This window comes from Sprattus sprattus (assembly GCF_963457725.1).
Source record: "Sprattus sprattus genome assembly, chromosome: 2".
Lineage (NCBI taxonomy): Eukaryota > Metazoa > Chordata > Actinopteri > Clupeiformes > Clupeidae > Sprattus > Sprattus sprattus.
Window position 1 is genome coordinate 59,571,365 of NC_137921.1, and position 72,089 is coordinate 59,643,453.

Genomic DNA, 72,089 nt, shown 5'->3' on the forward strand with positions numbered 1-72,089 from the left:
CATATCTAACCTCTATGATTTGTTCTATCCTCTGTGAAACAGCAGGAAAAATGAAGAGGTTGGAGGCATTGCAGAGGTCACAGACAAAATTGAAGAGCTGGTTCTTGCATCTCAGACAGTGTGGACACATGTGTCCAATTTCCGATTTCAGTCCGATTTAAATTGGATATTGGACACATGTGTCTCCCCAGAACTAGATTAATTGTGTCCGACTTGAGTCCGACTGGACTCCGATGTAAACCCCTGGACACACGATTCGATTCCGCTGGTAATTGGACTGGGCGCGCTCTCGTATCTGATTCAAATTGGACAACAACAACTTTTGCACGTGCTTGAGATCGTGCCCACAGATATATACATGCTTCATATATAATGTATATGATATGATAAACGCTGCTAGACGCTCAGTTCTTGTGCTCCCTCTCATTCACGTTGAAATACTGAAAGCGAAAGTGAAACTTGGAAACTGGAACGCAACTGTTTGGGACAGAACGCTAATTCAGTGAACAAATATTTTCATATTACTTTCCACCAGTTGTTAGTCATGTAATCCATTCATATCGATGTGAATCAATCAATACTAATACAACTTTAACTGTGGTGTGTTTTTGTTCCATTTCACAACATATTTACTGTATAATCAACGGTAGCAGATGTAAACATTCCGCATTTGATTTTAACTGACGCGGCCAAGAGCTAGATTGGTCACTGCCATGTGCTTTGAGATAGAGCAGTTAACCCCCCATGGAGACCCCATGGAGAGAATTGGATGGGACCGGGAGTGCTGCCATCATGTGCCCGCACTGAGAAAGAGTCTCCCGGATGTCACTTCAGCAAACAGGGAGCTCACCAGTCTGGCTGCAGTTCAAAGACTGACCCTGACTCATTCACAGCTACAGGCCGTTAAGCACTAGCCTGGTGACACCAGCCTACGTATTTCCGCCTGAATTGATTTCAAGCTCATACTCAGTCTGGCCCAACCCCATTGACCCGTCTCCAGAACTCAAAATTTTGCAGGACCAATCAGCGAACAGTTCAGAGCTGTGACGCAAAACTCGCCTTGGAGGAAAAGACACGAAAAGCTATCGGAAAAGTTGTCTCAACTCTCGAGAACATCAGAAAATTAAAAGGAGAACAAGAGTATTTTCTTGTAAGTTTTATGATTGGAAAGGACGTCGTAGCTCTTCTCCCAACTGGCTTTGGGAAGAGTTTAATCTACCGAATGCTTACTAAACGTTGCTGATTGGTTAAGGGAACTCCAATGATTTTAAACCTCAAGATAAGCACCCGCCGATCTCGGAAACCAAAATGCATTGGGTTGGCCCAGACTGAAAGACGGAATGAAATGGAGTCACAGGCTGGTAATGGCCAGGCTAGTTAAGCACGGGCTCTCCTGTGCTTTTTGCTTGAGTAAGTATCCAATGGATCTATTTTATATGGTGTGTGCCACAATTTCAGATTTACAAATAAATACTCATGTTTTATATTATCTAACTAAGGTCTGCTGTGTGCCAGCCACTTTATTTTTTGTGATATACAGTAACAGATATTTTTATAATTAACAAAGTTCTGTTACATAATGCTCATCCAATACAGGGGACACACATGCATAAATTGACTAGTTTTTCTCATTTTGTGGTTTAGAGTTGATGACAGAGCCACTCTTCACGCAGTGTTGCCAAAACCTCATTGGCTGCAAAACGTGTGTGGAGGAGTGGCTTAGGAACTCAGACACCTGTGCAAAATGTAGGGGAAGTGTTGAAGGAAACAGCATGTTTGAGGTTAAGGGCCTATTAGAGGCACTGTCTGTCCTGAGGTCTCTTTTTGAAAAGGAATAATATGTATTTGTTTACTCACAAACAGGCAGGTAACAGAATGTTTTTTGTTTTGTTTTATTTTTTTTAAATTGGTTCAGAGTTCAAACGCCCACTGCCACCAGTTCCACTCATTTACGTTCTTCTTACATGCTTTAACAGTTCCAACACAAATGTTTACACATTGCGCCGAGTTGTGGTAATGAGAAAGAGAAGCGCTTCTTTGTATGGTGTGAAATCATTGTTGACTGCTCTAGACAACAGTTCAGAAATGTCAGAATATTGATCTGCAAACTGGTTCTCAGCCATTAGTTTGTCTTCTTCTGTTAAAAATGGATCTACTCCAAAGGTAGATTGTGGTGTCAGGGAGGATCCCAGCGGTTGGCTGTAGAGTGAGGCAACAGCTCCTGTGGGATTTTTTTGGGACACCCACTGCCAGCCAATTCATTTGGTGTTCCTTTACCTGTAAAATAAAGACATACTGTTGACATTGAGACTTATCTGTGTCTGTTTTTAATTCTGTTGTAATTATTTTAATGTTTCCAATACTGGTTATTTTACCTGGAATTCGATGAGCATTCCAAGACTCTACCACTCTTGTAAGACCAATCTGGCACAGCTGACCAGTCAGGCAGGACACACAATATTTGACAAGGCTGTCATCCATGTCTAGTAATTCCTGGTCCACCAACTGCAGAAGGGCTTTCTTCAGGGGGTAGTTGACACGACTATTTATCTCCGGCCAGATTCATTCAACTGTGTGATTCTGAATGTGAGGCAAAAACATATTTGTTTATTCCAATGGTCAAATGAAAAAGATGTCTTTTACAGTACATTTTGCAGAATTCTCAGTAACTCAACCAAATCTGCAGACTTGACAGAAAAGTGTTCTGCTTATCATACAAGTTGGAAAGCATAGCAATTCTGAAAAAGAAGACTGCATGCTGCTTAAACAAATTACTGTATCTAAATAACAAACAATACAAAATATTAACAAATAATTTCAACAGGGATAGCCACAGTGTGTGTTGGTGAAGCAACTATAGAAACTACTGAACTGTACCCTTGTGGATGGAGTTTGCAAGTAAGGTGTTCTCTCCTGATTGTAGCGATGAGATGATAGCAGCTCCTGAATGAAGAGTGTCAAATAAAATTCCTTCCCATGATTCCTTCCACGCGGACCTGGTCCCACATCACATTAGCTAGTATTGCAGGCCTATTGGATGAAAAACTTGGTTTTAATTTGAGCAAAGCTTTTCAAATTTAACCATTCAAAATCAGTTCTTCTCTTTAAAATATAAATTATTCAGTTATAAAGTAACTGTAAAGCTGACAGCATATTGTCACATTCCCCTATGTCGGATACTATTTCCAATGGCAGTATAAGAGTCTGTCAGTTATAGGGGACTACGCACCCTTTCTAAGTAGGACATCCAAAATCACATAGTCTAGATCAGGGGTCTTCAACAGGGGGTCCGCGGAGGTACTGCAGGGGGGTCGCGAAATCTTTGGTTGATAAGATTTTTTTTTATATATTTAAAAAAAAAAAAAAAAAAATCAACCAAATTTTTTTTCCACAAATTTGAATGTCTTCCGAATAAGAATTGTATTTATTCCCTTTAAATTTACATTAACATAAATCCAACATATTGTAGTGAACGTAAAATTGATCGAGAAGACGTTATCTTTCAGTCCAATCGACACATTCAGCTACCCACAGGAGCTCTCTCAAGCTGGGCACCGGTTCACTTACAGCCAATGTTCCCTCTAAGCTGCGCGCGCGCGCGGCCACGCAGGCCAGTCGAAGTGTCCGCGCAATAGATTTTTCAGCCCACGCACATTATTCAGACCGCACAAACTTTTTTTTTAGGGGTTACAAATCTGAGCATCAAAGCTGTGTAGGCTAGGTAATAAACATTTAAAATTCTGACATGTCTGACAACCAGGCCGGATGTGCGTTAGAATGTTTACATACTAAGTATCCTTTAGCTCTCTTGGCGGGCTCTGCTCCAGTTGTTATATAGGCTACCATGGCGAAAAGAAAAGCAGAGCAGGTGCCGTAGAAAAAGGTCTGCCTAACGTTTAAACATGAGTGGATAGATGAAATAGTCCAAACTGAGGTAGGATAAAACTTTCAGACATATTTACATATGAAGAAAGGAGTGGCGTGATCTGCAAATTCTGCTCGGAGGCAAACGCGAAAAGAGAGTTCGCTTGTGGGAAAACATGCAGTAAACACAAGTGACATCATTCTGTTTGTCCGTAAAATTTGAGAGCACTTGGATGCCCCCTTCCCTGAAAATGAGCTGAGTTGTTTGCCTTTGAGCCGGATACGTTGGGTGGAGCAGTTAGTGAATTTGATCATGGTCTGAATGACGTGACCAATCTGGCGAAAAGGTTCGAAGCGCTTTTGTAGGAAGCATAATATGCGGTCCCGGGACGCATTTGTCAACAATACAACGAATTCAAGTTCATGGTTAATGAAAAAAGGAAAAGCTGGCTGCTTAAGTCATTTTCTGATATTGTAATTGTGATATTGTGTATGTTGTTGGTCGCTGAAAAGGGAGCTTTTTCCAGATCTGGTACAACTTCTTGACATTTGTGGCACATTCCAAGCATCTAGCGCCGACTGTGAACACGGTTTCAGTCTAATAAATACCACTAAGACAAAATCGTGAGGCGAGAGAAGATTTGATGAAAACATTTCCAATATTTTCAATTAGACCTATTAGGTCTTATAGATCAAAGTGATCTTGATTACTGCAACAACATTTTGACATGTTTAGTCAGAAAGATGTGTCTTTCATAGGCCTGCAGACAAGATGAGCCACACAGCCAGATAGGCCTATCTCCCTCAATGAAATTCAAATTACTTGTTTTGTAGCCTAGTTTGTTACAAACCACTCCAGTTATAAAATTATTTATAAAGGCTACCTTATAATTACTATATTTCTTGTAAAGCACTGAATTAGCATTTTTCTTTAAATGAAGTTCCACTTAAATGTTGTACCTGCTGAGAAATGACTAAACACCTTGGATACTTTTATATACTGTATATATAACTATATATATATATATATCATTATCATTCATAACCAGTGAACCAGTCAAAACCTCCCTAAACCTTATTTATTTTCAACCAAAGATCCTATAAGTTCAACTAAACTGACTGGTAAAACACCATCAATAAAATGTTCCAAAGTCCAGCCATTATAAAGGATATTGAATAAATGTCAACCTTGTAGACATATTGATACATTTGCTGTCATCTCTTTGAAAACCTATTGCTAATGCAGGCTCGTGGTCATTTTCGGCAGGTTGCGTGGTTTACGAACTGCTCACAGTGCTGAAATGTGCGCTCAGAATAAAAAATATTTGCTCAGTGCTGAAAAAAATTAGAGGGAACATTGCTTACAGCACCTTTCATGCAAATACGACAGCACAGGCACTAGCCAATCAGATTGCGTTTCTGCTCAAGTCTGATTTAAAAAAATAAATAAAGAGAAATAGATACTGTACAAGGTCAAAAAACTGAGAGGATTTGCGAGGTATATGAGCCCCCTAGCTAATGTTAGCATGCTACTACCTACAATCTTAACAACTTGCTAGCGGTGTGATTGGTTTGTTGACCTGTCAATCTCACTATAACATCTATGTTGTCAACACAACTCCATGCGCCAGACTCCTCCTCCGTCATCCGTTGGATCGTGTCAGTCAGGAGTTATTGAAAAGAAGATACATCTCACTAATGTGGGAGGATGTGTGCCATCGACAGATGCTTGAGGATTCACTGTCCCTTTTTTATGTATGATGAAATAAAAACATATATCTGTGAATTATTTGAATAAGTTGTAATTAATTGTTAGCTCAGAGTTGTTTGCAAGATGTATGTTTATAAATGGCAGTGGCACGCCCACCCTGTACCTTTCATGTTAAATTCAGTGTTAAAAAATGTTAAGTTAAATCCGTTGTTCAAAAATAAATTCAATGTTAAAACATAAAAATGTTAATGAATATATTAACCCTTGCATTATTTGAATAGCTTAGTATTAAATAAACAATAGGGCAGCCGTGGCCTACTGGTTAGGGTTTCAGGCCGGAAACCGTAGGGTGGCCGGTTCAATCCCCGACCAGTAGGAAAAATGTGGGCGGGGGAAGTGGTAGACCACTGAAGTGCCCTTGAGCAAGGCACCTAACCCCTATCACTGCTCCCCGGGCACCGCCAATGGCAGCCCACTGCTCCGGGTTAGTGTTACTTCACCTCACTGTGTGTGTGTCACTTCCCTGGATGGGTTAAATGCAGAGGTTAATTCAGAGTGTGTGTGTCTACACCACCTCTGCCATAGAGAGGACTTTCACAATAACATGGTAGCTATGTTTATTTGGCACTAGGCCCAGTATATTATAAACCACATTTTATGCAATTTATATAATAGGGGGTCCCTGCTCATCTCGCCATCAGTTTGGGGGTCCCTGGCCTGAAAAACGTTGAAGACCCCTGGTCTAGATAGTGCATATCACAATCTTGATACCATATTAATATATTCGCCAGCATCCGGCTTGGCTCACATAAATGATATAATACTGTTAAATGTCCGCAAATTACATGCTGTTACCTGAAAACATCTTCATAGATGACAAGGTTATTTTTTATGGCCATGGTGGAGTGACCAACAATCTTTTTGCTATAGCCGTCAATGCCTACAACATGTGTAACCCCAAACATTGCCAACTTTTCATTCTGGTCCATATGAACCTTCTGTCCCATGTAGTCTGCTTGGTATGGTATGGGGTTGAAGTTGCGAGAACCCTAAAAGAAGACAAAAATAATGTGACAATTCCACAAACGTAGGCTTCTACACTATTCTCAACAGATCTGGACACAGTACGCCTACAACTTCCTTACTTGAGTCAGTGCTACTGTGTGTTAAAAGTATTTCTGAATGTTTCATACTTGGCTGTTTAACTTACAGGTTCAGTCTGGATGTGGCCAATGGACTATTTTACTGTTGAATAACCTTCAGAGAGGAGGATGTAATGATATGTTTAATGGATGTGTGGAATGGATTTATGTTAAGCATCAATGTCTAGTTTTATGTCCATTGGCCCATGGAGGATGTAATGATATTATATGACCACTGGGTGGCAGGGTGGGGTTGCTGCATTGGTGGGAGGCAGGCTCAAGGCAGGATGACCTTACACTTATGGGCTATGCACACTATAATCACTGATCCATGAATTGATTTCTCATCAGCTTCATTGAAAGCAAGTGCATGTGTTAGTAATTGTGATGGTTATAGGCTAGCACTGAAGTACGCCAGTAAGTGACACACCGCTACCTGAAACATCTTGAATTTGTATAGCCTACCTGGCGTCTTGCTTCATTGTAAGGTCGGTGTATAGTTCTAAGCACTGATCCTATACGTGTCTCTGCAGCATGTACCCCTTTCACGGCGCCTTCATCATTTTTCTACCAAATGTTGGTCCCGTCTAGAAAACAACAAATAGGCCTATGTTTTTATCATTCCAAAATCGAAATAAATTGCTTTGCACACACATAGGCCTATCAAAGAAGAAGTTTTCATACCTCGGCTATGGCTTTTGCCACCTCCAACTCCAGATGTTCCTCGGGCAACCCCCTCAAGTTTACGCCGTTTTAGCACAGAATTTTAGCACATTTCGAGCAGAAAATCCTCTTCCGCCCCCGCTTCCACTGAAATGCGTGCAGAGATTTCTGACGATGACAGGCCTTGTTTGCCAATTCTAGAATAGTTTCTGAGTAGGGCTCCAAAGACATTATTCTCGCATTATTCGCGCTTTATTACAGTCTGAAAAGCGGCTTCCGGTGTGAGAATATGAATAATGCTTGTTTTGGTCCGTTTTTTCGTTCTTGTTGACTTTGAATTTAATTTTGTAAAGTGTATTTAAAAAACGATAATGAAAGAAAAATGCTGTGCAATTCAATTGTTGGTTTTGGGCTTCAAAACGAAAGTCGTTTTTTGTTTTGTAATTCCCATTCATAAAGGGAAAATCCAATTACCAAAATATACACGGACCATTTACTATTACACTCAAATTCAATATTAATAATCATTTCAAATCATGTTTTAAGGTAAAATGTAAAGACAAAAGTAAATAAAAGATACAATAAAGTGTAAATTGATGCAAAAATGCGATTTCTAGTGCAGTTTGTGCTTATTATTCATAATGAGTGATATACAGAATATGCCATACGATAATATTATGATTTTAATTAGGTTTTTACTTATTTGCCCAACCTACAGTGCCCTCCACAATTATTGGCACCCTCAGTGAATGTGACCAAAACAGGCTATGGAAAAATGTGTCTTTGCTGTCCTCTTGGTCCTTCACTCAAAATATTCACAAAAATCTTACCTTTTCATTGAAGTCAAATTATTGAAAGAAAAAGAAAGTGTTGACATTCAATAAATATTATTTTTCAAAACAGGTGTGCCACAATTATTGGCACCCCTTAATGTAATGTTTTGAGCAGCCTCCCTTTGCCAAGATAACAGCTCTGAGTCTTCTCCTATAATGCGTGATGAGGTTGGTGAACTACATATAGTATCTCTTCAGATTCTTAGGTAAACGCTTGTAGACTCAGCTTCAGCTCTTTCCACAGATTTTGTATGGGGCTTAGGTCGGGGGACTGTGATGGCCATGGCAAAACCTTTATTCTGCGGTCGGTGAACAATATTTGTGTTGATTTTGAGGTGTGCTTCGGATCATTGTCCTGCTGGAAGGTCCCCAACCACGGCCCATTTGAAGCTTCCTAGAGGGGGCTGTTAGGTTTTCATTTAATATCTGCTGGTATTTGATGGAGTCCATGATAACATGTATCCTTACACGATGTCCAGGGCCTTTGGAACAAAAACAGCCCCACAACATCAAAGATCCGCCACCATACTTCACATTGGGTATGAGGTGCTTTTCTGTACGGCTATCTTTCTGTCTACGCCAAACCGGCCTTTGATGTTTGTTGCCAAAAAGCTTTATTTCGGTCACATATAACTCTGTCCATTGAAAGTCTGACTTACATTTGGCAATCTGTAGGCGCTTTAGTTTGTTGTTGATCGACAGCAGAGGCTTTTTTCTAGCAACCCTCCAAAAGAACTTGTGGTGATGTAGGTGGCGTCTGATGGTAGTTCTGGAGACTTTCTGACCCCAGGACTTAATTTACCTCTGCAATTCTCCAGCTGTGATCCTTGGAGATTCTTTTGCCAGTCAAACCATCCTCCTCACGGTGCGTTGGGTCAATTTACAGATAGGTCCTCTACCAGGCTGATTCCTTACATCTCCTGTCACTCTGAACTTCTTAACTATTGCCCTGATTGTGGAAATGGGTATTTTCAACTGTTTAGATATTTTCTTATATCCTTTTCCGGATTTCTGCAGCTCAACAACTATGTGCACTTCGACACTGTGTTCTTTAGTCTTTCCCATCTTGATTAATGACTAAGGTTTTTTCTGGCTGTGTCACCTCATATTTATACCCGAGTGAGACAAGAAGTCATGGTGGACCACTTAAGAGTTTCTAATCAAACAGGTGAACTTAAAAATGTAAAACATGACTGGTAATATACTTCAGTTAGATTTTAATTATAAGATTGTCTAGGGGTGCCAATAATTGTGACACCCATGTTTTGGAGAAAAATATTGTATTCAATGTCAAAAAAAGTTAATTCTTTCCATAAGTTTACTTCAATGAAAAGGTAGGTGAATATTTTGAGTGAAAGACCAAGAGGATAAAAAGCAAAGACACATTTTTTCATAGCCTGTTTTGCCCGTATTCACTAAGGGTGCCAATAATTGTGGAGGGCACTGTACCCACAGCAGTAATCTCTCTTCCTGCTGAAGGTCACCTCAACACAGTAACTCATGAAACAAACATTGACTTAGAGACGTTAACTCTTTTATGCAGGATTTCACATTTAACACTCCTATTATGTTTGGGATTGACTCCATTCAATGTTTAACGTCTCTAAATTCATGTTTGACATGTATTTTGGGGACATGGGGACAACTGGGTAAACACAAAATTAACATGATGATATGTTTTCAATGTCCTGTACACATGCTTTACGCATAGGTGTTGTTTGGGGTCAATTTGACCCCAGGCTGTTTTAATTGTATAAAATATATAAGAAATATCACATTTTTCCATCACATTGTTACTTTTCTTGATCAAAGAAATAGTTTTATAGATCAGGGTTTCCCAACGGCCGTGGAGCACTATCCATTGGGCCGCGAAAATGTTTCAGATTTTTTTTTTTCTCCCTTTGGTGGGCAGCGGAGCGAGTAACTGATTTTAAATTGAGAACAATATTAATGAAGGACGTCAAAGTTAACGCGTACATCTATGATATTGTTGTGGCCGTGATTAATGTGATACAAATATTTGTATGCAGTTAACGCAACTTTGTTTACTTCCGGTGTGCGTTGACCACTGACACAAAACCGGCGCCTGCCTGCAGTCAGTAAGGCAGGAGCGACCGAGACGGTAGTGAAAGACGGTAATGTAACATTTGTCAAACTGAATTTAGCTGTCACAGAAGCAACTCGTCCTAAATGCAAAGCACCCGACAGAAAGCAACCCCAGGTTAGATGGTTGCCAACCCACACTCCACGACGTTTCTAGGAAAATAACTAGACCAGTCCGTGAAAAGGTTACCAATGCTGTATCAGTTTGGGTTGATGGTGACTGTCGGCTCTTCAACATAGTTCCGAATTGCTTCCGGGGGATAATTGTTACTATTTATCGTCGAGTGGCAGCATTGTGTTTCGCATATATTCCTTGCTTGACGGCGAAAGAGACATAAAGACCTGGACAAGTAAGATGTGTCACGATAGTGGAAGCCATTGCCTAGCCTGGTGACACCAGCCTACGTATTTCCGCCTGAATTGATTTCAAGCTCATACTCACCCCCCGTTCCGATTCTAAGAGAGCTCTCTTGACTCCTCCTCTTGACTCCTCGATGCCCCGACTCCTCGATGCCCATTCAGTGACGAGAGATCAAGAGACCGTTAATTTTCAACATTCGGGACACTCTAATCAGAGAGGATATGGCATCATCACGCTGTGTGTACGTATCTGCTCGCACTAGCGCGCTCTGTCAGACTGCAGTATGTGGTGCCGTCACTCTGTGCGTTAGCAAGTACGTTGTTAGCAAGCGAGCAATCATAATAAGCTACTGACATCGACATGGCTAACGTATACCTCCCTAACGAATTCAGACAATTCTTTGTTAATCAATCACGGCATAATTGCCCCCGCTAGTCAAGCGAAAAGTGTCAGATTAAAAGTGCACCAACGGGCTATTCCCGGGTGGTGAAATAGCCCATTGTACAGTCCCAGGTGGGGGGATAGCCAGCTGCTTAGCATAACTGCCATTTAGAACCAATGGTAATGCTACCAAGCTAGGCTAGCTAGGTATGCTAACTCGGTATACATCGTGAATAACCACCAAAATACTCATGTCACTGGCTTTAATTTGAGAATGGCATGTTATTAGTACATTTAATATCAGTACAGTTGTTTAATTACTGCTGATATGTACATTTACGGTCTGTAGCCTTGTGGTCTTCTGACTCTGCTATCATAGCCACCCTAGCCATTATGTCCACCATTGTTTTCGAAATAAAGCGAAAAGCTCTGGTTGGGAATGGCGCACAGAGTTATGGGTAATAATGCCGCCATTAGGGCATCAAGGAAGCTCCGACCCTCTCTTGAAAAACGACCGTTATGTGACGTATTTCAAGGAGTCGGACAAAAGCGGAAATGAAGGTTTAAGAGCAATGGGACACTCCTTGCTCTCTTGATAAGAAGGAAGGAAGGAAGGAAGGAGGCATTTTAGGACCTTTGGACCGGCGGGTCAGTCTGGCCCAACCCCGTTGACAATCGTCTCCAGGACTCAAAATTTTGTAGGACCAATCAGCGAACAGTTCAGAGCTGTGACGCAAAACTCGCCTTGGAGGAAAAGACACGAAAAGCTATCGGAAAAGTTGTCTCAACTCTCGAGAACATCAGAAAATTAAAAGGAGAACAAGAGTATTTTCTTGTAAGTTTTATGATTGGAAAGGACGTCGTAGCTCTTCTCCCAACTGGCTTTGGGAAGAGTTTAATCTACTCCAATGATTTTAAACCTCAAGCTAAGCACCCGCTCATCTCGGAAACGAAAATGCATAGCGTTTTGCCAGACTGAAAGACGGAATGAAATGGAGTCACGGGCTGGTAATGGCCAGGCTAGCCATTGCCATCCAAAAGGGACCTTTTCACAGACTTGGTGTTTTTTTATGTTTGTTGTGTGTCCACATGTGCCGTTGTTGTGATTGCGTGCCCTCACCTGTAATCCATTGTGTGCCCTCACCTGTTTCCAATTGTGTGCCGGTGCCCTCACTGGTTTCCCTCTGTGTCCTCACCTGTTATGTATGTGTGATTGCCACTTCCCTTGATTAGCCAGGAGTTAAATACCTGGCTAGTTTCCCTGCCCTTTGTCGGGTCGTTAGTTTGTCTTTGTGCCACTGTGTGTTAGATTTGCTACAAGGCATGCAGCCCTCTCCCGCACTCCCAAGTGCCTCTATCGCTAGCTAGTTTACGGTTGTTGTCTTGCCCAGGTTTTCAAGCCTTTTTGTTGCTCGTTGCGGTTCTCAAGCCGCTTCTGTTCAGGTCCGCCTGAGAGCCTGAGAGCTACTTTTTGCATCTACAGTTGCACTCAAAATTATTCAACCCCTATTGCCCTTTTAGGTTTATTGGAAAAATATACAATTTCTCAGCTGTTTGCAATAAAACAATTACACAATAATTGTTTAAGTAGTTTAATGAAACTAGAATTAAAGGGGTTTTATCCAAATTCAATACAAAATGCTACTTTTAATGAATTTAATGCAGTGTCAAAATTATTCAACCCCTTCATGACAAGCATCTTTAGCACTTAGTAGAGCTCCCTTTTGCTGTTATGACCTGCTGCAAACGTGATGCATAGCCAGACACCATCTTCTGACAGCGTTCCCGAGGAATCTTAGCCCATTCCTCATGGGCAATGGCCTCCAGTTCTGCAATCAAAATTATTCAACCCCCATTGCCCTTTTAGGTTTATTGGCAAAATATACAATTTCTCAGCTGTTTGCAATAAAAAAATTGCACAGGAATTGTTTAAGTAGTTAAATGAAATTCAACACAAAATGCTACTTTTAATGACTTTAATGAATTTACTGCAGTGTCAAAATTATTCAACCCCTTGATGACAAGCATCTTCAGTACTTAGTAGAGCACCCTTTTGCTGTTATGACCTGTTGCAAACGTGATGCATAGCCACACACCAGCTTCTGACAGTATTCCTGAGGAATCTTAGCCCATTCCTCATGGGCAATGGCCTCCAGCTTAGTAATATTCTTTGGTGTGCGTATTGCAACCTCCTCTTTCAAATCCCACCATAGATTTTCGATGGGGTTAAGGTCAGGCGACTGTGATGGCCACTCTAGAATCTTCCATTACTTCTTCTGAAACCAGGCCTTGGTGGATTTTAAGGTATGGTTAGGATTATTGTCCTGTTGGAAGGTCCAATGACGCCCAAGCTTCAGCTTCATCACAGACGGCATGATGTTTTTTCCCTAGATTTCCTAATACTTGACTGAATCCATCGTTCCCTCCACACTTTGCAGGTTTCCAGTGCCAGAGGCAGCAAAGCAGTCCCAGAGCATCACTGAGCCACCGCCATGCTTCACTGTAGGCAGGGTGTTTTTTTCTGCATATGCGTCATTGTTCTTCCTCCAGTCATACCGCTGATCCATAGGCCCGAAAAGCTGCTCCACGGAACAGAATTCCCAAACTTTGGTGGCCTATTTATATGGTTTTCAGCATATTGGAGCCGACTCTTCTTGTGCTTTTGGGTCAGTAGTGGTGAGCGTCTTGGAGTCCGGGCATGGAACCCTTCAGTGTTTATTATGCGCCATACTGTGCAAACTGAAACCTCAGTGCCTGCTGCCACCAAGTCTTGCTGCAGGTGTTTTGCAGTCACTCGAGGGTTTTTGACCACTTGATTCCTCAGGAATCTGGTGGAAGCCACTGAGAGCTTCCTCTTTCTGCCACATCCAGGTAGTGTTGTTCCTTCAACTTTGAACTTGAGAAAAGGACAATGATCCCAAGCATACCTTAAAGTCCACCCAGGTTTGGTTTCAGGAGAAGAAATGGAAGTCATAGAGTGGCCGTCACAGTCGACTGACCTGAACCCCATCGAAAATCTATGCGGGATTTGAAAGAGGCGGTTGGGCTAAGATTCCTCGGGAACGCTGTCAGAAGATGGTGTGGAGCTCTACTAAGTGCTAAAGATGCTTGTCATGAAGGGGTTGAATATGTTTGACACTGCATTAAATTCATTAAAAGTAGCATTTTGTATTGAATTTGGATAAAACCCCTTTAATTCTAGTTTCATTAAACTACTTAAACAATTATTGTGTAATTGTTTTATTGCAAACAGCTGAGAAATTGTATATTTTGCCAACAAACCTAAAAGTGCAATGGGGGTTGAATAATTTTGAGTGCAACTGTACATGAAGAGATAGCTTTAATTAAATCAGGGCTAGCAACACCCCTAGTCTGGTGTGTTTTGTACAAATTACATATACTAGTCCCAAAACTGTAAGGTGTCTGTACTGATCTAGACCTAGATCTAGAGCTACCAGAAGGTTATAGGTACAATCTGTAGTTTTCTGTAAAAAAAAAATGCTTCTAGACTGCCTTTTGAAAGCTTTAATGCAATGTCCCAAGTATTGTGCATTCTGTTTCTTTGTATCATGCCCTACAAATTGTATATAAATGCATCTACATCCTCTACCATTGGTCAGGAAAAACCTTGGTCACAGGCTCAGTTCAGATAAAAAATGAACCAAGATGCATAGAATGCAAATAAATGCGATGCCATACTGCATCATTATAGTTGTTCAAGAACATTTTTTTATTTCATGCGCAATTGTCTATGCAACACTAAATAATTCCACATTTGCTCACATTGTGAAGGTTTTGTCTCGAGTAGCCAGATCCTAAAACAATATGTATGAGTAGCATTATAGTCTAGGCTACACAGTATGTTACAGTTTTTTACAATTGCTAAAAAACATTTCTTGAAACAGTCACTCATTTTCTCTGAACTCTAAACACAAAACCTCATCTTCAAGCACTATTTACAAAACCTCTGAATCCTCTTGCAAAATGAATCTTTTGCCTCAAACCAGTTTTACCTGTGCTCAAAATCAAAGTGATCAAAATGATATACACTTTCAAGCAGTCAGTAAACAATACACCAAAAAATAGAAAACACATTGTTCAAAACATATCATTCTCAGGGAGAGGTACATTTTTTTTTATCTCAAAACAAATTTCATTTTCATCTATCATTGTCTTTTGAAGAATGAAAACATGTTCTCTCATAGTAGCTATACAAATGTATCAGAAATTACTACTCTGCTTTGCTCTAATTTGTGTTGGTTCTTTCTGCTTCTTGTACCCCTATAGTACTATGCCCTGCTGCATCTCACTATTCACAACTCACTCTTGTTCTTTGTTGATATGAACCTGCAACCAGTCATAATCTATTGAGCAGTCAGTACTGATAGTGTACCAAATAGAAAGCACAAGGTTCAGGGCCATACAACTTGTTATTGTACATTATACAGCCTACAATGCACTGTAGGCCTACTACAGTAAAAGGGACAAAAATCAAAGGTCAACGTGGTGTTCACTTGTCCTCGTCCTTTCACATTGTTTCTTCTATCAGGGCTCTCAAGTTTTGAAGACAGGCAAGAGTGACAAGCCCCCGACCCGCCCCCATTCCGCCCGCCCCGCCCCTGTCGTACGCCCCCCCCCCCCCCCCCCAACAATAAAAGTATGAATGTCTTATATATGCAGTCATAGAATTAGATGTATTAATTGGGGAAAATGGTATTTTTGTACATTGCAGTCAACCTTATGCATTTAAATGTAGGCCTACCTTGACCTCTTGTACACGCATCTCTGCAGTCAATGGCAAGTAAACGTTTTTGACTGTGTTGGTTTACTTCAGTGCCTGCTGTTTGGCCTGATGCCCCTTACTGCCTATGTTCCTTGTCACATCCAGCACACTTTGATGGGCACAGGAGTTCTCTTGGCGGCAGATAGAAAACCAGTATGCTCATTTGTGGAAACATAAAAACACATTTTCGAACTTAAGCCAGGAACATTGTGTTCCACAGAACTAAATAAAAGGATGGTACGTTTGCAGGAAGCCAGTAGGGTTTTTGGAACGTTGGTCTGACTAGGTTTTGCCAATGGCTTTTTCCATTGGAGTTTGTTGATGATTCAACAGTGTCGTATGTGTGTCTCTGTGTGTATGCACAGATACTCTGTCCCCTCTATCTTTCAGGCTATTTTTTTTACTGAATCATCCTTACTTGATTTATCATGTCATGAATCACTCATTGCATTTATCTACGTCAATTTATGTAATGTAACCCATATGTTTTTACAGAAATTTGAAGAAGATGCTTGGCCAGTAATTTGTTTTCAATGTCAAAACATTTGGTTTAATTCTCGCAATATTATATTTTTTGTAATCTAGAGTATAAGAAAAAATGTGAATGGCAAATGTTCTAGTGCAAAACATTTTCTAGTGAAATATTAAGAAGGGGGGGTTGTGAGAACATAGTGTGCTGAAACAAAGAAAGGGCTCAATCAAATTCTTGCAACATGTTGTGTCACTTTGTGTTCTCTTTATCTCAGTAACTATGCAGGAAGATAGGTGCCAGTCATGAGGTGAGACATCTTTGATGCTGAGGTCATTCATTGCGGCATTGTGTGAAATGTCTTAATGTCTGTAGACCTGTGGAAAAAGACAAAAATAACTGAAAAGCATTTTGTTTTAGAAGACTTTGATTTGAAGGCCATGGGGTGTAAGTAAGACAGGACAAGAAGACAGTGTGCTGGAACAAAGAAAGGGCTCAATCAAATTCTTGCAACACGTTGTGTCACTTTGTGTTCTCTTTATCTCAGTAACTATGCGGGAAGATAGGTGCCAGTCATGAGGTGAGACATCTTTGATGCTGAGGTCATTCATTGTGGCATTGTGTGAAATGTCTTAATGTCTGTAGACCTGTGGAAAAAGACAAAAATAACTGAAAAGCATTTTGTTTTAGAAGACTTTGATTTGAAGGCCATGGGGTGTAAGTAAGACAGGACAAGAAGACAGTGTGCTGGAACAAAGAAAGGGCTCAATCAAATTCTTGCAACACGTTGTGTCACTTTGTGTTCTCTTTATCTCAGTAACTATGCGGGAAGATAGGTGCCAGTCATGAGGTGAGACATCTTTGATGCTGAGGTCATTCATTGTGGCATTGTGTGAAATGTCTTAATGTCTGTAGACCTGTGGAAAAAGACAAAAATAACTGAAAAGCATTTTGTTTTAGAAGACTTTGATTTGAAGGCCATGGGGTGTAAGTAAGACAGGACAAAAAGACAGTGTGCTGGAACAAAGAAAGGGCTCAATCAAATTCTTGCAACACGTTGTGTCACTTTGTGTTCTCTTTATCTCAGTAACTATGCAGGAAGATAGGTGCCAGTCATGAGGTGAGACATCTTTGATGCTGAGGTCATTCATTGTGGCATTGTGTGAAATGTCTTAATGTCTGTAGACCTGTGGAAAAAGACAAAAATAACTGAAAAGCATTTTGTTTGAGAAGACTTTGATTTGAAGGCCATGGGGTGTAAGTAAGACAGGACAAGAAGACATAAAAAAGGTTATTGAAAAAGCAAAACAAACCTATATTTATTTAATTTTTGCTGTTTGCATACTTGTATTAGTCAAATCACAGCAAAAGGCATACAAATTTCGTAAAGCATGCCATTTTGCGAGTTTGAGCATTACCAAGAACACTTTGAGGAAGCATTACACAACCTGCACATACAGCTGTGGCACCTGTCGTAATTTGCAGAAGGAAGAGGAAAACCAGGGGCAGCCGTGGCCTACTGGTTAGGGTTTCGGGCTGGTAACCGGAGGGTGGCTGGTTCGATCCCGATCAGTAGGAAAAATGTGTGCGGGGGAAGTGGTAGAGCACTGCTCTCCCATGCCCACCCTTGAGCAGGCAACCTAACCCCAATCACTGCTCCCTGGGTGCTCAAAACCATCCCAATGCTGCGGGTTAGTGTGCATCACTGTGTGTAAAATAGCTCCGCAATGTCTCAATGATTGAGCTCAAGGTCATGCTCAATCATTGAGACGTCAGAAAATGGGAGGTAAACTATTTGGGTAGCTAAATCTAATAACTCTGATACTTCAGACTATCCATTGACAGCCTCCCTTTGTTGATCTTAAATAAAACCATAACTACTCAACGAATCCCCAAACTCAGAAACTTCTGAAAGACATTTCATTTTATAACAAAAGTTAAGAAAAGAAAAAGAGTGAACTGCAGTCAAGTTGTCATTGCTTGTGTCAAACCATTGTGAATTTGTCGTAACATTTAAACAGGAGACGACTTCAGTGGTTTCCTCAGATGAACAAAACTTTCGGAAGATCAATCACGCGCAATTCCAGGATGCTTTATTTTCATTGGTTGCTGGATTTAGGCCCAATCTCAATACTTCCCCTTACCCCTTATCTTCCCCCTTACCCTTGAAATTGCGCGTTCATGTGGGAGCTAGTGGTGTCTCAATACCCAATTTGATCAAGATTAAGGGATAACATTGAGGGCTATGTACCCCTTATTTTTAAGCTGATCTGAGAGCTCACTTGCTCCTCCAAGGGTTATCCCAGAGCACATAGCGAAACCAGTTCGGGAATTTTCAAAAAAACATGGCTGCTTGAAGCGAGGAATATTTTACATGAATAAAGCTATCTACACAACTTTTTATATGTTTATAATGACTCGGTTTGATCTGAAATGTTCTACGCGAACGATGCATAGTATTGTAGGTCTTAACTGAAGCTTTCAAATGGTAGTTTTAGGTTACAATTAGCGCGTATGCCACCACTTCATTGGATTATATGGTAGCTTGCTAGGACTAGCCTGACTCCATGCATGTGTACAGATAACTTTATTATCCACGAATTACGTTTGATATCTGTGAATGACAGCACTTGCTTTGGAGACATCGATCCGTGCTTTACATGTACCGTCCACAAAACAATTACGACAGTCTAGTTTTGTGCTCTATACAGTCGTATATATATTTGCAACCATAATTGAAACTTTTTTTAAATCGCTAGTTTCATAGCTCATACAGTCGCACATGTCTACAGATAACTTATCCGCGAATTCCGTTTGATATCTGTGAATGACAGCACTTGTTTGAAGACATCGCGACCTGTGCTTTACATGTACCATCCTGTATTATCCAGGGACGCCAAGTGACGTACCCGAAACCGAGTGGCGTCTCATTTCATAAGGGAAAGTTTTCAGCCCTTGGCCCTTACACTTGCAAGTGCTAGGGTTAAGACAAAGACAAAGCAAAAGGGGCAAGGGGAATAATCGAGATTCGGCCTAAATCTTACCCAGATACAACAGATACGTTTTTTTCTGATCGGCTATTCTGTAGCCAATTTCTTTTTTTTTATTGGCTGATAAGTGGCACCTCACGGCAGAACTGCAAGGTTTTCGGTGCGAGGTGCTTGATTCCTCCATGGTGAGCGCAGCGCGGCCAGGTCATGTTCAACATTTTTTAATTTTAAAGCCAATTCCCTGGCGTACTACAAACACGTACTACAAACACGTATCATATATTCATGGAGGTTACTGCATGTAAACCAGCAGATAATAATTTAAAAGAAATTCCTGCATTCAAATAATGTATTATGAAAGTTTGGATGAAATGGTCATTTATTATCACATAAGCATTTAATTATCACGGCAAACAATTACGCTTTACTGAACTGTAAGTAAAGTTAAAAAAAGTTAAAATAACTAAACCTGTAATTATTTCTTGTGAACGAATATCATTCACTTCTTACTAAACATAGACACTCGAAAGTGAACAAGGTTAATAAGTCCTTTCTGTTTCCTCTTCTGAGCATATGCAGGTTACGTGAAAAAATATCCAAAGACCCGTATCCGAAGACCCAGTCAAAATGAACGAAACATTTCGGTTTTCTCTAGCTTCCCATGCTGAGCCTATGCAGATCACGTGAAAAATGATCCAAATACTTGCATCCGGCAGATGACCTAATCGTTCACCTACCGACCGTGTCTTTGGATCAACGTTTCGTTCATCTGCCGGATATGGGTCTTTCGTTCAATGATTCGTTCTTTTGCCGGATATGGGTCTTTCGTTAAATGTTTCGTTCTTTCGCCAAACGTGTCTTTGGATCTATGATTCGTTCATCTGCCGGATATGGGTTTTTCGTTCAATGATTTGTTCTTTTGCCGGATATTGGTCTTTCGTTCAATGATTCGTTCTTTTGCCAACCGTGTCTTTGGATCTATGATTCGTTCATCTGCCGGATATGGGTCTTTGGATCCTTTTCCATGTGACCTGACAGAAAATATTTGTTCTTTTTCCGAGTCCGAATGGGTCTTAGGATACGGGTCTTTGGATCATTTTTCACGTGACCTGCATTCAACGAATCATTTCTGTTTCCTTGGCTTAGCCAATGCAACAGTCCCGATGCGCGGTCATGAACGAGAAAAAGAACAAATCTTTTTTTGAGAGGACTCGTTACTCTGGAGTCGTTGTAAGGATTCGTTCAAAATCAACGAATCGTTCACGAACGACACATCACTAATAGCCCAGGGGTTTTTTTCAGCGTGAGAAATACGATGTGTGGCGGGAGTGCATGACAAAAGACCGAAATGAGTGACTGTCACGCTCAATGCGTGACACATGAGAGCCCTGTATCCATTCTCAGATCCCATTCTTACCACCTTCAACAACCTGTTTGCTCTCTAAACTGGCTTTTATTGGTTGTGTCACACCATTTGATACAAGTTAAATCAATTTTGAGTAGTTGTGTTTAATCAATGACATTTGTCCTCTATTTGTATTTGATTGTTGCCACTTGTGTTTAGCAGTATGGATGACATGTGAATTGGAGTGCAGAATGTGTTTTGAGACTGATAATGTGTTAAGAGTCTTGCTGAAAAGTATAAGTGAGATCTGCAAATTGTGTTTTACCGTGTGAAATAGTTTAAGGTATTGACAACAGACTGCACAATTTGCTTCATGAGTTCAGGCAACTGAGAACTTTGTTCAGCCAATGGGTTTTAGTGTTTTAGCAATCGTACAAAACTGTAACATTACACGGGTTCAAGCAATTGGTTACAAAGGACTTGGGTTATATAATATGTGAACCTTATGCAACTCCGTCAACTTGAACCGACTTCCAGTTTTACGACACTTTATTGGCAGCATATCGCCAAGGTCAAAAACACGCCCATTGGCTAAGAGTTTAAAAGTGAGTGTAGTAATGTTTACATGCAGAAACACTACCGGTGGTCTTTCTCTAATTGTGGCTTAAAGATCTGCAATTAAACCGCACTGAAACCAGCATTTGTAATCCTTCTTCTGATTGTGAATTAGTTTATAATACTAAGAATTGGACACAACCGTGAGTTATATCTGGTACAGTTATACATTTCAACAACAACAATTTGCAGAGGTATAAGCACCCTGGAACAAGCTAGGCTTGAAGGATGCAGCAGACTAACAACTACGCACCCATGTTTCAAAACATTAGAACAATGTTTTACCTTCTTACACCAAACGAATCTTCTTATTCTCACGAAGACGAAGTGCCCCAGTATGTTCAGCAGGTGAGTTCAATCCGACCAGATTCTCGGTCCATACTATTAGGCTTTTCAAGCGGTATTCGGTGGCTGTGTTCATATTAAACTGTTTTCTTAAACTCCCGTTTGAGCCTGACGTCCCGTGACAATAGTCAGTCATGAGTCAGATCTCAGAGAGGACCCAATTCAACGACAATGGCAACCCCAGAGAAATGCTCATGACGGTGTCTCTTGTGTTGTTGCTGTTAAGTATTGTTTTGTATCTGGATGGTGGTCGTGGTGCACACTGCTGTGTCATAATACAGGTTGTTGTGTACGATTACCTGCATGTACCAGTGGGAGGGTTGGGCGCCAACCAATAGCGCAAGGAATTTGACATCTTCTCATGTATATAACTAAACGTCTGCTGTAGTCTTGATTGTTGTTGATCAGATGAACAGTTGTGGTAGTGGATTAAATCCAGAGGTGCTCATTATTATGAGCATACTTCCATTGAAAGTAATTAAGTGTTCATCTGATAAGATGTTGAGGCAGAACTATTAGAACTACTATAGGTGGTGAATATCTATACAAGTAGTTCATGCAATATCAATGCACCTTTACATTTAGAGAAAAGCCAAAATAGTCTAGAGACCACCAGAGGTTGGAAAGTTGCTGTAAGACTATTGTGTTCAGGGTTTCATGTTGAAATCTCCCAGCACTTTATCAGAGTTATTAAACACAGTGGGGGTACGGTAGGGGTCTGTATAGTGTCAAATGCACAGCTGGTTTTGTGGTTATCCACTCTGGGTGTACAAAACTTAGGCACTTATTTTAACTTAAATTTAGATTTGGGAGAAATAGTTATACTTTGATGGTAAATTATTGCTACTCTACCTCTTCCTGCTGGAACAGTGCCATGTGGCTATTATGTAGCATGTCTTCAAAGGGTTGGCTCATTATTTCTTGATTCTTTAGAAAATGATGTCAAGTTGATTATCAGTTAATTGACATGCAGCTTTTTCTCTGCCGTGGTTGTTAGAGATTTCTAAATACAATTCTTGGGTTTATTGCCAAATAAAGTGTTCTCGTATGTGCAATAGATTCTGATTTCTGTTTTTTTTTTTAAATTTGCTTCAGCTTCTATTTTTCATTATCAATGAGTTTAGTGAATTTGATTGAGATCAGCCATTCACAAATATTGATTGCTGGAATGTGACTGACCATTTTGTTGAGCGAGCCAATGATAAGGCACTATAAGACGTCAGCAAATGTGGCCAACTAAACACTTATACTAAAAGCGCATTGGATTAGAATTGCAGGCTGCGCCTTTAAGCATACTTGAGATGTTGCAATATTTTGGTTGCCTCCTATAGACTCTTTTAGTCCTAAGACTCTCAAAATATCTGTGAAAATGCAAATATGTGTATTATACAGGGTTCCCACGGGTCATGGAATTTCTGGAATATCATGGAATTTCATAAAAGTTTTTCCAGACCTGGAAAGTCATGGAATTTGACCATTTTGCATGCACAGTCCTGGAATATCATGGAATTTTCTTAACAGTTGTGTAGATTAATTATTTTTTTTTAATTTACCTTGCGCTTACAGGGCAAACGGAATGTATTAACTCTCTCTCTCAGTACTCCCCTGCTCACAGCTCAGAGAGGGCAACAAAATCTTGCAACTTTGTATGAAAACTGCAAAATAGATCAAAATGCGAGAAGGCAAAGAGGATGAATGACACGTGACAGTGCTATTTATAGCATGAGACACATCATACATGACGGTTGGAATAATGACTTGATCCACTCTAGGCGTTAAGGATGGAGTCATAGGCTATGCCACCTCTGGCAGTCCGGAGGAATAACATATAGGCCTACTTCATAAACCATGCTATCTGCAGTAGTCCTCAGAGTTTCAGTACTGTCTTCAAAGCTTTATGTTGCATTCTTCATAATGCATGCAAACTCCTCTTTGTGGTTCCTTGTTAGGGCTGGGCAACGATAAAAAAAATGTAATCGCGATTAATCGCATTATTTCCCTGATTAATCGTTATTTAATCGCATTTTTATACGCAAATCCCAAAAATTAATTAAAAAGTAGTGTATAGCGGTATATTAAATGTACTGCCATATGAACTAAAGTGCCATTACATTGGTTGTGCAAACAAACACTTAACATCAGTATTTTTATATAGTAGCAGTTAAATAAAATAAATAATTTGTGTTAATTTCAATTTAAACAATTGTATCAAACAGAAAACTAAAGCTTAGTGTGGTGAAGCACCAAAAATGTGATTACATTTACGTAAACCAGAAACATAGAAGGAAGTTAGCCAAGGTGTATTTAATTGTAAAGACATTTTTTATTTTCTAACATAGCTCTTCCCTTTGTAAAGTCCTACAGAAGGCTTTGAACAAGATTGACAGTTCAATCAGATTAACTCAACCAACAGCAAACTCGGTAACCACAATTACCTCGGAGTTAAAGTGCATTCTATCGATGAGAAGTGGGCGCTGCATTCACATGCTTTGAAAACTGAGGAGAGACATTATGCTGAAACGTGCGCGGGACACTTTATGGTGGAATGTGTCCAATAAAGTCACCACACTTAACATAGATGTTGCACGAAATATGATCGCTGCTGTAAGACAACTACCCCATCATGTCCCCTGCTTTGCGCACAGTCTCCAGCGTTCTGTCACAGTATCTCTGCATAACAGTGCGTTTGACAATCTCTTGGCCAAGTGCAGAAAGGTTGTGAGGTACTTAAAACACAGTCCAGCAAGTGTAGCAGAATTGGAGCAACAACAAGTTGCACATGGACAGAAGAAGGAGTCGCTTATGCAAGACGTTCAAACCAGATGGAATTCTACCCTGGACATGACAATTTTTGCAGTTCTCTCCTCTTCATACAACTCGTGTATTCTCCGTGTGATGGTGACCGTCTTTAAGAACTTTAAATTGAAAATGCCCATGTAAAATCTCCGTACCCGTCTCCATGTTTGTTTAACCATAGTGTTTGTTTTACCGCGAATTATTTCCTTTTCCGGTTCCACAGCAGTCACCGGCAAAGTTTTTCAAAATAAAAGCCTTTTAGAATAATAAAATAAATAATAAAACCTGCGCTAACGCGCGTTAAAATAATTGTCGGCGTTAAATGATTGATGGATTAACGCAAGATTAACGCATTCATTTGCCCAGCCCTATTCCTTGTACATCTGTTGGGATGTTGGTGGTACAGTGGTAAGCGTCACTGCCATCTAATTTGTCTACCGAGTTTGATTCCTGACCACTATTGAATACCTGATCATAAATACATGGTGCCAAAATCTAAATATTTTCTGTCAATTTTAACAGTTTAGAGAAATTAACATTTTTCCCAGAATGTGGCTGGCATTGGAACCAAAGTAGTTTAACTTAGCATTGTTCAGGGCTAGTTCCATTTTTAGGTTGCATAATTTATGTGATTATTTCAGTTGCATCATCCAGTGGGGGCAGATGATATCTTAGACACTCAAAAAGATTCTAAATTACTTTTCAGGGTAAGCTTTACGACAGCACATAGGCTTTTTTAAACATGTGTATTGAACAACTTGATATTTAGCTTGTGACATCTATCTCTTCATCTTCCAGGCAACTCCATGTTTCATCAGCCTGATACTGCTTGAACTGCTGGTGGGCTGGCTGAGGACAGGAGGTCTGATCACCAGCCTTAATGATGAAGTCACATCAGTCTCGGCTGGCATGGTGTCACGTCTGCCACAGTATGGGTTCTTTTACTAATGTATAACCTCTGAAATGAAACTACATTCTACACTTACTGTGCCCTGCTGGGAGAGGTGTGTCCTGTCAGTGGCATACAGGAAGGCTTTTTGTGTAGTTATGCTACATAGCAGAGATAACATATACCCACCAATGGAATAAGGAGAGATAGCCCTTTAAAAGGAGATGAAAACACAATAGTGCAACGTCATCTGTCATCTGTCATCTGTTCATAAATTATAATACATTTACTGATAAATTACCGTATCAAGGCTAAAGACATTCCTCTTTAGTGCATCCTATAGCCAAAAGTAATTGCGTCGACAAACCCATCACCTGCTGTGCCAGCCACCCAGACATATCTGAACACAAATAATGTTCTACGGCATGTCGTATGTCGTATGTCGTACGGCATACGGCGCGTGTTGCGACTGTCACCAGCCAAATGGACTGCACTCTGCCCTGCAACCCTAACAAAGCTTACGACTAAAATCTCCACATACCAAATCAAACAAAATGCTCAATGCCAGCAAAACTAAAACACATCTAAAGACATGGAATACCCCACTCATCAACAAAACTGGGCTATAGACAGCGTATGTTGTACCGTGGCCAGGAGCCGAACTCAATCACTCATGTGCCAGCTCGGACAAAGAAAGGTGTGCTGAGAGCTTCTTTGTGAGTGTGGTTTGGGTTGATTGATTCGTCACTTCCTGTACAGCATTCGGCGCGTGTTGCGACTGTCACCAGCCTGTGTACCCTGCAACCCTAAACAAAGCTTACGACTAAAATCCCAATATGTACTAAACCAAACAAAATGCTAAATGCCAGCATAACTAAACATATACATTATTGCCACCACTGAAATGTTTCTCTGTCCCTTCATCCCTTACCCCTGTAACAGTAACCCTATGAGAAGAGTAAACTGGTCTTGCCTGTATCATGTATTTACCACCGGATGTCTGTATACATACTATGTCCCGCGACCAAATGCTGGCTGTGTCCAACCCCTGTTGTTTCCCTTCCCCTTCTGCCACATAACCCTCCCCCTTCCCCCCTTCCTATCTCCACCCGGCCGACCTCAAGCAGATGGGTCCCCCCTTATGTGCCGTGGTTCTGCTTAAGGTTTCTTTCTGCCTAACAGGGAGTTTTATCTTGCCCCTGTTGCCATTGTGCATGCACTAAGGGGGGTTAGGCTTTGGGCTCTGTTAAGCTCCTAGAGGCAATTATATTGTTATGGCGCTATATATATAAAATTTAATTGAATTGAATTGATAACTGTAGTGAGTTGCGGCCATTCCGCCATTCAGTATTTGACCCCATAATACATCAACACAATCAGAATCAGAATCATGTTTATTGGCCAAGTACACTTTCATATACAAGGAATTTGTTCTGGGTTTAGTTGCTCTCAATGTACTTAAACTGAAAATATACAGTATATCACAACAGTTTAGGATCAATTAAATAAATATAATATATAATATAATAATAAAATCAAATAATTTGTCAACTGTTCCTTAGAGTGACGGAAAGGGGGAAAAAACTGTTCCTGTGTCTGGTGGTTTTGGTGTGCAGAGATCTGAAGCGCCTGCCAGAGGGGAGGAGCTGGAACAGATTATGTCCAGGGTGCAATAAGGGGTCTGCAATGATTTTCCCTGCCCGTTTTCTGGCTCTGGAGGTGTACAGGTCCTGAGCTGGCGCAGGAAGTACATCCTCTGCTGGGCCTTTTTGATGACTGATTTTATGTTAGGCTCCCACTTCAGGTTCTGGGAGATTGTGGAACCCAGAAACCTGAAGGATTCCACAGCAGACACAGTACTGTTCAATATGGTGAGGGGGGGGCTCCTCCTGAAGTCCCCTATCATCTCCACAGTTTTGAGCGAGTTCAACTCCAGGTTGTAGCGATTGCACCACAGGGCAAGCTGCTCAACTTCCCTCCTGTATGTAGACTCATCTCCATTTCGGATGAGGCGATGATTGTTGTATCGTCTGCAAATTTCAGGAGCTGAACAGACGGGTCTCCTGAGGTGCAGTCATTTGTGTACAGAGAAAAGTTGCAGTGGGGAAATACGCATCCCTGGGGGGCACCAGTGCTGACTGTCCGGGTGCTGGATGTAATTTCTCCCAGCCTCACCTGTTGCTTCCTGTCTGAGCTGGGTGAGGTTTGGCGAGGAGGGCTTCTGGCATGATGGTGTTAAACGCCGAGCTGAAGTCCACAAACAGCATCCTTGCATACATCCCTGGGGAGTCGAGCTGTTGCAGGATGTAGTGCAGTCCCATGTTTACTGCGTCTTCCACTGACCTATTAGCCCTGTAGGCAAACTGCAGAGGGTCCAGGAGGGGGCCTGTGATGACCTTCAGGTGGGACAACACCAGGCCTGGAGCCTTCTTGATCTTCTGTTTCTGAAAGAGCTGACACACATCTTCTTCACTGATCGTCAGTGCCAGGGGGGAGTAAGGAGGGAGTGGGGAGGGAGGTGATAGCAGGGGGTGCAGTTTGTTGGGTGAAGTCTGTGTTGGAGCGTGGGGTGATCAAACCTGCAGTAAAAGTCATTCAGATCGTCGGCTAGTTGAGGGGTCACTGCAGTGTGGGGGGACGGTTTCCTGTAGTTGGTGATGTCCTGCAGGCTTCGCCACACTGACGCAGGATCGTTAGATGAGAACTAGTTTTTAAGCTTCTCTTTTCTCCTCTTTGCTACTATGATCTCCTTTGTCAGTGTGTTCTTGGCCTGATTGTATAGGATCCTGTCCCCACTCCTGTGGGCCTCCTCTTTGGCCTTTCGAAGCTTTGCCGAAAACCACGGTTTATTATTATTGAAGGTGGGGAACGTTTTGGTGGGAACACACACGTCCTCACAAAAACTGATGTAAGATGTCGAAGTGTCAGTAAGTTCGTCCAGCTCTGTAGATGTAGCCTCAAAAACACTCCAGTCAGTGCAGTTAAAGTAGGCCTGTAGCTCCAGCTTTGACTTGTTGGTCCATTTTCTCACTGTCTTGACTATAGGCTTTGCATATTTGAATTTCTGCCTGTAGGTTGGGAGCAGATGGACCAGGCAGTGATCAGAGAGTCCCAAAGCTGCACGGGGAACAGAGTGATATGTGTCCTTTAAAACTGTGTAGCAGTGGTCCAGTGTGTTTTTGTCTCTGGTGGGACACTTAATCTGCTGCCTGAATTTTGACAGTTCGTTGCTGAGGTTTGCTTTGTTAACATCCCCAAGGATAATGAGAAAGGAGTCTGGATATTTTCTCTCCATGCTGGTTATCTGGTCAGCCAGGTGCTGTAGCGCCTCGCTAACGTTGGCCTGAGGTGGAATGTAGACACCGACCAGAATGAAGGAGGAAAACTCCCGCGATGAATAAAACGGTCTGCAGTTGATGAAAATAGTATCTAGGTGTGGAGTGCATATTATATTTAACACTGTGACATCTGTACACCAACCTTTGTTTATGTACAAACACTCGTCCAAGCTCCACAGAGAGCTGCAGCCCCTCCGACCAAAATCTCTAAAAAGGATTATGGGTGTGTAAAGACCGGTGAAGAAGTTTGTGGAGTGGACTGTTGGATATTTAGTAGGTCTTCTCTGGTGAAAGTGATAGTTAAGGGAGTACTGAAAAACGCATTTGTTGTCATCTCCATGGCAACAAGCTGAAACGGGCACCACTGACACAGTACTCCTCCGACCAAAATATCTTTACAAAAAAAAGTTTCTACGTGTGGAAACACCGGTAAAAAATGTTGTATAGTGGACACTCGAGAATACAATAGTTCTTCCCTGGTTAAAATGGCAGGAAAGGGAGAACTGAAGACACAAATAAAAAAAAAAAACAGAAAAAGTACAAGAGAGCGAAATGGTCAACAATGGTCATGTAGTAAAACAAAGTAGTTTTAACTATCAAATGGCTAGACTAATTTCCTTTTTTTTAATAATTATTACTACATATTTCACCTACTCACTTACAACCCAACCGCCAAAGGATTTGGGGTACCATTCTTTAGAACCATAATATAAAAGACACTCACACGTGAAAAAATATGTGTATACAGAGCTTTGGAAAAAATTAAGAGACCACTCCAACTATGTGTGTTGCAGCCATTTCATTCCAGTGTCTGTTGAATTCCAATACAGGCACACATGATTCTACTTAATAAGGTACTGATAAGTTGATCACCTGAACCAAATCTAATTTAATGAAGTAAAGTATAAAAACCAGTACTGTGGCCATCACTATCCTCTTGCAATAGGACCAGCTAGATGGCAGAAACAGTGCTAGTAGTCATTGGAATCAAAAAAGTGTCTATTGACCATGCCAAAAGAGTTAAAAAGAAAAGTTTTGAGTGAGGAAAAGAGGGGTTCAACTCTGGTTTTACTGGCAGAGGGATACAGTGAGCATCCGGTTGCTTCCATCCTTAAAATCTCAAAGACGGCGGTTCATAAGAAGGTTATGTTCATAAGAACACTGTCAAGCAGCAGATATTAGAGACAACAAAGCTACAGACCGGTAGAGGACGAAAGCGACTCTCCACTCACTGGGATGAACGCCGAACTCATTCGAATGTCACTCAACAACCGGCAAAGCTAGAAAAAAGCCCTTCATCAACGAGAGGCAAGCAAGAGGTTGTGGTTTGTGGGTTGGACTAAAGTAAGGTCTGATGAGTCCAATTTTAAGCTTTGCCCAACACCTAGTCGTCTAATGGGAAGATGGAGACCTGGAGAGGCCTACAAGCCACAGTGTCTGGCACCTACTGTGATATTTCGGTGGTGGAGGATCGGTGGTGATCTGGGGGTGCTTCATCAAGGCTGGAATCCGGCAGATTTGTCTTTGTGAAGAATCAAGCCAAGTTCAAAGTTGTCCTGGGTGAAAACTTGCTTCCTACTGCTCTGACAATAATGTTCCCCAACTCTGAGGAGTGTTTTTTCGAGCAGGATAATGCTCCATGCCACACAGCCAGGTCAGTGAAGGTGTGGATGAAGGACCACCAGATCAGGACCCTGTCATGGCCAGCCCTATCTCCAGACCTGAATCCCATTGAAAACCTCTGGAATGTGATCAAGAGGAAGATGGATGGTCACAAGCCATCAAGCAAAGCCGAGCTGCTTGAATCTTTGCGCCAGGAACAGCAATGTGAAAGACTGAAGGAGAGCATGCCAAGACACATGAAAGCTTTGTAAATCAAGGTTATTCCAAATATTGTCTCCATGTGTAAGAGACAGGCTGGGGGGGGGGGGGGGCATGCTTCTTCCTCCCCCCCACACCTCCCTGGAGCTGTTGGCCTGTGGCTTGCCCTCTACTTTGTCCTTATAGCGGTCCTTGGCCGCTCTCAACTCCTTCTTCAGCTCCTTTTGAACAGCTTTGGCCCCCTCAGTGTCCCTTGTCATGAAAGCCCTTTTCTTCCTGTCCAACAGGGCTTTAATATCCCCATTGATCCAGGGCTTGTTATTTGGAAAGCAGCGTACCTTTTTGGTTGGTACAATCCTCTCCTCACAGAACCTGATGTAGTCCGTAATACAATGTGAGAGTCCATCGATGTCCTCACCGTGGACCCTCTCAAACAGGTCCCAGTCTGTTGTTACATAGCAGTCCCTCAACTCCTCCTCAATGGAGCTGTAACATTGGCATACAGCAGGTCCAGGGTCTTGTTCTCTCTTGTACTACAGGTCACATACTGGGTGAAGTTTGTCAGAGTTTTTAACTTTTTCACATGGTTAAAATCTCCATTTACCATGATGAATGCGTTAGGGTGCTTTGTCTGTAATCCCGCGACAGTGGAGTGGATGACATCACTGGTGTGCACTGCTGCGGCACTTGGAGGAATGTAAACAATGACAGCGATGGCATGTGAGAATTCTCGTGGCATGTAGTACGGCCTCAAACTCACAGCCAACAGTTCAAAGTCCGGAGAACAGATACGTTCTTTTACAGTTATATGCCTAGGATTACACCATCTGGAGTTAACAAACACCCCAGATAGCAGGGAGAGGTTGGCCCAATGTTGTCACAGTTACGTCACATGCCAACGATGGGCCAACGTACTTTGGCCGTCGTGGACACGTTGGGCCAACGTTAGCAAATAGGAGTGAGAGTGGGGTTTTGGTTGGCTTATAACCAATTGCCAACGTTGGTTTAACCAATTACCAACGTTGGCTTATAAACAATTGCCAACTTTAGCTTATTTTTTGTGAAACCAAAGCTTTTTTTTATTTTTCGCTTTCTATAATTTTACAGAAGTCCACCCGATGTCTATTTAATGTCATAATTAAATATCTAAAATCAGGATAAGGTGTTACAATGTCCCATAATCCAAGGACGATCATACTTCTTGCCACCACATTTAATGCATCCAAAAACTTAAACCAACCTAGCCTAGGCACGGCCATAAGGAATTAAAACAGACAGCAGTTACCTACAGGTCACAATCATTTATTGTAGGCTACAAGCAAGCAATTGCTGTTGTTGTTGGGTTTTTTCTTTAGCTTAAACAAGCTACTCAAACAGGCTGCCACTTGCGGCGCCATGGCAACTAATTTGTTATTACAGTGCATGAAATGCCCTGTATTGTTATTCCTAGGCTTCTTCTTCTTATTACAGTGCATGAAATGCCCTGTATTGTTATTCCTAGGCTTCTTCTTCTTCTTCTTCTTCTTCTTCTTCTTATTCTTGTTACCTTTTTCTGCGATTAATTCAGCCCGAACCGCTTAACGTAGAAACTTCATTCAAACTTAGTCGCGTAGGTCTTGTAAACGACACTTATGCTATGTATTTTTCACTTTTCTAAACTTTATACTTTTTAAGATATTAAAGAAAAACGAATATAAATTTCTCCCATTGACTTACATTGGGCCATTATGACATCATAATAGGGTCTTTAAACTGGCTTGCACCTGTGCTTTACTGACACCTGTGCCAAATCAAAGGAACCTCTTGTCTCTCTGTCCCGCTCAATTTAACTGTAACTAGGAACATTAAGACACCATCCATTCTCTATTTTTTTTTCTCTCCATCTCTCCATCTTTCTCTCTCAGTCAACTTTCTCTCACACTCAATCTCTCTTCTTCACTCCATTTTTATCTCCTTTTTTCAATATTTTCACTCTCTCTTTATCTCTTCATCCAGAGCCACTCTTGTTCACTCTTCTTTCCTTCTTCCACTCTTCTTTCCTTTCTTATTTTCTTCTTCCATTTTTCTTTCCTTCTTCCACTCTTCTTGCCTTTCTTTTTTCCTTCATCCACTCTTCTTTCCTTCTTCCACTTTTCTTTCCTTTCTTCACTCTTCTTTCCTTCTTACACTCTTCTTTCCTTTATTCTTTCCTTCTTTCACTCTTCTTTCTTTTCTTATTTCCTTCTTACACTCTTCTTTCCTTCCTTCACTCTTCTTTCCTTTCTTCTTTCATTATTTCACTCTTCTTTCTTTTCTTCTTTCCTTCTTCCACTCTTCTTTCCTTTCTTCACTCTTCTTTCTTTTCTTCTTTCCTTCTTTCACTCTTCTTTCCTTTCTTATTTTCTTCTTCCATTTTTCTTTCCTTCTTCCACTCTTCTTGCCTTTCTTTTTTCCTTCATCCACTCTTCTTTCCTTCTTCCACTTTTCTTTCCTTTCTTCACTCTTCTTTCCTTCTTACACTCTTCTTTCCTTTATTCTTTCCTTCTTTCACTCTTCTTTCTTTTCTTATTTCCTTCTTCCACTCTTCTTTCTTTTCTTCTTTCCTTCTTCCACTCTTCTTTCCTTTCTTCACTCTTCTTTCTCTTCTTCTTTCCTTCTTTCACTCTTCTTTCCTTTCTTCTTTCCTTCTTCCACTCTTCTCTCCTTTCTTCACTCTTCTTTCCTTTTGTCTTTCCTTCTTCCACTCTTCTTTCCTTTCTTCTTTCCTTCTTTCACTCTTCTTTCTTTTCTTCTTCCTTTCTTAACCTTTGCATTTCATGCACTGGTATTTCCTTCAGGAAATGCATTTTCTAGTTATTCTTCTCACCTTTTTCTGCGATTAATTCAGCCCGAACCGCTTAACGTAGAAACTTAATTCAAACTTTGTCGCGTAGGTCTTGTAAAGGACACTTATGCTATGTATTTTTCACTTTTCTAAACTTTATACTTTTTAAAATATTAAATAACAACGAATCTAAATTTTCCCATTGACTTACATTGGGCCATTATGACATCATAATAGGGTCTTTAAACTGGCTTGCACCTCTGCTTCACTGACACCTGCGCCAAATCCAAGGAACCTCTTCTCTGTCCCTCTCAATTTAACTGTAACTATGAACATTAAGACACCTTCCATTCTCTACTTTTTTCTCTCTCCATCTCTCCATCTTTCTCTCTATCCCTCTCAGTCTACTTTCTCTCACACTCAATCTCTCCTCTTCACTCCATTTTTATCTCCTTTTTTCAATATTTTCACTCTCTTTTTCTCTTTCACTCTTGTTCACTCTTCTTTCCTTCTTCCACTCTTCTTTCCTTCTTTCACTTTTCTTTCCTTTCTTCACTCTCCTTTCTTCTTTCCTTCTTTCACTCTTCTTTCCTTCTTCAACTATGATCTCCTTCTTTCACTCTTCTTTCCTTTCTTCACTCTTCTTTCTTTTCTTCTTCCACTCTTCTTTCCTTTCCTCACTCTTCTTTATTTTCTTCTTTCCTTCTTTCACTCTTCTTTCCTTCTTCCTCTCTTCTCTCCTTTCTTCACTCTTCTTTCCTTTCTTTTTTCCTTCTTCCACTCTTCTTTCCTTTCTTCTTTCCTTCTTTCACTCTTCTTTCTTTTCTTCTTCCTTTCCTAACTTTTGCATTTCATGCACTGGTATTTCCTTCAGGAAATGCATTTTCTAGTTGAATATTGCCGGTCCTGTCTGTTGTACTGGCTGATCTTAAAATACGATCAACTGGCTAAGTAACACTATGAAATAGACTATTTACAAATAGGTTTAGCAACATACTTTCATAGACAAATAATAAAGTACAGTAGAAAAATTAAAATCACGAAAAGTGGGGGGGAAAAGTAGAAATACGGAGAGCTGCTTTAACAGGCTGCCACTCGCGGTGAATATCACTTTATCATCATCATTGTTTATTCAGGGAGAATTGACTGAGCACAGGACTCTTTTGCAGCAATGCCCTGACTGAGGCTACAGAATAGGAAGAACAATACATAAACAAACCATAACAAGACAAAACAGACAAAATAAATAAACAAAACACATTATAAAACTCAGAAATTAAGTATAAAAAATATAACAAAGTAAAAAACAACAGCAACAGCATTGAGGCACATCCTTAGCATCTATAAAAGCCTCTTAGATTGGCTAACAGACAAATACTTTGTTAGTTTCTGTGGGTACCACAGTTTCAAATCCACTTGAATAGTGTTCCATTTATTGGAAGCCAAAACTTGAAGCTATTTTACCTAAATTATATTAGTTTTTGTAAGGGGGATTTCAAGGGAGATGAATATGTTATCATCATGAGATAGTGAGGTAATAATAACACATGAGTATACTGATATTGTTTTTTATTACCATGTGACTATAATGCACCCGGGCCGGCAGAGTTAGTTAAGGTTCTGTTACTTAACTTGTTGTATGTTGTATTCTGTTCATTTCTACGATATAGTTTATACTAATTCTACCCTCTGATTCCAGTTTCTTTATTGTGTGGACATTCATTCCTTCCAAGGCTCTGTAGTTATATGTATAACCATCTGATACTAGCTCAGAGTTAAGCCTATTCATCTATCAAACTAAACCTACCTTGGAGTGTTACAATAGCCAGTATCATTTTATTCCATGTGTCCATCCAGGCAAATTGGTGGATCCAAATGTTCCAAACGTTATTTGTAATTTCTTTGTAATCATCCAAAATAATGTGTAAAGTGTATGTGTATTTTTCCAAGAAGGCCACTGACTGGTCTATACGTGTGATTCATTGAGTGGGCAGCACACCTTGGTGCTATATAAATAAAGTTTATTATTATTATTATTATTATTATTGTATTAAGTGGGCCGTCTGACAGTATCTCTCTGGCCACTTTTTCCCCCCAGTTGCCCCGGGTATGATGTAACATAGCTTAACAGGACGCATGACGTGTCCAGTAACAACGAAGGGAAGTCAAAACCAACAATATTTGTTGACTGCTCTTGAAAGTATTGGGTTACAAAAGCAAAAGCATAAGTCATCACATAAAAAATAATTCAGTGTTAGTGCAGGAAGCGAACATTCACACTGTGAAACCTATGAAAAGTGACAGTGGTATATAGAAATACAGACCGCCAGGGACGTGCACAGGAGTTTTGAAGGGCAGTTGCTCTGCCTTGGAAATAAGAGGCAACACGTTCATTTTTGGACAAGGCACCCCTGTGTAGGAGGGATACAACACAGTATTAGATTAGCATCTAAGCTTTCTACCTTACATGGGACCTGTCAGGGAATGGCTTACCAAACCCCAAATAAAGTAAATGTCATTGAAGAATATGAATAGGTAGATGTAAACTAACTTACTATTATAACTATTATTAAAAGCAATAGTCTATTACTACTATTATCACTATTATTATAAGCAATAGTCTATGACTACTATTATTATAAGCAATAGTCTTGCTAACAGCACAGCTTCACTGCTTGGCCCTCAATAAGAAAAGGTCCAGAGACTCAGGGTGCCATGCCAGCATTACACCTGATAAGCCTTGCAGGTTTTATGACAATTTACCGACATTTAATGACATCAAAGCCTAATAGAAAATCTTTGACAGAAGACAGATCAGATCTAATCCTTGGTATAAAGCAGGAAGGATTGACTTTCATGCTTGCCAAAAGACAGGTAACCTTCTAGCATTGTTGTCATATTTGAGGGTTTTTTTTTATACCATTTCGGTCACATGCTGGCTTCTGGGGATTTCTATAAAGTGCTTTGAGATTGTACTCTTAAGTAGTAATGTTGTACAATAAAGACACAAATATGCCATCAAAACAGTTTTAGGAGTCATTGAAATGGCATAAAGTTGAAAATGCAGTGAGCGTTTAGGATTTTTCTAATTTGTGGTAGTAAGGACATATGAAAGGTCACCAATTTATTGGCTCTACAATTATTTGTCTTTATTTATTTTTCATAGACTTTTTGTCAGAGGGTTGGAGCTCTCCTCTTATGTGTACTTCTGGGATAACTACCGCATAGTTGAGTTACCCTGGGACTCCGCCTGGACATGGTGGCTCGCCTTTTTTGGTGTCGACTTCTGTTACTATTGGGTTCATCGTTGTGCTCATGGTAAGTCCAGTATATGACTGATAATCAGTCCGGATGTTACCAGAACCAGTTTGTCTATAGGAGCAAAACTTTCAATGTATGTCTCAACTGAAGTTTTAAGATGATTAAAGTGATAATGTAACCAGTATTGTGTAGAAGAGTATGTCTGAAGATCATGTCTCACTCACTCCCCCCTCCTATTTCACTGTTTTGTATTTTGTGTAATTTTGCAATTTGTGTGTAGAGGTTCAGAAACGTTTGTAAGCAATCATAAAGAACCGTACTTCAATTCCTAAATTATTGGAAGAACATGTGTCATTTCAATTCATACATTTCTGAAGAAGTGCTAATTGTTCCATGAACCAAGGACCCAAAATAGGGTTGTCACTACCACTTCGATGGGGGAACATTTTTCTCATGGGGACAGATATTAACTTGGTCTTGTTTAGGCTCATGTGCTAATATTAACAATGTAATTTCCATTCATCAAACGTTTTTGGGTTCTTAAACACACTGACATGGTGCCTTTTTTTGTTTTACTTCTGCAGAACTCAACATCCTCTGGGCGGCACATCAAGTCCACCACAGTTCTGAGAACTATAACCTCTCCACTGCCTTGAGGCAGTCAGTTACACAGCAATGTGCATCATGGGTAAGCTCACTTCCCTTCTGTTTGTGTCCCTGTGCTGATATACAATGGAAAATGATGCCTAACATGAGTTTACAATAACCATGAATACTTTATGTATTTTGTATGTATATATTGTATATGTGTATGTATATAGTTAATGCCTTTTTTACGTTGTTTAGCCATTAACACTCTGGCAGGGGGACTGCCAACGGAAACTAGCCTTTTGGCTACAATTGGGTGCATTTACATTTTAATGTTTATTAATGTACACTGTCCCTCTTCAACAAATAAACTTAAACTGAAACTGAATAGATGGATAGATGGTCAAGTAGATGGATACTTTATTAATGCCAAGCAGCCTAATCAAATGTGGCTTGTGTTTGAATGTCATAAACACAACCGTTTTGAAATTATGCGTCAACAACATTTTAAGTCTTGGCTTGTAATGACTTTATGGCCAATATCTTGTGATGCAAATTTTCAAACCTAATGAAAAGTGACACCCTCATCATTTGAACCACACCACATTTTGTGAAATTTTGCCAACCAAATTTCAGCAGTCAATATTTTCAAATCAGGCAGCCACTAAATGCCAAGCATGCATCAATGTGAGGAGGTTACAACACATGCAGACATCTCTAGGGTGCCTTAATGATACTTGTATGCAACGCATGCATCAGTGGCATGTCAGGGCCTTTTAACTCTTTTAATTCTTATGAGATTATGCTATTCAAATGTGGGGCGGTCATATCCCGATACCACTCCCCAACTCTTCTCCCCAGCTAATTTCCTGAAAAACCTTCACTACCCTATCTGATTAAAGGCAAAAAGCCCAAAGAATAAATCTTACACCGAATAAAAAAGTTACACAGCCTATGAAGGCCATTTTGCATGCTAGTAGTGACAAATGGATTCAGAGTGGCAAGTAAAGTGATTCAAATGTCAGAGGCACATTAGTCATATGCCTCTGCTGTGTACAGTAATTTTTTCCTATCCAAACTTAGTCTGAAGCACACTTTTTTCTCTCTTTGTATAAACCAAATTCACCATGACTGTAACAGTGTGTAGGCAAGTTATTCAATATTATTAAGTTGATGAAGTTAAGCCTATTTTTCTGGAGTATCATATGTAAGATTCATACGCTGCACAAGCTATACAGCTGTAAGATTCACACAAGTAGGCCAATATAGTATTTGGCCACATTCGCTTATATTTCTTAATGTGCGAATTAGCTCACTCAACAAATGGCCACCTACAACCATTCAAATGTCAGCAGTCAATAGGTCTATTTGAATTTTATGGCATGGTATCATTTTTAAATTGCATTTACTCAAGTAGCATTTCACCAGAACATGTTTCAAACGCAATGTACCACTGATATCTTTTAGAGTTGTGAATGAGTAAGCTTTACTCTTTAGATCAGGGATTTTCAACTAGTTTTGTCCCAGGGACCACCATTCTGACTAGAAAGTAATTTGCGGCCCACTGATGTGCCTGCCTGTGCGTGTTTGTAACCAAGGCCCTGCAACGCCCCCTTCCCCCGCACAGATATTCTGCACATAACACTTAAATATGTGAAATTGTCAGGGTAGATCACTAACCGCTGTCGCCACGCCCCCTCCCCCCGCGCACATATTCCACCTGTACCACTTATCAATGTAATTTCTTCGCTGAATATGGGTCTACCAGTATATTTCAGGCAATGCGACTTGGCTATTCAGACTATTTAGATATTTTTCACGATATTCAACAGTAATCTGGAAATGTGTTGAAATATCAAATCGAATTTATAAATATAAAAAAAAATCAATGGTGAACTGATGCACATAGGCTTATGTTGCTGACCCCCTGCAATCCCGTCCCGCGGACCCCGGTTGAAAACCCCTGCTTTAGGTGATCACTTACACTAAGACAGGAAGTGTTCCTCACATCTCAAGTGAGTGTACAGTGTATTGAACCACTTACCTTATGATTGAAGATAACTGTCTCAATATTTCTCTCGTAATGCCTCTCTCATAATGCCTCACTTAACTTCATTTAACACTACATTTTGCTTATATGTCCATCATCAGGCAAGTTATTTAATATTATTAAGTTGATTAAGTTAAGCCTATTTTTCTGGAGTATCATATGTAAGTGTATTGAACCACTCACCTTATGATTGAAGATAACTGTCTCAATATTTTTCTCATAATGCCTCTCTCATAATGCCATCAGGTTTTTTATCTTCCCATGGCTTTGGCCATTCCCCCATCTGTGTTTGCTGTTCATGTACAGTTCAACCTCCTCTACCAGTTCTGGATCCACACAGAGGTGGGTGTTTGGATCTCCACAGGCAGAAAGTCAGACGCAGACGAACAAATAGACAGCCAGCTTTATTGATTAGAAAATGGATATCGTAGTGTTTCAGTAGGAAATCACATAAATCACAAGACACATATAAATACAAAACAAAAACCACACAAAAGACATAGGCAACATATGCTGAATAAAAATACTTAGGGCCTGATTTACTAATATGCGAGCGCTGCTTAATCTGCGTTCGCAAATTAACGCACAGTGTTTTTGCGCATTTTCCGTGGTATTTATCAAACCACATCTGAACTGGGCAAACTGTGCTTACTCCGCCCTTTAAAGAACCTGATTTACTAAGATTGATTTGCGAACGCACCTTTGCCAGGCGCACATTAACGCACGGTGATTCCCCGCATTTTCCGTGATATTTATCAAGCCAGATACGCGCTGGGCAATCATTATTTAGCGCACCGTTAAAAGACGGGAGAACTTGCCAGCAAGTTACTGCCACCATGGAGATTCGAGGAAGAAAAAACTAAGGTTCAGCGAATAGATAGCGAGATAGATGTATTGGTTCACGTTCGCTCAATCACTGAACCTGATTCAATGGGTTATATTGTTTTGCCCGCCATCACCTACAGCGAGATGTTTAAAAGCACACGATTATAAATAATATGCTATTGGTGGCATTAATGCATAAACTGTCTATTATAACAATATATATGTGTACATGGCGAGATTAATACATTCTACAAGTGTCAGGAAAAAATCCTGAACTCTGCTAAGTTGTTTGAATTACTTAGAATAAAATGACACCACAAACCACAGCAAAGTTTATAACAGATCTATTACGCTTAGGCCTTTAAGCGGAGAGGTATTTGACGCCGTCTCGCATCACCTCTGAGCTCTTGCTCCTGGCGCAAGACTTTTTATTAGAATTCACAGCATAGGTTACAAAATACATTTTAACCCCTCCTCTGTCCGGAGTTGCCATCTGGCCTCTGTCCTTCTAAGATAAGAAACCTTGCTTAATTAAAAACCAACAGTCACGAAAAGTTTAACAGAACACCTGGCCTCATCAATCGCCATTGCAATCTCAATGTAAACATTCATGACATTAGTTTCAGTAACACATCAGTTGGTTTTCCCAGCGTTGGAGACGAAGTTGTAAATACCTTAACTAAACAATGCCTTTCTAAGATAACTTCAACCCCCTCTCTCAAGAGACAGCATTCCATTGAACAAGACAGAGAAACAGGGCACATAACCAACAGCACAGAACACTTTAGAAAATAGCAGTTATAAGAATTTCCTTTAAGTCTAACACTTCATGATAATATTTAATAATTTCCTTCACAACAAGGGACATGGGTTCACTACAATATATCCCCACTGAAACAAATACATTTATCAAGTAGACAGGCCTCTCCAAAATCACCGTTGCTCAATCATGGATAGATGGCACTATTCCGGAAGATAAAACTGTCATGGACAGACCACTACCACGTAAGTAATGGTCATGTTGGCATCACATATGACCTGGACATTCATTGAATATGTGTGCTTTCTGTTTCGGTAAACGTGTTCGCGGATTGAAGGTGGGACTGTTTGCATGTGGGTGCGATCAATTTCTCCAATTACGTTCAGAAAGTTTAATTTCATATATATGAATATATGAATTATACGAGTTGAAAAAAATATTTCTGTTCGCTGTCTCTGTCTATGTCTTTGCCTTGCTGCTGCCATATCAACGTTTTCAGACTCAGTGGAAAACCGCCTTCTGGTTAAGACGTGCTTTTATGAGGCGGAGAATTAGCCTGCAAATCAGAGATGTGCGCTCGCCGGGCAGTTTAGTAAATACCACGCAGTTCATCATTAGGCGCACTCCTCCCATTAAATAGCGCTTCACGCCTACGTTACCACCCACGTTTCCGAACCATCCCACCTGTTTGCAGGTACACACCCTCAAAGCGTTAATATGCGCTGCACCCGTTAGTAAATACCGTTTTATGTTTACGACCGCTATTTTACGCCAGAAATGGGCGCAATCCTGTTAGTAAATCAGGCCCTGAGAGTGCTTAAAAATCAGTAGGTAAATCGTTAACATAAAGTTTATGATCCATCTAGGGATAGTGGGGTAAAGTGATTAATGTTGTCAGTACACCTGTCTAAACCCATTCTCTTCATCTTGACATAATAGGATCCTATCCATAAAAACATGGGTTACAATGACAAATTTAACTTGTCTACAAAAATACTGATTTGTTATAAGCAAATAATACACGTAATAAAACCCCTGAGATCAAATAAAACTACTTATAATGGAAATAATGTGAGTATTATGTGAGTGTTTTACACTACTGTTGTTATTACACTGTATGTACTTAGCATTTGGTTTTACCTCTAAAGCCTTGTAACAACAAGCCAACTGCCAACACTACAATTATGTAGTCTTACGCCAAGTACTCAGTAATCTTTAAATGTATATTTAAGGCTTGAAAGAGAGCAAACTCGTTGTAGTTTACTTCTGTCACAAGAACACAGGGCATGAGAGAAACTACAGATGTATTCCATAAGAAAAAGTATGACTGCTCAACAGTACCAGACCCTTGCCTAGCAAATGGTAGCAAGCTACAATATGATATTCAGAGTAGATGGCATTACTGAGAAGAAAACCTGTACATTAACCAAATTAAGCATAAAAGCATATATTTTTTCTCCAGTTGGTGCAAGATCTTGGCATCCTTGAGTTGGTGTTAAACACCCCCAGTCACCATCGAGTACATCATGGTATGTCTAACATAGGCATCATGTTGCAAGCATGTTATGCAATATTCTGCAAACATAGAGGAAATTCTGTTCAAACCAAATGAAGGAAAATAAAACGAATGAAAATGTACTCTACTTCTACTACTTCATAACCTTGAGATTATAAAACTTGATGTGAGAGAGCTTAAAACGTACAATATCTATCTAATTAATGTCTACATTCATCTACATTCAAGTTTATGTTCAATATAAATGTACTGCTTTTTTTAGTAATTGTAATTGAGTAACATAGATTTAGTATTTTTTATTGTTTTTGTAATCATTTGCAGGACGAAATCCTTATTGTATTGACAAAAATTATGGTGGAGTCCTTATCATTTGGGACAGGATATTTGGTAAATACACATTTATATTCTTCTGCTGTATTGAAACTCACAATCTCAGTATGTATGTATGTATGTACGTATGTATGTATGTGTGTATGTGTGTATGTGTGTATGTGTGTATGTGTGTGTGTGTATATATATATGACGGAGTCCGAGAAGGAGGACCCACCCATTCTAAGCTAATAAAAGCACAACTATTCGTAGTAATACACCAAAAATGTATGATTATGAATATTATTTTCGTAGTTATACACCAATAAATAATGATTATGAATATTATATTCGTAGTTATACACCAATAAATAATGATTATGAATGTTATATTCGTAGTTATACACCAATGAATAATGATTATGAATGTTATATTCGTAGTTATACACCAATGAATAATGATTATGAATATTATATTTGTAGTTATACACACCAATAAATAATGAAATGAATATTATATTCTGGTCTGCCAATAGATCCCCCTAAATCCTACACACTGTATCTTTAAATATACTTATAGTAGTATAATTTCTGCTGATATACATGTGTATGTGTCTGTATGTATGCATGAATGTACTGTATGAATGTTTAATTCACAGGTAGTCTCTTATTAACTCTGTTTAATTTTTTTAGGAACATTCGCTCAAGAGAATGAGCCAGTCGTCTATGGACTTGTCTATCCTGTACGTTCATTTGACATCCTGTTAGTCCAAGTAAGTGGATACTGTCTAAACTGTGATGTTGTACTCAGTCCTGTCGTTGTAAATGGCAAACATAGTGGCTCTTTTACCTACCTTACTGTGGGAGCACGGAAGGGAGGGGGCTAATTGGATCAGCTTTTATCAACAATCACAGACACTGCTTTTAAATAAACTAACAAATTATTCATATTTTGGAAGTTCAAATGATTTCATGTATACTTTCAAAATTGCATGATCAAAGTGTTTACACACGTTTTGAAAAATGCCATCACATATGATCTGAATGCACTCCATAGTGCAGTGCTGATAACTGTCATTTATAACTGTCATTTGTACTCATGAGACATGAGTAAGCTTAGAGTTTGTGTTAACAATTATGTCCGCACTGTTTTTTTTTTTCTTTCTTTAAGTTTGATTACTATCGGTACCTATGGCAGAGATTCTGGAGAGCTCAAGGCATCAAATATAAACTTTCTGTCATATTCAAAGGACCAAGTTGGAAACCTGGACTGCCAAGATTGGGAAATCGTCTTGAGGCGCCCAAGGTTAGAGCGTATTTAGTTTAAAGCCTGTTCCTAGTCATAATAGTGTTCTTTCCCCCTTCCACCCCCTTTTATGCTTCTACCAGGCTGGCCTCAAGCAAGTTTTCCCTTGCCACTATTGCCTTGGGCTCTGTAAGTACAGTACTTGAGAACGTGTAATAATTTACTTTCAACCACTGGTCGCAATATATTCATTAGGTAGAATATATTAGGTTCTTTAACAAAAGACCAAGTTAAATTGAAAGTAAAACACCCAGATAAACGAATCAACATTTCAAGATAAATATTAACGGGAAATAAAGGGGGGAGACAGCGATTTGTATACATGACTGTAATCTAAAGTAAATTACCCCCCGAAACTTTAGGGGCACCATGTTGCAAAAAAAAGCTGTTCATACATAATTTTCATAATTTGCATTGAGTGCACTCTCACTCAAACCAAACCAAGCATCAAGTGTTTAGACCCACACATGCACTCACGGACTTTATGTTACTGTAGTATTCTGTGAGTTAATAAATGCAAATAGCAATTCTGCTCAATACCTCATTTTTACACTGCAGTTACAGTTGGTTGCATTAATTGCTTTGCTGCACATGATGTGATGCTATCAAAAGGCGAATCCCTTTTGCCACTGTGTTCTGGCCATTGTTCATTTGAAAGCCAACACATCTACCCCATACTGTATTACTTTTCTCTTATACTTTTCACATCATCTTTTACACCAAAATATGTTTTTGTTTTGTCCTACACATCCAGTTTTGATGTTTGTCATAATGTTCAATCAAAACAGGACAGAATGTATCTTTTTGAATTAATTAATCAACCAATTTGATTAAAAGTTGTTGTATAAGATTAGTATTTACAAAAAGTAAATCCTTAAAAACGTGACACAGATGCATGAATGCATGTGAAGAGAGGAAAAGAGCACCACACCAAACTCAAATCCACATGGGGCTGAATAAGAAAAGTTGTATGGGAACATTTCTTTTTCTGTACTATCCAGGTGTTCGAAAAGGGAGCGCGCCACAACCCAGAGTGGCCACTTCCTCTGAAAGTATATGTGTTCCTACACTTCCTACTGGTTCTCAAGGCCTTCGATGATGTGCTTGCAGCAAAGATGGTACGTATCACAACAATAACAATGATAATTATAGTTCATTTAATTTAGGCCATACAGACAATAACAGTATACAACCAGTTCAAAACAGAGTTAAATAAAGTAGATAAAAGGAATACAAATGTAAATGTAGCTCAAATTAAATACAATTAGATATTTGAAATATTGCTTTTAGAATGTCTGCATTTTTTATTGCAAATCAATTAAGAACACAGAATAATTAAAAAAATTGGTCTAGTGATAAAGTCAGTAAAAAAAACCTGGCAGGTAGGGTCACCATGAAGTGGCAGTCTGTAAGGTCTGGATATCGTAGTACTGTTTCCGAGCCGTTCCCTCTATTCCTCAAAGTGGTTTGGTTCACATGCTGTTACCAACGGGCGGGGCTACCTGCAGCTCCGTGTTTCAGTTAATCAACCCAGTAGCCTACACGGTCAGGTTGTGAGACTGTTTCTTCCTCTCTCCTCTGCCGCTATGATACACGATATGTTAAGAGATTGACCTCATTCTTGAACGCAGTAAGAACATATTTTTTTCTATATTCTATTTACGAAGTTTCAATCGATATGCACAAGTATACATTTAATAATGGATTGACATGACAACGTGAACGTTTGCCGAAAACACACGCATGCAGGTAATTTACAAGGTTACGAATGTTCAAGTCTTGCCGCAAGCAACGCATGAAACGCAACACAACGCAATGGAATCCAACAGAGCCCAATACCCAATACTATAACTTCTTTACACATCATCTTTTACACCAAAAAACGAGAGCCTGGTCTGCTACAGAGAAAGTCCAGTTCTTATAGTTTATCTTTTACTGATGTCATCTGTGGGCTCCTCGTGGTCAACAGGTGGGGGTCATGGGATCCCTACCCTGGTGTATCTGTTATTCGTAGGAATGGACATTAATGTCACATCTATTGTGTGAAACCCCTGCACTCTGTTTCTCAGGGATTAGCTGACCATGTTATCTACCGAGAGTCCTTCAATGTATCAAAAGTCACATTCTCTTCTGTCCTGGACAGCTAAAAGCTACTGCTGTAGTGACCTGACCTTTCCAGGCCTAGGCCTGCAGCGACCTGACCTACTACTTAGGCCTGTTTTCCCACTGAAGGACTCTGGTTTCTGAACAAGACATTTCAAGGATTGTATCTATTCTTCCTAATAAACCTATACTGAAATTATCTTACACATGTCAATCCATTATTAAACATATACATGTGCATATCGATTGAAACTTCGTAAATAGAATATAGAAAAAAAATTCTCCTTTACATGTTCTTACTGCATTCGAGAATGAGGTCAATCTCTTTATATATCTTATATAATAGCTGCAGGGGAGAGAGGAAGAAACAGTCTCACAACCTGACCTTGACGTAGGTGTGAGTGGGCTGTAAGTGTTTTTCACACTTCAATCACATTCAACTTAGTGCACTGCTGCATGTGAAACCCTACAACTTATTAGTTCCCACTAAGTCTGCATATGTACAGGCGCATGTTCAGACCAGAAGTTTCTTCTGACCTTGTGCAAAACTGCCATCCTTGCAATATAGAGAGCCTCGGACGTCAGAGATCCACCAGGTGGATATCCCTGCTGAAAACTAAACTTCTGTCTATAAAAACCTTGTGTGATGTCTTCATCAGTGCAACGTTCCTGCTGAGCTCCGCTCTGGCCACGCTTCCTTCAACACTCACTCTCACTCATAGTCCCAACTGCAAGTCATCAGTATCACTCACCATCCCAGCTGCACTGATTTCACATCTCCCAAATCACACAATAACACACTTGCTACACTCCCTATATATAATCTGCACTCCCTTAACTTCGTGTCTGGTCTTGCACTTCAAGGACTACATCCGCAACTACATCTCTGTGTCCGTCAGTCCTGTGACAATCATGGCTTCACTTTCAGCCTTGCAATTGTTGTTATTTATCTAATAAAAATACTTATATGCAACTCCGGAGTCCTGAGGTAACCAGGGTGAATTTATACATAATGCACACCTCTCAATGCCATATAAATGTTACCATGTGAACTGGTCAAATGTGTACTGTCTTTAGTGTAATAATTAATGAAATAATTTACCTATTATGCGGCTTTGTGGCTACTTATGTGGCTTTGACCACCTATGGGAAAATTATGAAAGGACTAACAATGTATTAGCTCTTATGCATTTTTCACCCTTTACTATTTTTTTCTTCGTCATGTAGATACTTAATCAGTGGACAGTGCTTTTGATGACTGGTTACATTTTGTTCACTCTGACATCACTCGGATACATCATAGACCAAAGGTAACTTTTTACCCATTTGTTTTACCCATTATCACTTTGACCTCCCCTCCTCCTCATAACATCTATTCTCTTCCTAGGCAACAAATCTACATATGCACCAATCACTTTCATTTCACACTTATTTTAGGCAAAGTCACCACATAACAGAAAAAGAGACAGAAAGGTTGGTTTGACAATTTGGGAAAAAGATTGCATGCTTCTCAAAGCACTCTCAGCGAATATTGCCAAATGCCCTCAGGGTATTCCAGTAATTGCCAGACTTAGTGGCACTTAGTGGTGTACATGTGATAACCTACACCTATAATTTTTCTTTGGGGCACCTGTGTGAACTTGAAGGTTGAAAATGTCAATGAAGTTAATTGAGATGAGAGGAATGGTTAAGCATCATTTGCTTGCATACATCAGCAAAAAGACTCAATGTAGCATATTTTGTGGGGAATGTTTTTCCTTAACTGAGCACAGAAGGCACATAGGCAGACCCAGAAAGGTCAGCAGCCAATTGGGCTACATAATAGCAAAATGTAGACAAACAGGCAAGACACAGCAACAAGGATTGCTTCAGAGATCAAAGTGAAGTACCAGATTCAACTCTGTTCACAATCAGCTAAGGGGAAGGGAGGTTAGGCAAGATAATCAGGAGGCAAGCTGATTATCAGTGAAAGGTAAAAATAGTAATACAAATAATAATAATCTTTATGTGTATTGCACCTTTCATATAAAACAATGCAGCTCAAAGTGCTTAACAGCAAAGAAATTATGTGCACAAAGAAATAACATGCACAGTGATCCACATAAAAATAGACATTAAATTAACATAAAAAATAAAAACATTTTACTTTTTGCCTTGGAATGAGATGGTAAATACATGGCAATATTCCTTAGGTGAAAAAGGATCAAGGATTGCACCATGATCTAACACTTGGGTTGCATGACAGTGAAAGAGCTTTTATGCACCTGTGGCAGTAAAAAGAGCAAATGTTCAATGTTTTTATGGACTTTCATTACAGGTCCAATTCATACAAAATTGAGACACTGCGCTGTGCAGTACTTATGATATTGCAAATGCAGGGATTCACAAAGCCAGTTGCAGCAACTTTAAATGTCTTCATTGAGGTAAGATGAATATTTCTGACATATTTACACAGATATTTATTTACATGTAAATTCCTTATTCCCATGAAGTCAACGGGTATGGGATTTCATGATTATTGCAATCAGAGATATTGTAAATTCAATAATTTATTTCATGACAATACCCATTTTATATGATCAACAGCAAGTTTGTATACATACTATACATGTAGAAACCCAAATGACTTATTATTGCACCTATTTTTACTACTGGGGTTTTGATTCAATAAAATTTGAATTGTATTTATTTAGAAATGTCCAAAGCACTTTACTGAACACAAGGGCTATCCCCCTTGAGCTAAAACACAGGAGACAGGGGGAACCATAAGGGCTATCCCCCTTGAGCTAAAACACAGGAGACAGGGGGAACCATAAGGGCTATCCCCCTTGAGCTAAAACACAGGAGACAGGGGGAACCATAAGGGCTATCCCCCTTGAGCTAAAACACAGGAGACAGGGGGAACCATGAGGGCTATCCCCCTTGAGCTAGAACATATATGTAAGAACATATTTGTAAATAGTACCAGACCTGCTATCAACACACCACAAAATCTTTATTCACAAAACGTATCTTAATAAAAAAATTGTCTGTCGTAATTGAATAGGGTTGCAATGGCCCTTTTTGCACCTACAATAAAACAATAGCGGAGGTGACTACTACTATTTTTAGCCTTGATGTGAATGGCTTCTGGGTGGAGAGTGTCGGGATTGCCTACAGTGGTTTGCAAAAGTGTTTAACCCCCCTGAAAGTCATCCTCATTTTATGAATTACAAATTATACACAGTTTTCCCTATCAGTATTTTTGTTGTGAACATTTATGGTATTTTTTCAAAGGCGAAATTCAATTCAATTCTATTCTATTTATCACAAACAAACAGTCACACACATGTGCAGTGAACTACAGTGACTGAACGCAGGGACACACACACAGGTTGAGGCCTTTCCAATCGGGTGGGATCACTAACATATTGGCGCTGTTGTCAGGATAATACCAATGTCGTCTTGGTGGCCATATTATTACTACATTACATTAACCTGGTGCCCATTGTATCTACAGTTCAGTTATGTAATGTGTTTTGAGACAATTTTATCATTGATGGCAATCTGTTGTATTAAGGTATTGAATTACATTTAATTGATCATCTGTATAAAACATTACATGTTAGTATTGCACATACACTTGCTATTTACCATGTATGTGTGTCCAGGTCTTCATCTCCCTATCCTTGCTGTACTGGGTCATGCAGTTTTTAACTCAGCTGATGGATGGAAAGAGGAAACAAAACTGAGAGAATAACATGCTTTGGAAAAAACAATGAAGAAATAGGACTGGGCTGAAACATCGTCTTCACTCTATGACTTTTCCGTCTTTCATTGGGTCCACCCCTATCCATATCTAGCACTGTCATCTAGCGTGTACTGTTATAGCTCTTTTTCAGGCAGAACTATTTTTCTTTTTTTCACTGACAACAGATCGCCCCCTGTTCCGGCTCATTTATGTTCACACTCACGCTTTGTGCAGATAAACAATAAAGATTTTGATTGAATGGTGTTTTGCCAATTATGTCTGTCATGACTATGGCTAATAAGCGTAAAGAGTATATGATTTCAGCTTATGCAGCTCTGTGGATCACTTGTACAGAGGTCTGTGCAACATATTTTTTGTGACAAAACACTGATAATTCTTAGGTTAATATGAGGAAGTTTCTTGGAGATACCTTAATGAGGCATACCTGACAGCACTTCTCTTCTCTTCATCATTTCAACCTTCAGCATTACTAGAGAAACATCATGGGTAAGCATTAATACATTAACAATATATTGCTACAACATTCACTTTGAGTCAACACAATTTTGTGCAGAGAGTACTATATTAGAAACATAACAAATTAAGCCACTCAAACCAGCACTAAAGAAACTAAAACTAATTTTGTATAGCTTTTCATGCAAGTTCAAGTTCAAGCTCAAGTGCTTTATTTGACACATACATGATCATGTAGTGAAATGAAAAAAAAAAAAAAAAAAGGGTCTACATTGTGACGCTACTGCCCATCACCGCCGAGTTGTGTAAAAGGTCATTTAAATTAGCATCCCACCACCGTAGTTATATTTTCCCTAGACAAAATGAAATGAGCCATATCATTGGTGGGAGGGCTACCTTGTAACTATTAATATCTTATTCGACACGGTGTAAAAGTTCAATTACCACACCGATTGTACGTTTAGCTGTAGACCTATAGCCTCGTAAAAGTCAGTTGACTATTGAGCCGCATAACTTAATAATAATAAGCGTTCAAAAGTAATAGTATTAGACAATAGAACACAACGTTTTTTCAGTTCTGGTGAGATGACAATTTTTAAACCATAAGCATACAGTGCCCTCCGCAATTATTGGCACCCTTAGTGAATGTGACCAAAACAGGCTATGAAAAAATATTTGTTTGCTGTTTATCCTCTTGGTCTTTCACTCAAAATATTCACAAAAATCTTACCTTTTCATTGAAGTAAAATTATTGAAACAAACATTTTTTTTTCATGAAATAAATACTATTCTCCTAAACAGGTGTGCCACAATTATTGGCACCCCTTAATTTAATGTTTTGAGCAGCCTCCCTTTGCCAAAATAACAGCTCCAAGTCTTCTCCTATAATGCGTGATGAGGTTGGTGAACACATGGGACAGACCTGAGACCATTCCTACATACAGTCTCTCTGCAGATCCTTCAGATTCTGAGGTCAACACATTTGCAGATTCGGCTTCAGCTCTTCCCACAGATTTTCTATGGGGTTTAGGTCTGGGGACTGTGTGCTTCGGATCATTGTCCTGCTAGGAGGTCCAACCACGGCCCATTTTAAGCTTCCTAGAGGGGGGCTGTTAGGTTTTTATTTAATATCTGCTGGTATTGATGGAGTACATGATACCATGTATCCTAACAAGATGTCCAGGGCCTTTGGAAGAAAAACAGACCCACAACATCAGAGATCCGCCACCATACTTCAAAGTGAGTATGGGGTGCTCTTCTGTATGGCTATCTTTCTGTCTATGCCAAACCCACCTTTGATGTTTGTTGCCAAGTGTTAGATTCTGGTGTATTTCTCATGTACAGATCTCTAGTGTAGGTGCCTCCATCACTTTCAGGCCCTCCTGAGGGACCATGTAGGCCCAGATCCCAGTAAGGTTAACAGGACACCATAACGTATACTAAAGGCATATGATGCCCGTTGGAGACAGCTCCACTATGTCTGCTTAGGCCCCTCTGTGTATTTGCTGTGTAGCATTCCTCAAAGGCGCCCATTCTATCAGGCCCAAGGGCAAGGGCATCGATGAGCTCATGAGACTGTTTACGCGTTCATATGTGTGTGTGTAATCCTTTGGTAGAGATGTTATACATTCTATTTGGCTTACGTAATTATACTGGTTAAATTGGGCTGCGCGCTAGACTCAGGTCGATCAGAGCAACCCGCGGAGCAAGGAAGAACCATCTCCTGAGACGAACCCCGACACGGATCTGCGTGTGCCCGGCGACTCTTAGAACTCTGCTCAACTTAGAAATACTTAGGCTCAGAAAAGTACTTAGTGATATTTCTTGTTTGCTACAATAAATATCTCTGGCTCTGATCCGAACCGCTTCAGCTTCCTTGATTGAGACTCCATTCTACAACCAACGAGACCACCTTTTGTGATTAAGTGTAGTAGCCTAAATATAGAAAAGAATCTTAAACAAGAAACCTTATTTTGGTCTCATCTGACCATATAACTCTAATATAAAACTCTGACTTACATTTGGCAAACTGTAGGCACTTTAGTTTGTTGTTGATTGACAGCAGAGGCTTTTTTCCCTCAAAAACAACTTGTGGTGATGTAGTGATGTCTGATAGTAGTTCTGGAGACCTTCTGACCCCAGGACTACTAACTAACCGACTAACCTCTGCAATTATCCAGCTGTGATAATTGGAGATTCTTTTACCAGTCGAACCATCCTCCTCACGGTGCGTGGGGTCAATTTACAGATAGGTCCTCTTCCAGGCTGATTCCTTACATCTCCTGTCGCTTTTAACTTCTTAACTATTGCCCTGATTGTGGAAGTGGGTATTTCCAACTGTTAAGATATTTTCTTATTTCCCTAAATCCGGATTTCAGCAGCTCAACAACTTTTTGGCACTTTGACACTGAGTTCTTTTGTCTTTCCCATCTTGATGAATGACTAAGGGTATTTGGCCTGTGTCACCTCATATTTATATCTCTGTGAAGCAGGAAGCCATGGTTGACCACTTAAGAGTTCCTAATGAAACAGGTGAACTCAAAAATATAAAACATGACTGGTAATATACTTAAGTTAGATTTTAATTATAGGATTTTCTAGGGGTGCCAATAATTGTGGCACCCATGTTTTGGAGAAAAATATTTTATGTAATGTCAAAAAAATAAATTCTTTCAAGAATTTTACTTCGATGAAAAGGTAAGATTTTTGTGAATATTTTGAGGGAAAGACCAAGATGATAAACAGCAAATATATTTTTTCATAGCATGTTTTAGTCACATTCACTAAGGGTGCCAATAATTGTGGAGGGCACTGTATATACATGTATGATGTATACATTTCTATTTTTTTTAAACAACTAGAGATCGTAATGACGTAATCACTTCCGGTTTCTGTGCCTCACCAGCTGCGAACCTCACGGCACGTCACTGGATTTGGGATGCTTTCAGTAGACAAACTGGCTGCTCTCTAAACGTGTTGAAGTAAAGTGCACCACCGTGTGGTGAATAAGAGGAAGAGGAATGAGGAGAAACTGTTCTCCAACCTTGAAACCACCGCAAATAATTGTATAAGCAGAATTTCATCACGGAATATTCATGATAATGATTTGTTGTTGGTCAGTCTGTATATCAATGTAACAGTGCTCGCGTTTGTTGTGATTTTAGAAACTATTCTAACTCCATTTTAGCATGGGATGCCATGTGTGTGATACCAAACCACAACACAAGCTAATGAGAGGGCATCTTCAGCAGGATGCATGGAGAGGTACCTGGTAGCTGTCTGCAGTAAAACATGTGGAAACAGGTGGATCTGTGCAGGCCACTGCAGAGAGACTGGAAGACTCCAGGCAGCTCATGACGTGTTCTGTGTAGGACTACATGGGAAAACAAGACTCGGTTCCGAATAAGGAGTCATCTTGAGTGATAGTTGTGATAGGAGATGTTTGATAAACAGAAAATAACACAAATATCTTCTAAAACATGAAAAAAAAAAATATTTGGGATGTCATTAATGCTATAATAAGATCCAAAGGAGATATTTTATAAGAGCAGAACAATACAATCAATTAGATAGGTAGACAGAAATGGAAATTGAGATAAGAAAGACAGAGAGAGAGAGATAGAAAGAGAGAGGGGGAGATGAAGAACCAATAGACTGTCCTATATCTTCTTTTCTCTGAATGATAGTTTATGATTTGTTAACATGGATATCACTGAGTCGACTCAAACAGATAGGATATGAATTAATTAATTTGTATTAATTAGATATATGATAATACATTCATGTACATCAGATAGGGGAGAAAGCGTGGGGAAATCAATCTCTCTGCTCTAAATCACATTCAGACTCAAACCGTATATATTTACAATTTCACATTGTCAACTCTGTTTGTCTTCCCATTTTTTCTTTCCCACTTTTCCTTGACCCTTATACTTGCACAGGGTGTTCTGGTAAATAGTTTATGTAACTGCGGCCTCTCAGTATAGATTAAAGTAAAGTCATGCAGTGGCGTTTCTACATTAGGGGCAGGTGGGGCAGTGCCCCACCAGATGGCGCTGTTGTGCAGAAGGCTCAATCCATTCCTACTTCGTGGCAAACTATATACATTTTTTTTTGTATGCAAAGTAGAGTAAAACATTTGTGTAAATAAACTTGACTCACAAGCATTATAGTCTTGTTTTAGAGTAATTTGATTTGTGTGTTTTTCTGCCTGTGTGCTTGCCATAGACATGAATGAACGTTTATTGTGCAAGACTCTGAACAAGTTCAGAGTACTTAAAACTTTTGATGTAACCGATTACATAATACAATTTGAGTACATATATATATTGTTTTTAAGTAAACTTAACTTAAAAATTATACATCGGCTATACTGATTTATTTTGTTATCATTTTCATAATTTTTGAGTTCTCTGAACTCATATTATTCCAAAGTTGTACAGGATTTTGCCTCGTCGGATATTTGTGTTTCTCTGGGTCTTTCACAAACTAGTTATTACGCCCTTACAAGTTTTTGAAAGGGTATCTTCCTTACGTTCCGACTTCTTGCGCAAGCTCTTACTGTAAAGAGCACTGTCATTGGTCGACCGCCTTCCCAGTGTTGTCATTGCATTTTCATTTACATCTGCGATTTAGCAGATGCTTTTATCCAAAGCTATTTACAAGGAATTTTGCATTTATAGATCAGGGGCCGTATTCACAAAGCTTTTTATCTTACCACTAAGAGTGCTCCTAACTCGCGCTAAAACATTTTACGTAGGAGTAATTTCTTAAAAGTGATTCACAACGCCTCTGAGACCTACTCATACTAAGGATAATACAAGCTCCTAAGCTTAAGATAAAAGCACCGTTGCTATGGATGACGTCGATTCTCATGCACGAGTTTAGAAGGGGTGAGGACGGTGATTGGTTGTTGACAGGCGCTCTCATTAAAAACTCATTCGTGACGTCCCTCTAACAATCCCACTATATCAACTGAAAATAAGAGAATAACCTAGGCTTCAAATTAAGTCATATTAAATAGTTATGGACAGTGCAGTTAGCAGAATGCACACGCATGATGACAAGTTTGTGCATCCAACGGGAATGACACTTTGCACGTTAAGAGAAATAGAAAGCGATCAATATAAAATATGGCAATTGCATGTAATCAAGGCAGTAATAATGAAAGCACCCAGCAAACTGTTAGGCTATTATATTTCCAGCCCTTGACCACTTCAAATATCAGCACATACGGCCCTTCAAGCCCTCCAATCTTAATTGATCAAAGCGAAACGAACGTGAAACGTAGCCTAAGCGAAAGCCTACTGGTCCCAGGACCAATAGCCACTGTCACCCCAGCGGCATCCAGCTGGTAAGTTCTCAAAAGCCTGCTGCAGACCGCTCTCCGTTGAAATGCACGAGTCATCGGTAGGCCTACATCCAGGCCACGGTGGACGAAAACGTCCTCATCTTTTGATGGGGCAATTATTGTAATGTGTGTCCCGTCACTGGACATTCCTGCGATCGCCATGGGATTTACTTTGATCTTGTGGAATAGGCGATTGTCCAAAGGCAACTGGATAAACTGTTGGATGATGTGGGGTCTGCAGTGCGTTGATAGTTTGATGAATTAATCGGCTGACTGATGATTCCCAGTGTCGTCATTTGCGTTTTCCGCGAAGCCAAATAGGCTATCTTTATGTTTCCAAACATTTCACTTCGGGACACATCGTTGTTTAAAGGCGTCATTGCATCCCACGCTAATTCTACGACAATATTAATACCTTCACGGTTTAAGCAATGTCTTTTATCAATTCCAAGTCGGCTGCAGCCATCTTACGATTTTTTGTGAATAAGTCTTAGTAAGTCCTCATGAATTGCTCCTAAAGTTGAGTCCTAAATTTAAGACTGACACGCCAATTATTTTTAGGAGTTTCTCCTAAATTCGCCACTTATGAGCTACTTTTAGCCCTAAGATTCTTTGTGAATACGGCCCCTGGTAGGGAGGAGTTGGGAATCGAACTAGCAACCTTCCAACCTCTCGATTACTAAACGACTTCTCTACCTTAAGTCTGCTGTCTCCGTGTCTCATTGCAAGAGCTTTGCAATGGTGTTCTCAACGACGTTGATGACGTCAGATACTAAACAAATTTGAGTTATCAGGCTGCTTTGTTTACTCAAACAAATACATTCCAATACAATTAAAACGTCTTCACTTGCTCAGAAAACTAATACATTTTAAGTTGGGTCAACTAAATACCAGGTTTTAAGTACTGAATACATAATGTTAATGAGTTAGTAGAACTGTCTGGGTTTACCACTGATCTCAAAAAGAAAGGTTTTCACGTAAATTCCGGAAACCGGAAACGTTCACTGTAAACACCACTGATCTCAAAAAGAAACTGGATAGCGCATCATAATGGTTTGGGTCCGCGATAATTGACGCTCGAGCAATTTAACCGTCGCCATTTTAAAGGGACCACTTTGACACCAGCTATACATAGACAGCAATGGGTATAAACGGGACACAATGTTGCGCTTTCGGCTGCAACAAGCGAAAAAAAAAGAAAATACTGCAGAACGACAACAGAAGTGCAAGTGAGGGCTGCGAAGACGAAGAATCCCAAAAAAGAGTCAATTTCAGATCAGTGGGGTTTACAGTGAACGTTTCCGGTTTCCGGGAGGGCAAAGACCCACGCTGCCCCTCCGTTACCATAGAAACACCAATGAGCGCGAACCACACAGGCCAAAGTTAACATTGAGACTAGGGGCGTAATTTACGTATTCTACGTAATATAGACTGGAATAATGCAAAACCCGCGACAACTATACCCCGCATAAAAAACATACAGTTAAGCAATATAGCTTTTATAAAACAATTCTACCGTCAACAAATTAACATTTCAACACAAAGTTATTGATTAAAAATGGTTTATTTCGCCATTGTTTCTCCGCAACAAAAAATTGTTCCAGGTCTACTGTTATAATAATCAGCTGCCTCTACTTTTGTGACGTGACATGAAGCCATACAAATTTGCAAACATACCCGTTTGCCTATTACATTGGGTGCACACTAAAAAGACAGACAGATTGATTCAAATCTTGTCACCCAAAATGAGGGCTTATATAAGGCTTGATTTTGCTATGTAGTACAATGTTCTGGATGACTGAATACGACACAGGCAATGTCTGAGGACAAGTAGGTGTCTGAACAAGTCTCTTAATCAAATGTGTGGGGCAGCAGTTTAATGAGCTTGGCAACTAGTAAAAGACTCAGTGTGGTCTCATACCCAATGGCGATTAAGAAGTTTCCACACGATTCACACCAGTTATTTTTTAATTATAGATCTCACAGAAGACGAGCAGCTGTCAGACTATGTAAAACTAACTGTAATATTCCCACTCTTTATTCATTGCCAAACCCTGCAGCTACAGATGAACAAGTGAGTTTCGTGGTGTGGCCTTATGTAGAAGTCCCCATGTCCGGTGATGCCGTCACAAAGTAATAACAGGCAAAGCAAAGTCTGAACAGTAACTTCACCGGATTCCTTTTCACAGTCCAAAATATGGAGGTTTATACTGACTTGCGGGCTGCAGAGCATATTTCCCTATGATAACACAAAAAATTATACACTTGCACACTCCTACCACACAAAGTATTTACATAAAGTAGTCCATGGTAGGCTGTTTATATGTTCTTTGTTCAGTTGACTGTAAGTTGGACTAGTAATGTTTAAATTACATTTAGGCTAATTGAAACCAACTAGAGAATTGCTGGTCTACACCAGACATCAGAGATAGAGCCTACTGAAACTTCAACTTTGCATTATTGCCTGGCGTTTGGATGGACAATGATTCTACTGTCTTGGCATTGAATCAATTGCACTGATTCCAATCCCAGTCTCTTACAGAATCTTGGCTCCACAAGTGCATTAGTATTGCAGTCAAGGCTAAGATCGATCGAACTGCAAAGTAATAAGCACATTTATTTCGTTGGTATTTATGTTCTTAACTACATCCCAGTCCAAAAAGGCTAGTCATGTACAAGCAAACCACATGTTATGATAAGGTGAACTCGACACAAGAGTTCAGCCGAATTCGGAACCCACAGGGATTGGATGGGCTGGGGTGTTGCCAAAGAGAAATTGTTGTTAAGCTTCCAAGCTACTTTCCTGTAAATGAGTCATAGGATTAGGATGTGGAACCAAATGACTTTCAGAACACACTCTTAAGAAATCCGGATCTCTTGTCCAGCCAGCTCATATGTCATAGGAATCAAACTTGTAATGTACAATACTTGGCAGATTGTCATAATGCCTTTCAACATGGAAGGTACAGTAGGTCATATATTTACACATGTATTCTATGTAACTGTATAGGAAAAGTACCATAATGATGGGTTTTAATACCCTGTTATCATATATACTATATAAAAATGATATATAAATATATCAATTTTACAGACTTTTTCCATGTGGGTGTACTCATTACAGTAAATTGACAAGGTTTGAGAAACAGGTCAAATCAGTCCTTCAACCCACTCAGGGTTCATAGCATCATGTCTTTGTTACTCTTCAGGCGCCTGCGTCATCTAACTCTGTGTACATGTGCAACTGCCAATGTGTGTGTGTGTGTGTGAGAGAGAGAGAGATAGTGTGTGTGTGTGTGTGTGTGTGTGTGTGTGTGTGTGTGTGTGTGTGAGAGAGAGAGAGAGAGAGTGTGTGTGTGTCTGTGTGTCAACCACAGCATCGATGGGACCACTTCTCTTTTCCATTTCCATTTGTGTGTGCGTGTGTGAGAGAGATTGTGTGTGTGTGTAACTGTGTGTGTGTGTGTGTGTGTGTGTGTGTGTGTGTGTGTGTGTGTGTGTGTGTGTGAGAGAGATAGTGTATGTGTATGTGTGTGTGTGTGTGTGTGTGTGTGTGTGTGTGTGTGTGTGTGTGTGAGAGAGAGAGATAGTGTATGTGTGTGTGTGTGTGTGTGTGTGTGTGAGTGTGTGTGTGTGTGTGTGTGAGAGAGAGAGAGAGATAGTGTATGTGTATGTGAGAGAGATTGTGTGTGTGTGTAACTGTGTGTGTGTGTGTGTGTGTGTGTGTGTGTGTGTGTGAGAGAGAGAGATAGTGTATGTGTATGTGTGTGTGTGTGTGTGTGTGTGTGTGTGTGAGAGAGAGATAGTGTATGTGTATGTGTGTGTGTGTGTGTGTGTGTGTGTGTGTGTGTGTGTGAGAGAGAGAGAGATTGTGTATGTGTGTGTGTGTGTGTGTGTGTGTGTGTGTGTGTGTGTGTGTGTGTGTGTGTGTGTGTGTGTGAGAGAGAGAGAGAGTGTGTGTGTGTCAACCACAGCATCGATGGGACCACTTCTCCTTGCCATTTACACCACCTCGTTGGGCTCTATCACTGCTAGGCCGATGCTCAACTGTATCTGTCTTTTCCAGGACACCACTCTCTCGGTGCGGATTTCGGACTCGCTGATTTATCCACATGGATGAAAAATCACCACCTTCAGCTGAATCTGGCTGAAACGGAACTGAAAATCTTTCCAGCCAAACAGCTCATCCACCACAACATCAAATACTGACTCCTTATCTCTTGTTCCTTCCAAAACAGCAAAAACCTCGGGGTCATTTTTGATGACCAACTGACTTTCACTAACCACATTGCCAGTCTCCAGGTCGTCCCGTTTTGCGCTATTCAACATCCGCTAAAATCAGGCCGTGCCACCCAGCTGCTGTTGCAAACCTTGGCGAGTCCCCGCCTTGATGACTGCAACACCCTCCTAACAGGCATGCCTGCTTGCGTGTGTCACGACCGTGGCAGCCAAGCCAGTGCTTTCTATGTTTTTTTTGTGTCCATGTGCCATTGTTGTGATTGCCATGGGGATCGCTCTGATCATTTCATACCCGGTTTCCAAACCATGCTGCCTTAGTTGCATTCCACTGAACAATCCTTGTTTAGATACCGGAGGGTTTTTCTGCCACCCTTTACAGAGAGCCCCAGTGAACACCTCTCCTCTGATAAGATCACATGAGTCATTAGCCCACGCAGACTACAAGGCTGTGTCAGGTCCACCGGGTGGAGACGGTAAATGAGGATGAAACTTTCATTTATCAAGATTTTTTTTGCAAAATTAAAAGAATGACAGTTAACTAGATCACAGCTAGAAGGAAGTTTTGATGAAAGTAGTGTCAATACCGAAATGTTTACATTAATGTATACATATGTGTTACAGCTATCGTTTTTTAAAAAGGCAGCCAGTGAGCCCTCAAGTCCTGTTTTGTCTTAGTTTCCCTGAAGCCATGAGAGCCTTATCTGGGTACCGAAGTATCATGACCAATGAGATTTTATAGCAGTGATGATAAAAAGTCACTTTGTCGGTCACTCTTGTCTACTTTTAACTGATGTCCACTCACAGCTCTGCAGTGAGTCATCAGATATTCATAGATCCATTCTGGAGAAGGAAGGAAGGACAGCACTTACGGGAACGGCTCATTATGCCGTGGTTGTTTCAGATGGCTGAACTTCCTCCAGGAGACTCCAAGTAAATGACCTCTGACTCTCGTCTGGAGATGATTCAGAGTGGGCAGAATGTGTGAACCTTATTGTGGTTTGTCAGCCTTAATCTGGCAGTAAGGATAGAGCTGCAATCCCTGGAGCGAGAAAAGACAGTTAGCTAAAGAATAGAAAACAAATCCAAGTCTTTTTATTTAGGAACTGTCCTAATCCTTTCACACACAAGTCCACCAGCAGCTGTGGCCTACTGGTTAGGGTTTCGGGCTGGTAACCGGAGGGTGGCCGGTTGGATCCCCGACCAGTAGGAAAAATGTGGGCGGGGGAAGTGGTAGAGCACTGCTCTCCCATACCCACATCCACGGCTGAGGTGCCCTTGAGCAAGGCACCTAACCCCGATCACTGCTCCCCGGGCGCCGCTGAAGCAGCTCACTGCTCCGGGTTAGTGTGCTTCACTGTGTGCCTCACTGTGTGCTTCACTACCCTGGATGGGTAAAATGCAGTGACTAAATTCAGAGTGTGTGTGTCACTATCTCTGCCGTTAAAACAGTCACTAGTGACTAGGGCTCCATTTCCATTTCAGTGTTCCACAGAAGTGCACATTCATTCCTTCTTGGCAGATGGTATGGATAACACAAGATGTCACTGCAGAAATACTTTCATTTTATGATGCACACTATATAGTCCACAGCCCTGGGAGCTATATAGTACATGGATATTACTTCCCAGCACTACATTTCAAGAAACAAGCAATTTCCCCTAAACGGACTGGGGCCGACTCAGGAAGCATCTGCTTCCCAGTGTGATTGAGATTCTGATTCTCTCTATTGATAGATCCGATCGAGAAAATAAAACAGGCTCAGAAAAAGCGGGAGGAGGATGACTACGAATCACCAAAATGGGTGGAATGTGCAGCACCTGATCGTCAGTTAAAGAGCACAGAAGAGGAGCTGAGGGAGGTGTTGGCTGAGAATATGAACCTGAAGCAGAGTTTGCAGGAGGTGAGGAAAGGAAGTGCAATGGTGAAAGGGGAGCTTGAGAATGTTAAGACTATGTTGGTAAAAGACTATATTAGCCTCAGTGACCATGAAACAGTCACAGGCAAGCTGAACAGGGCCGTTGCTGGAGCGGAGGAGAAGGCAAAGGAAGCCCTCCTCAAGTTTCATTCAGAGCAGGAGGTCACTGGTAAACTGCAGAAGGAAATTGAGGTGCAGAGAGAAGAGTTGGGAAAAATACAAGCGGCCATAGATGTTGAGTTTGTGCCACTGTCTGTCATGCAAGAGAAAGAATCCCTTTTGACACAGCTGAAAGAGGATATGGCTATGTTACAGCAGGTGACTCAGAGGGATGCTGCTTCCAGTGAACATGGCAGGAAGAAGATTGCAACACTGGAAAAGGAAAGCAAAGAAAGAGAGGAAAAGATGAACAAAATAAAAGCTGTTGCTGTGAAGGCCAAAAAAGAGCTGGTTAAGAGCAGAAAGGACATTGTTGCTTTGACCAAAGAGGTGGGGGCTTTAAAAGCTGAGAGAGACAAACTTTCGAGTTCAATTAAGGACATTATTCCCAGGGCTGTGGACTATGAGGACCTGATGGTTGAACTGGACACTCTGCAGAATAACGTCGGGCAGATGGAGGAACTCAAGTGTCAGCTGCGCAAACAGGAGAGGTGGAGAAGGGCCAGACTAAACTGTTCCACAGTGGGTTTACACCTCACAGGAAAAGAGAACGGTTGAATGGACTATTGCATTGTCCCACACTGCAGATGTGGGGAGTGGTTGTGTTCTGATGTTGATTGCATGCTTAATTAATTTCTCTCCTCTCTTGTCTCCTCCCTTGTCCCTCTTAAACTGCTTTTCCAGGGCCCGGAATTGCTGAGGGGAAATAGGTTGTATGACTGGTGAGCTGGATGAATGTTGAGCGTGTGAGTGAATAGGTGAATATATGAATTGGATGGTTTAGGAAAATGTTTTTTTTTGATGGTGCAGAATCCCACTGAGGTGGGCTTCTGTTTTAAGGGGGGGGATGTCACGACCCTGGCGGGTCTATGCCCCGCCCCAATGTATTTGCATGCCTGTCTGTCTGTCTTTCAAGCAGGTGATTGGGAACAGGTGAAGGAGGTGATTGGGAACAGGTGTACTCCATGAATTGGATGGGCTACAAAAGCCCTGAACAGATGGCAGTCGAGGAGCGTTGGATTGGAGCTGTGGATGATTGTGCTGTTGGATTGTTGTTATTTGGATAGTGATAGGAATTTGGAGTTGTCGTTGGTTTTGGTTTTGGTTTTGGTTTATCGTCGTTGTTTGTTTATATTACCATTTAACTGAAGTTACATCACATCTTTTGTTTCTCTTCACTACACTGACATCCACCACACGTTCGCTATAATTATTATATATATATATCTATAACTGTAACCCTTAATAAATCACTTATATTATTATTATACTATAAATTCTGCGTAGTCTCCCCTTTATGTTACGTGTATTGAGCTGTGCACGTCACAGATTCAGGTCTCGAAATTGGGCTGGCCATGACCCTTGCCCACAGGCATTGTGTTTTGATCTACTCCTGACAAACTCTCACTGCACACAGATGTTTACACCTTTTTTTGAAGATGCTGTGCTTGTGACAGTGATTTTGTCAACTGCATGTAAATAAAAGAGGAGTCTTTCTGGTTATACCTGAGACTGGATTCTCTCTCTTTCTCTCTCTGATGTTTGACACAGACAGATACACATACGCTAACCACTACTATATCCATGCTTGGTTGTGGCCTATATGGAGGTATTGGGTACTCAGGCATAATGCTTTGTTTATCACTAAGCAGTTGCAATGTGGGTTATCATGATTGACAGAATAGGTTGTAGGTAGCAAGTGCTTCAGTCTTATTTTGTTTTATAGTGTATCCACTTGGACACAATTGGAATTGTTACACATGTACCTCCCAGGACACTGATTAAACACTGAGAATATAATGCCACTATAAACTACACTGCTAGGTGAACTAGGTAAGAGCTGTCTGCAATAAGGAAGTAGACCTGACTGACGTCATGGCCACATCCTTATCATTCCTTAACCACGTCAGATTCCCCCAGTTTCACCATGTGCAGTTGGAATACAACACGTGGAGGCTCAGAATGCAAGTTTTGCACAGTCATTTATTACATTCAAGGCAGATTGACTTCATTCATATGCAGATTGAATGGAAACATATGAATAGAAGCAATATTAACATTTATAACTTCAGTGCCCATTGATGGTCAGTGACCATTAACAATGATGTGCTCATTTTCAGGACATTTGGCATAAATGATTATAAATAAGCAATAACAAAAAATATAAAAATATACTATTTCATAATTGCAACAAATCACTCTAACAAAGATCATTTTGAATAAATAGAAGATTTGGTTAGAATTGGTGGTTTCTGCTCATAGAGTTTATAGTTGTGCCAGCACTTTGTGTAAGTGTCACAGGGGCCAGTCATGCCCACCAGTGCCCTTCTTAATCCTCATGCAGAGTCCCAAACAGTCTGTCCCAGTGTGTGAAATACGGGGCGTAGTTGGACTTAAACTTGAGGTGATGGAGGTCATGATGGGTTGCCCCTCCAAAAAGTCCAAACGGCACCAGTCTGTGGATGGCCCAGGGGAAGTCGTATCCGCAGTGGTCCTCCACAGACAGCCCGATGTTGAGCACGAAGAACAGCAGCTCAGTGAGCGGGTGGCAGCCCAGGAGCAGAGGGTTGATGGCGGCGAAGAAGCCGAGTGAGAGCGTCTCCCAGACGCCCGAGTACTCCGTGCTCAGCACGAACGTAGAGGTGTACTTGTGATGCACCTTGTGGAACGTCCGGTACAGCCAGGGCACCTTGTGGTGCAGCATGTGCCACACAAAGTACTGGAAATCAAACAGCAGCAGACAGGCCAGCAGGTCATGTGCCACCTTCAACGGGTGCGGAGCCTCGGCCGGTAAGCTCACTTTCTTCCAGTACCAGTGCAGCACTGTTAGCGGGAAGATGAACATCACATGGGTATAGAGCGAATGGACCAGGCAGCTCCACATCACCTCCCACGGCACATGGCTCCTCTGCTGGATCTTGTAGCGGCGGATAAGCTCCACGTGCGGTGACAGGAGGTCCAGGGCCACGTAGGGCAGGCAGAAGAGCAGGTAGGTGCCCAGGGAGAAGAGCACGGGGAAGAAGGGGGAGCTGAGCGAGGCATCGTGCGTCAGGAGCCAGTCCCAGACGCTCTGTAGTAGCAGTGCAAACATGTCTCTTTAGGTCTGTGTGCGAGACGATTATGCTGCTAACTCCTGTGGAGCCAGAGTAGTGCTCTGGCAGGGCTGGCCCTCTTATCTCCTTAAATAGCTTTCCTGTGACTGAGGGTTTCCTGGGAATTTTAGAAGCTATTGAGTTTGTGTGTGTGTGTGTGTGTGTGTGCGCGCGCGGACACGTGTGTGTGTGTGGGCGTGAGTGTGTATTTAAGCTGGTGAATATGACAGCGAGATAGAGAACAAAAAGAGAGATTAGAGAGACATATTTTGGATAGATGTTTAGATCTTTACTATGTTAAAGCCAACAAAAAACAAGGGTTGATATGAATGACTTTTGCAAGGAATTCAAATTGAATCCAATATGAAACCCAAGCTGATAAGAAAGGAAAACAAAACCAAAATGAGAGAGGATGATAGTGGGGAGAGATGGACGTAAGAGATGGTCACAGAGGCCAAGCTGAGAAAGGGCGAGAAGAGAAAGAGGTTTTACACATTCAGATATTTTACTGTGCTTTTAACAAAAAAAAAATAACAGGATGCCACAGTATGCCCCTCATACACCTAAAACACTGACAACATGCTCCTCAAATAGCCCAATACACTGACAACATGCCCCTCATATAGCCCAATACACTGACAACATGCCCCTCATATAGTCCAATACACTGACAACATGCCCCTCATATAGTCCACTACACTGACAACATGCCCCTCATATAGCCCAATATACTGACAACATACCCCTCATATAGCCCAATACACTGACAACATGCCCCTCATATAGCCCAAAACACTGACAACATGCCCCTCATATAGCCGTAAACACTGACAACATGCCCCTCATATAGCTCATATATGTTTCTCAATACACTGACAACATGCCCCTCATATAGCCGTAAACACTGACAACATGCCCCTCATATAGCCCAATTCACTGACAACATGCCCCTCATATAGCCGTAAACACTGACAACATGCCCCTCATATAGCCCAGTACACTGACAACATGCCTCTCATATAGCCCAATACACTGACAACAAGCCCCTCATATAGCCCAATACACTGACAACATGCCCCTCATATAGCCCAATACACTGACAACATGCCCCTCATATAGCCGTAAACACTGACAACATGCCCCTCATATAGCCCAATTCACTGACAACATGCCCCTCATATAGCCGTAAACACTGACAACATGCCCCTCATATAGCCTTAAACACTGACAACATGCCCCTCATATAGCCCAGTACAGTGACAACATGCCTCTCATATAGCCCAATACACTGACAACATGCCCCTCATATAGCCGTAAACACTGACAACATGCCCCTCATATAGCCTTAAACACTGACAACATGCCCCTCATATAGCCCAATTCACTGACAACATGCCCCTTATATAGCCGTAAACACTGACAACATGCCCCTCATATAGCCCAATTCACTGACAACATGCCCCTCATATAGCCCAATACACTGACAACATGCCCTTCATATAGCCGTAAACACTGACAACATGCCCCTCATATAGCCCAATTCACTGACAACATGCCCCTCATATAGCCTTAAACACTGACAACATGCCTCTCATATAGCCCAATACACTGACAACATGCCCCTCATATAGCCGTAAACACTGACAACATGCCCCTCATATAGCCTTAAACACTGACAACATGCCCCTCATATAGCCCAATTCACTGACAACATGCCCCTCATATAGCCTTAAACACTGACAACATGCCTCTCATATAGCCCAATACACTGACAACACGCCCCTCATATAGCCCAATTCACTGACAACATGCCCCTCATATAGCCTTAAACACTGACAACATGCCCCTCATATAGCCCAATACACTGACAACACGCCCCTCATATAGCCCAGTACACTGACAACATGCCCCTCATATAGCCATTAACACTGTCATCTCCTGTAAAACATCCCCTTAATTGGTCTGAGGGAATTAGAGAGTTCCTCTGTGCGATCTCTAACCATGTGACCCATAGACCCAAGAAAACATGCATCAAAGGGAACCAGTAATCTAGTCTGTTTAGAGAACACAATCGATGGGAGGATTACAAGCATTTGCTACAAAAGAAAAGCAGAATATTATACTGTCTGCTCGTAGGAAAATGATCCACATTGGTTTGAAGGAAATTAGAGAGTTCTGTTATAACTCCAACTTTGTGACCTTTAAACACGGAAGTGTCTAATGAATGAACAAGTGACCAACATCGGACAAATTAGCAGGCTCTCTGATAACTGACTGACAATATCTTACCTTGTGACTGTAATATACAAGTTGCCCGACCACACAAAAGGTTTACAGTCACCCGCTGTAAATACACAGAGGATCAAATTCAAGAGTCAAAGCATGAATGAAAGAATGACAGTGTAAATAAAAGAATGAACTCAGTAACCTACTGAAGAATTAGGAAAGCAGCTGATTAAACTGCTTAATATTTTCCAAGAAATGACATAGAGAACTGAAGGACAGCTATGGTCATGTGATGGGTTTGGGGGATGTCTGTGGTGGAAGAATATACAACTAAGGGTCTACTTATATATTACTGCAACATGATTTGATCATCACATAGATCAAAGGAAATAAGGGTAAATAAGGGTTTCGAGTCCGAAATTTGAACCATCCCAGAAGAGTCCAGAAGGAGTTAAAGAGAAACACAATATCAACCCTCTGGGATCATAGATTTGAGATGCTCTCAGTAGACAAACTGGTTGCTTTCTAAACGTTTTGAAGTGAAGTGCACCACCCTGTGATGAATAAGAGGAATGAGGAGAAACTGTTCTCCAACCTTAAAACCACCACAAATAATTGTATAAGCAGAATTCCATCACATCATTGAATATTCATTTGTTGATCTGAGGTCTTAATACAAAATTTCATGCCGGGTAAAATGGCCTGATCTCTTCAGTAATATTTGTATATTAATATCTCTTTTAATGCCAGTGAATCCAGAATCAGAGTAAAAAATCCTATGTCTAGAATGAAATTGAACAGCGTCTAAACTACTGAATACTATAAGAGGGAAAGTGACGTTTTGAATATATAAAAAAAAACACGACTTTAAGACATGGATTACAGCAAGGGGAAAACATGGAGTGATGACAGATATGAGGCTAGGACTATGACACAATTGATTGGAATGTATAGAGTGTAGTGTGTTTACTTTTGTTCTTCTACTTCTCCAGTCACCCGCTGTAAATACACAGTGGAACAATTACAAGAGTCAAAGCATCAATGAAATAACAACAAGGTAAATAAAAGAATGAACACAGTAATCTACAGAAGAATCAGGAAAGTAGCTGATAAAATTGCTTAATATTTTCCAAGACATGACATAGAGAACTGAAGGACAGCTATGGTCATGTGATGGGTTTAGGGATGTCTGTGGTGGAAGAATATAAAACTAATGGTCGTCTAAGACAGGGGTTTTCAACCAGGGGTCCGTACTGCACATATTTAAGTGTTATAGGCAGAATACCTGTGCAGGGGGAGGGGGCGTGGCGGCGGCTAGCGATGTATAATCTCACATATTTAAGTGTTAAAGGCAGAATATCTGTGCAGGGGAAGGGGGCGTGGCGGCGGTGGTTACAAACACGCACGCACGCGTGTGCAGGCACATCAGTGGGCCGCAAATTACTTTCTAGTCAGAATGGTGGTCCCTGGGACAAAACCAGTTGAAAACCCCTGGTCTAAGATATTACTGTATCACTTTGATTTGATCATCACAGAGATCAAAGGAAATAAGGGTACATAAGGGGTTTTGAGCAGTGGTCGCTCGTGAAAAAATTCTAAGGGGGCAATTTTTGGGATAATGATTAAGGCGACCCATTTGGTAGGTACATAAATCAGGACTTTATCAGTATCAGTTTTACAGTATCTTTTTGTTGTGAGCTGATTAACTCATCCAGCAATATATTTTTGTCCACCAGATGGCAGCACACAACAGAAAGATTTCCCCTCGAGCTACATAAGTTACAGGTGGAAAGCTGTGGTGGCTCCGCACTAAATTGTCACACTTCATTATTCACATTACCCAAATATTGTATGAAGTAAAATAGCTAAACAGGACACATGACATGTCCTGTAACATAAAGTAGGGGGCAACATGTAAGTGAAAACCAACAATATTTATTGACTAATCTTTACAAAAGCAAAATAAGTTATGGCATAAAAAAAATACCTCTGTTAGTGCAAGTAGCATGCATGGAGTGAACAATCTCAAAGACAGCCTGTATCCCTCATCCAGTTGATTGGCAATGTTCACCCATCCAAAATTAGAGAATTTCAGACAGTGGTCCATGTGTAGCTTCGCCGATTCATGTTTCTTTACCTTTTCGGACAGATGGTGCATGTCCTTAGCTCCTGTTGTTGTCCATGCAGTGCTGTCTGTAATGGTTTCTTTCGGGTGGAAAAGTAGGCAGGGATAGCAATAGACTGCATTAGCCACTTCATAGCCTGCTAGCCTCGATATTCTTTGGTACCAATTCGTTGACAATCCTCGGGTGTAGGATTTCCCCTTCTTTGTAGCTACCTGTTTAATTGATATATTTGGTCTAGGAGGTCCTAATATTATTGTTGCCGACCAAAAGGAGTTTCTTTCTCAGAAACAACTGCGATGTTGTACTGAGCACCAGCCATCTCGACAGAATATGAGATCTATTTGTTCTTCTCACACCGAATCATTTTGCTGTTATAACATCTGGAGGCAGTGGTGTTGCAGAGTTAGTCCCTGTGTTTGAGCATATATAAGTCTACTACTACAGATATAATGTGAGTTAACATATTTCTCCTGGATGCATTTATCAGGTTTGTATACCAACCCAGAACATTTGAAACTCTGTCACTGGTAGTCCCAAACCAGACCTCGGCACTACAGTATTACTAACCACCACCTTTCAATTCCAGATGAAATTGGGATTTCAATTACATAGCCTACTTGAACAGTTAAGAAATGGAAAGAAGTCAAGTTCTTGAGCCTAGGATTATTGGCAATAGAGATTTTGCTAGTATCTAGCTAGCTTACAAAACATGGCTAATAAAACCAACTGCAATTAGCTCATACAGATTACTAACTATGTTGGTAAAGTTAACACATATTTTATGTAGTATAGTCAACACAAAAAAGAAAATAACTCTAAAGAAAGGAACATGTTTTTGCTGTAAAATAGCTAGCTTTCCAGATGTTGCGAGTGTCAAAGTAGCCTAACTTGCTATTGTAATAAACATAGCCTGCAGATTGTCAACATTATCAATAATACAGCAGCTAGCCAACAAAACAATTCGAGAACGGTTATGGACATTCTCTCTTGATTTGGCTTTCATTCTTTGCAGTTTTCAACTCCAGGTTGTAGAAATGGGCGGGTTATCCTTGAGTTTGGTTTTTAATTTTGAAACTAATGAAAAGGAAAACCTAACTTTGGTGTTCAACAACAAGTATGCATGATGTTTATGATGATTTATGAATATAAGCGAATTCATAGCATTGATTCACTGTTGTATCTGCTTTTTGTATCTGCTTTCTGCACTGTTGTATCTGCTTTCATAAATTAGTGGAAATCCTTGCAAGACTGTCAGAATGGTTTTAAATTCCCCCATAATATTAAGCACGTAGGCCCTTACGTACGTAAGCACGTTCATTAACCAGTAACCACAAATTACCATAGATGATGACATCTATTGTTACCTAGCAATGTTAGAATTTGTGCATTATGTCGTCACTCTAAAACGTCAGTGAGAAAGTTTAGTTCACTGTGGAGCAACCTGCTGTCCAGACAACTTGTTTAACATTCATTAGGAATGTCATATTTTTAGATTTAAATATTGATTAGACATACCAACTTTTACACTGAACGTTTCGTTTTAGCACTCCTCCAGAGCGGTTATACTCAGGATGGAGGAATTGGCTGGAAGTAGGTTAAAATACATCTTTATTTTTCAAGCTAGTTTTATTCATCTTTAAAAATGAAATGAAACCCTAGGTCTAGAACTAGGTTGACCATTAGCCATTATCTTTTATGTGTACATGTGTTATCCTATAATGTATCATATTTTTGCTTTCAGGTGAGCCACATGGCACACTTCCACTAAAGCCGCCCTTATGGGAAAGCCTTGGAGATGCCAATAGCAAGAACCAGTCTACAGCACAGAAGGTAAGAATATTCAATAAGTACTAATGAAAGGGCCAAAACTTATGAGATATGAGATAAAATATTATGCTTGAATCTACTACCTCTTCCTTAGATTGGCCATGAAATAAGTTGATAATGAGATGCTGAAGGAGTTAAACACATTGTCAGAACAAAACAAGAGCAGAATCTTAAGGCTATATTATAATCAGTGTCTCACAATCAGTGTCTCAAGTTACATAAGAAAGTGTGCAAACTACCTAACCTAAAGTACTAGTGCCATAACCTTTAGTGATTGGCCCATAACGATGATAATGAGAAAACACTGATACCAATGTTGGCCATCATACCAAAGAGTGCTAAGCCATTAATATTGGGAAAAGGACCCATCAGAGAGATAGAAATGCAATTAGATATATTTAAGTGGCTTTAAAAGTCATTCAAAATCAAGATTTTTATATAAAAAGATTTTAATATCAAGTAATTTTACAAACACTATGCCAAAACAGGAGAGTGAAAATTATGTTTGTGGAATACAATTTGAGCAGATGACACAAGGACTTGGAGCAGCACTGTCCAGTTAATGAAGTTTCACAGAACACTCCAAAATGCGTGTTCTTGTGTGTTCATGTGGCATTACAGAAAAGCCTGTTGCCTAACCTTCACAACCTTTCTCTCCAGGGAAATGAAGTCGCTATTGGCTCTTATACCAGTTATGAAGATGACCTATTGCACTTGACCATGCTGCAGAAGATGCTAGCTATTGATGAGTCGCAAGCCCTCCATTTAAGCACTGTACTCAAGCTGCAAGAAAAAGCTCAGAGGATGAGAACAGAGGCCCAACTCTTTCAGCTCGCCAGGAAGAAAAGGTTGGTGGTTTATTCATCAATAATATATATGAGCTAATATGTACTGTATGTATGTATGTATTACTGCTGTAGGTAAAAACTAGGATAACAAATGAATTGCAAAATTTGCGTGAGGATTCACAATGAATCCCCT

General features: G+C 40.4%; 2 protein-coding genes across 4 annotated transcripts; one reads left to right on the forward strand and one right to left on the reverse strand.

The window, feature by feature from the left end:
- Positions 1-21,352: 21,352 nt before the first annotated feature.
- On the forward strand, positions 21,353-49,897 carry agmo (alkylglycerol monooxygenase). Of its 3 annotated transcripts, XM_080860510.1 has the most exons (13): positions 21,353-21,608; positions 25,200-25,330; positions 36,419-36,570; positions 37,098-37,201; positions 39,398-39,493; positions 42,199-42,265; positions 42,574-42,639; positions 43,255-43,334; positions 43,733-43,867; positions 44,869-44,985; positions 47,198-47,280; positions 48,288-48,393; positions 49,621-49,897. In XM_080860510.1, the coding sequence occupies exons 1-13, from the start codon at positions 21,489-21,491 to the stop codon at positions 49,699-49,701; spliced, it is 1,338 nt and encodes a 445-aa protein (XP_080716636.1). In that variant the 5' UTR covers positions 21,353-21,488; the 3' UTR covers positions 49,702-49,897. The 3 variants fall into 3 exon arrangements, with proteins under 3 accessions (XP_080716636.1, XP_080716637.1, XP_080716638.1); XM_080860511.1 differs by lacking the exon at positions 39,398-39,493; XM_080860512.1 differs by lacking the exon at positions 25,200-25,330 and having other exon boundaries at positions 21,482-21,608.
- A 14,269-nt stretch (positions 49,898-64,166) lies between these two features.
- Positions 64,167-64,928, reverse strand: LOC308361279 (cholesterol 25-hydroxylase-like protein; the record flags this gene model as incomplete). Its single annotated transcript, XM_080833574.1, has 1 exon — positions 64,167-64,928. One exon carries the CDS (start codon positions 64,926-64,928, stop codon positions 64,167-64,169), a length of 762 nt encoding a protein of 253 aa, XP_080689700.1.
- Between the last annotated feature and the right edge of the window lie 7,161 nt (positions 64,929-72,089).

Excerpts from the sequence above, each read along its gene's own strand:
- agmo (XM_080860510.1), top strand. The coding sequence starts at position 21,489 with ATGCAGCAGACTAACAACTACGCACCCATGTTTCAAAACATTAGAACA. Across the intron at positions 44,986-47,197 it reads ATGTGCTTGCAGCAAAGATG|ATACTTAATCAGTGGACAGT; the intron begins GTACGTATCACA and ends TTCGTCATGTAG. Across the intron at positions 47,281-48,287 it reads GGATACATCATAGACCAAAG|GTCCAATTCATACAAAATTG; the intron begins GTAACTTTTTAC and ends CTTTCATTACAG.